Source organism: Dermacentor andersoni, chromosome 8 (genome assembly GCF_023375885.2).
Source record: "Dermacentor andersoni chromosome 8, qqDerAnde1_hic_scaffold, whole genome shotgun sequence".
Classification (NCBI taxonomy): domain Eukaryota; kingdom Metazoa; phylum Arthropoda; class Arachnida; order Ixodida; family Ixodidae; genus Dermacentor; species Dermacentor andersoni.
In genome coordinates this window covers 60,853,600-60,925,688 of record NC_092821.1, presented here as the reverse complement: position 1 = coordinate 60,925,688, position 72,089 = coordinate 60,853,600, and the positions used below count along the sequence as shown (strand labels likewise).

General features: G+C 45.2%; 1 long non-coding RNA gene across 1 annotated transcript; it reads right to left on the bottom strand.

The window, feature by feature from the left end:
• Positions 1 to 21,842: 21,842 nt before the first annotated feature.
• LOC140212874 (uncharacterized) lies at positions 21,843 to 68,737 on the bottom strand. Its single transcript, XR_011889848.1, has 2 exons — positions 68,509 to 68,737; positions 21,843 to 23,463 (listed from the first exon to the last, which is right to left on the bottom strand). It is a non-coding gene; the product is annotated as an uncharacterized lncRNA (long non-coding RNA).
• Positions 68,738 to 72,089: the final 3,352 nt, after the last annotated feature.

Below are 72,089 nucleotides of genomic sequence, written 5' to 3'. Positions count from 1 at the left end.
AGCGTATAGGGTGAGAGGTGTGCATGCGAGCGAAACCAGTACTTCTTGCTACGCAGACATCTAAAGCGACAGTCGCAAGGTAGATTCAACTGGTAATTTTTAACATTACTACGTTTCTTTCAACGCCGTCCATGCAAGTGGCTAAGCTTTTTGGAGAAAATAAGCAAACTAGAATATCGTTAAGAAAGCAATGATGGTCATGATGGAAAAACCATTGCAACATCGACATATGTTTAATTGTCATAAACCTTCTATACACTGCCTTATGGATTGTATTTTTCTCCCAATTATAGCATCTCAATTAAACATTCTTGACAGATATTGCTCTTCCATATGCCGATGGGCCGTGTGTTAATCTGGGTTAAACTTGCGTTTTGCCGAAGTTCACAAGAAATTGGTTCCGCCTAATGTAATTTTGTTTACATTGTGTCAATTCACGGCCAACCACCGGCGATGCCGTTCTTCTGTTTATCCGGCATTTGCCTTTAACTGAATTCCATTTATAAGGGGCGGAATATTATCACGGTTCGGAAAACAAACCGTCCACTTCTTCGCTTACGTCACTAAATTTGCCGCTCCCAAGATGGTGGCGGAAGAAGGGGAGGACGCGACCAATAGATGATGGCGTGCTACCTCTGAAGTGTACGTCATTATATGATGAGCTAATCGAGGAACTGCAGAATGTTCCTGCTTGCTAAATAAATGTAAAATATAAATTAAATATTGTACGGGAAGTTCTAAAGTAAAAAAGTCTAGTGCCGGGCGTTTCCGCAGTGCAGAATTAATTTATTACTGTTATTCTTTTTCATTTTCAGCCGACAGACGGTATCGCAAGCGTATATGAGTTGGCAGAGCGCAGTGCTATGTCGTCTACTACCAGGAGCTTGCACAATGCACACAATAGGAACGCACTGCCAACACTTGAATGAATGAATGAATGAATGAATGAATGAATGAATGAATGAATGAATGAATGGTGTTTTTTATTTCTTTTCACGTTGAAAAAGAGGAGAGAGGACTAAAAGCTGGAGTACAGCTTGACGAGGGTCCTGCTCCGTTATACGTTTGTCGGCAAAGCACTGCAGAAACATCACCAAAAATGCAACACTTGGAACAAAGTAATATTGGAAACAAATGCACTTTCAACAAAAGAAAAATCTAGCATAAAATTACACAACATACATACATACTTTATACACATAAAATATCGCATTTATGCATATATACACACATGCACATACATACTATATGCACAAGCAATGCACACAGATCTATATACACGTATGGGTAGGTGTGCAACATGCACTCATGACTGTAACATGTGAATAAATTATGACATTCTAGTCTATTTGACATAAATGACAAGATAGTCTTATTTCATTATTGGAGTTGCATAAAGGATCAAAGTCTTCCTGTGCGAGTTGATTAAGTAGAATGGGTACTGTAAGTGTTAATGATTGTTTATCGTAATTGGTCCGAGGTGTGCGTACGTGCCATTCCTCTTTATGCCTAGTATCACGGATGCTACGGTTAGCTTTCAAGTCAGCCGTGGTAAACACAATCGAGTTATTAGACTTCATGTATGACCTGTAGTTCAAAATTAAACGATAGTTCTATAAAGAGAATACAGGCAAGATTTCAAACATTGGAAACAGATTTGTCGTAGAAGATAAACGAGTACATTGGCAATGTATCGCACGGCTCTTTCCTGGAGCAAGTGCAATTTCGTAAGGTTTACCTTGCTAGTAGTGCCCCAAACGAAGTTACAATATTGCAGAACTGACAATGCTATAGTATTATAAAGCAAAATTTTAATTCTAAGAGGAAGAAATGATTTCAAGCGACTTATTACACCTACAACAGAAGATAGCTTTTTACTTACATTTTCCATGTTATCATTCCAACTTAAGTCGTTAGCGAATGTTACGCCTAAGACAGAGACCGTGTTAACAATTTATAATTGATCCGTATCTATTTCCATGTTTATTGTACTTCGTAAATTTTTGCCTCTTTGCATATAGACAACTTTGTCTTGCTGGCATTTATTCGCAAACAGTTTCCATCGGCCCAATATTTAAATTCTCTTAACGCTCTCTTCCCCTGAAGCTGTAGTTCAGTTTCTGACGTAGCAGTGATAAACATTGCTATATCATCAGCATAAGAAATAAATTTTGCCCGTTTTGAACTTTGTGGCATATCGTTTAGAAACATTATGAAAAGGAGTGGTCCGAGGATGCTTCCCTGAGACACTCTAACTGCTACAGCCTGAAGACTGGGCTTTTACTTTTCTAACTCTACATATTGTACACGATGCGATAAATAAGATTCAAAGAGCTCCTAGGCGATACCACGGACACCATAAGCTAGCAGCTAGGAAGTAAGATTTTATGATTTACAAGTTTGAATGCTTTGGAAAAATATCTATATAATCCCTTAAGTAATATTTTATTGTTTAACGCTTGTCGAATGGTTTCTTTATGAAATAAAAGAGCTGTTTCGGTGAAGCGATGCTTCCTAAAGCCATGTTGCAAATTGCATAACAAATTATTTTTGTCAAGATATGATGATATTTTAGCGTGAATTATTTTTTCAATGCCTTTCGAGAAAACTGGTAGGATCGAAATAGGACGATAATGGCCTAGCAAATTTTTGTCACCTTTTTAAACAGAGGTTGCACTCGAGCAATTTGCATGTCTTTCGGAAATTAGCCAGACGATAGAATCAAGTTGTAAATGTGAGTAAGAACAGGACAAATGATGTCAAGGACATGCTTCATAGGTCCGATTTGAATACCATCTGTGTCCTGCGATTTACTATTTTTAACAGAGCTTATAAAAGAAAAAACCTCAGCATAATTTTAATGGGCAGGGTATCATAAGGACTACTCTGTAAATCACTACAGGGGTTAACTTGTTGGATAAAGAAATCGTTAAAAGCATCTGCTAGTGCTGCGCCAGATAGCTGTTTGCCTTGATGTATAAGGTTATCGGCAATAATGTGAGGTTTACCAGGGCCTAGCAAGAAGATTAAATTTCTCCATGTCACATCGGATCGCGTAGGCGCCGGTTTTGAAAATAAGTTTTGTAGATATAAGATTTTAGCTGTTCTCAGTTTACTTGTAAGTTTATTTCGGTATGACCTATATTCTTCCAAACTAGCTGGATTTTTATGCTTAACAAAATGGGCGTACAGCGCATTCTTATGCTTAATCATGTTTAATAATTCATAGGTAACCCAAGGTTTACGAGCTTTCGAAGCTTTTTCTGACTTTTTTAGTCGAAAATGTTCATGATATATTTTTTTAAATGTAATATATGAAAGCGGAATATGCACTATCACTATTGTTGAATTTAAAACCTTGTCCCACTGCTGCGAATTGATGGAGTTGCGAAAATCTTCAAGAGAACGTACCGGTATTTCTTGAACATAGCGAATTGGTGCATGTGCTCTTTTTTACTCAACGGAAGCGAGCGCAACAAAATCGTGGACTGGTTCTTAGGGTCCCTTTTACTAGCCGACTACATCAATTTTCCTTCTTTTTTCGCCCTTCGTCATGGGCTCGGACATGACTGGCTCGCCGCCGCACTGCCGCTATTCCTGCGATCCGCCCCACGGAGCGTCGCGAGATAATAGCAATGAAACTTCAAATCGAACATTACGATATGCGGCCCCTGCATTGCCTACGCGAAGTAAAATCGAACGGCGCGGTGCTGATGGTGCGCGCTGTGCCGTGAAATTGAGGAACAAAGTGCGGCCCTTCCGAACTAGAGAAAAGAAGGCAGCTAAATAAGAGATCTCCACAATATCTTCCCGTCCTGACTGTATAGTTTTATCAGCCTAACGATGGAAGCGCCGGACCAGCCTAGGTTGAACTCTTCTAATTGCTGAACGGCGATCTGCAAGCTATTCATGCTGGCGATAGCACTGGGAAATCGATCTCACCATGCAAATATCTCCTTCGCATTGACTTTGAAGCGGAGGTCACGGGAGAGCTGACCCAGCCCTTCTACCGGGCAACAAAGTAATTGCGAGAGCAACTTCATGGATAGTGTTGGCAGCACATATCTAGGCCATTCCGATTAATGCTGCGCTGCCGACCAACCTCTGCAGGATCTGCACGCCGGTGGCGATGAACCGCAGCGCGCAATTCCGTCCTCTGTGACGAATGACCACAGGTACGTTTGTACCCGAGTCTCCTCCACACTCTTAGGCAAAGTTACACCCTTTGGGGTGTATCTCTGCCACACAACGATAATCGTCATCTGCCTTGCTTGCGTTTCCTTTCTTCAAAACGCCGCGCCCGCTACTTTCCTGTCGGGAATGCTGTGTCATGCTGATAACGCGCATGCCATTCGTTACTGGAAAGTACCGGGCTCGCCGTGCTAAAGAAGGGAAATGCGGTCTGGACAGATTACGATTATCGTTGTGTGGCAAAAGGGTATAATTTTGCTTAAGAGTGCAGTTGATACCGTAGCATGCCCAAGGTCTACTTGGAAAGCCGGCAAGGGCGGTGCAACTCATTATCCGTCATTACCCTTCAGCGGACAACCCCTTTGCCGGTTCCGCTCTTAGCCAAAGACGGCTTCGCTTTGGAAATGATCGACAGATGCGTGACGTGATCGTAATTTGCGGTGCCGCCCCGCTGTCTCCGACGTCCTCTGACGCAAGCAAAATTTTGAAGAATCAGATGAGGCCAAGTGAACAGATTCCATTCCGAACCGTTATAAAATTCGGCCGCAGAACTCCACTATGGATGCAGAAAGTAGGAATTCTTCTATGAAGAAAGCCCTGAATAAATTATTTTTCGCTATTGCCATTAAATCGTAGGTTTTAAAGAAACAAACGCAGAAGCGTAACGTTTATAAATTGCTAACGCTGGCCCAGAATAAGATATTGTCATTTTGTAATTTGCATCGATTATAGCGTCCAAAAGCGTACATATTTTATGTGTAATTTCCAGATCGGCTAAATTTGGTACAATGTTCTCAATGGTTTGGAAATGTCCCCGTCACAAATATCAGTATAATTCAGAAAGCCTTATCATACATAAGTTTTGCTCAATCTAGATGTTTTAATACGAGCCAGTAACATAATTTCGATGCGGAGTTAAGGATTGGTGACGTGATCATCTCAGAGTCTTGAAATCTTACCTTTGTTTTCTTTTATATGCGGCAAATTTCGTAAAAGTTAATGCAGTGGTTGACGACAAAACCGATTCCTCTCGGTCTATGAATGTAGATACGGGCCTCCGATCTAATTTCCCTCCAAACAGACGACTGTAACCAAGGTTTTCCGGACTCCCAAGTAGCACCTGGCATAGCACCTCTATTCTTCTCAGTCAAACAATAATTCAAGACATAAAACAAGTACGTATATATTGACCGTTCATCCGCTTCTCTTTTCTTTTCCCGCGGCTTGCTCACTATGTACACGAACTGATATATCGCAATGAATTCTGTGCATCGTGGCTTCGTTTACTGATTTTTTTTTTTACTTTGTTGAGTGTACTGTTTTGCAAGTAGTATTACTTCACTTGTTTCTTTGCTTGGATTTTCGTACGCGTATGTTTCACAGGTAATTACAAGTATCTTGTATATTTACATGTGTATTTTTCTTCTGTTAATTGGGTGCATATGTGCATGTATTTTCTTTCGCTGTTTCCTGACACTTCGCGTGGATAACCAGGGCCGGAATGCCGTCAAGCTGCTATTCTCACAGCTTGTACTTCTTGTGATTGTGTCAGTTTACGGTATTTTTCTCGTTTTGATTTTTCGTGAAGTGCACGTCATTGTAAATTCACGTTATAACATTGTATTTTACATTTACTTGAAAAAAAAGCTAAATAAGCTGAAACTGAAAAAATTAGAACACCGACCTAACAATGGAAAAGCCGATCATCATAAACGTCCTTATTAATATTGCTAAATTTCACATATTTGGGCACAATGGAAGCGTTTAGTGCCACACAACAAGCTACTTTAGCATTTTGCAGATGCAAACTATGCCGATGATCAGCGTCTCCACGTGTGTTAGGATCTGACATCTTCAAAGATGCAACAACATATCGTTCTTTGATCTACCCAGTTGAATTTCGGCGTCTTTACTTTGTCTTCTTTATTTGTTGTTTAATATTATTGCTGAGTTGGTAAGCAATATCGACCACCATAGAACGTTTATGAGGATGTGCGCAGGCCGAAATAATAATTACTATATATTTGTAAACGCTGGCAGGTTGACGCTCGTTGTGCATGTGTTTATTGTGTATTGCAGAACTTGCATGAAACGGGGCCCATTTTGCTAAGTTATACGATGCTGGGTTGCCGGAAACTAAACACGGGAATTATGTTCTAATGAACTGCAGCAGCAAGGGCTTGACCAATGATGTCCTGCTGGTCGTTGGGGTCAGGGCTGCGGAGCAAAGCCTCCCAGGATTCTATAGTGCGTGAGCTATCATTCTTAGATGGACATGTCCACACCATGTGAACCAGATTTGCTGCCTCATCACAGAATTTGCACCTTGACCAGAATACTTCCAACCGACCGCTAGGGGCGAAGGGGGAGAAGCATTTCTCTCCTGACGTTCATTGACTGGTGTTTTTAATAAAGTTGTTCCTCCTCCTCCTCTAATGAACTGCAATATACTAGAACAAAAGAACCAAGAACGCATATGCAATGGTAATCAAAAACGTGTACGTATACTTAGTTTCAGCGATTTCGATTTTTCACGCTATCTGCGCTTTCGTATGCTACGCTTGGTTTACTGTCGAAGTCGCTATAACATTGCTGGAGACAAAAAACGGAGAACTGATACTTCGTGTAAAAAAATGTCGGACGACCCTATGGCCCTACAAAGCTGCGGAAATGCCTAGAAAGCGGTTATGTGGTGGTCGGCGACACAGGCTTGTTTTCTCCTCATCGCAGGGTCGTCTCCTAACGCCCTTCCCAAGGATAACATGAAATCATACTAGTATATTCACGCATCCGTGGTCATTGTTGTGCAATGAATGCACCTCACATCTACATATAAACTTTTTTTTTTTGTTTCTTTGCCATATGGAAACGAGAAATGGAAAAATTTCATTACGATGCTGACTAGCTCTGCAAAGAACGCATTTCCGAGAGAAACTCACAGAGTTGTCACGGTGAACAACAAGCATAGTCGTAGGGCAGGGCAAACGGCCAGCTTTCCTTGGTGCGTACTGGTTATGGCTTTCTGTTCCTTGACGATTCGCAAACACGCTTTTCTCCAAACTGTCGACCTCATAGAGGAACTTGCACAGACGTTCTTGTTTCGTGACAAATGCTGCGATACTGCCGTCATCGCTATTCTACCACGTTGATGCACTGCAGGAGAATATCCTCTCCTGCAAGCTAATGCTTCGCAAGCGTGGCCAACGTACCTTGAGTACGTAACGTAATGTAATGAGCTGTGGGAAGTTACTGCGCCTTATATGGCCAATGAGAGCTGCGATGAGGGTTTGTTGGTTCTTCATCTTGAAACAAGGGAGCTAGTTGTAGCGCGGACAGGGAACAAAGACACGACAAGGCACAAACAAACAAGCAAAAAAATACTCACACATAGCGCTACTAGCAACAACCTTTTATGGCCAGCAATGGCAGCAACTACACGCTGGAAATTAAGGGTTGTCCGCATTAGTTCACTGCCACTATGACCATCGTCCTTTGGTAGCTTGGAAAAACAGCTTGCAATCGAAAGCATTTCTTGTAGATACCAGGCATTAATTTACATTGTTGCTCGTGTACTGCATTGATGTGTCGCCTGCCCTTTTTCTCGCATGTAACTGTTGTGCATAGCACGCGCCAACGCGTTATTTTTATTAAAATATTAATGGTTCTTCAATTATTCATGTTTCAAAGAAAATTTACGCTTCCTATCTGAACAAAATGCCCGAACGATACTCCTTAAGATCTTACCAGTTTGATTACATTTAACTCTGTTTACCAATCTGCTTCTTCTCATAATGCGTTGATCCCCGAAACGCTTCCTCGGTATGTCAATAGTGTCTGCAATATGACGTGCTTCTGTGGTTGGCAGGTTTGCTATAGAGGACGCCGCGTTGCCTCTCTGGTAGAACTTCAAATCGTTTAACTTTTCCATCGCAACGAGACTCTCGTTGAGGTGAATCACTTGATTGAATTGCCTGCAGCAGTTGTTCCACTTACCAAACTGAAAAAGAAATTCGGCAGTGATGAGCTTCTGTAGCTGTGCTAGAAATGTTTGTATGCAATGAGGGACGTACAAAGTCCGAACTCCTCGCGATGAAACATGACTCGGTCAATACGATTTGTTAATTTCAAGAAGTGTGCGTGTCAAGTAGAAAAGGCACAATAGGAGTGGGTTGAAAACTTGCGTTATTCGAATAGGAAAATGCAGCCATAGACGCAAATAGAGTCACACAGAAGCTTATCAGATGAAAATTACGGCAAAACCTGTCTCACAATGACTAGACCGTAATGCGATGAGCCTTCTAGCAACGTAACCAGACACTCTATTATCGACGACATAACAGCGGTGTGACAATGACGGCATAATCATGATCCAGTGACCACAACATGATTACGCTGGAAGGAATGATGGCCATGGAACGACGAACTCAGTATAATAACGCCGGCGCGCAAACAGTGCGTTTATGTTTCTGAAGCGATGACAATGGTAAAATGACAGCATGAAGATGACGCCTTGAACACAATAGTAGGACGACGACTGCGTGACGAAGACAGCACGAAGACCGCGGGATGACCGAGTCAAAATAAGGACGATGAGACGACCCAGATGGCTTCACAACGACGGTATGACAACGAACGCATGCCAAAGAAGGTACGACGACTGCGCATTGACGACCGTGGCATGGCAACGCTATGAATACAATGGGATGAGACCGAGTGTATGACGACAATATCGCTAAGACGATGGTGTGGCGACGTCCTCATGACGAGACTCGGATGACGAAGCTGAAGTGACGGCGACAGAATGACCAAGACGGCATGATGCCGGCGGTATGATAACGAATCCATGACACGTTCTGATGATGACGCAATGATGACGATGGCTTGACAACGACGGAATAATCGCATTTAAATTATATATTGTAATAATACTATCCTTTATTTCACTCATGAATTGAGGGAGTGCGGGAAAAAAGCTCACAACTCCGCTTGACTTGATTATAAAGCGAAGCAGGAAGGAAAAACGGCTGGGACACAATGGGATAACGTATGTGAAGACGCGACGATGTTAAAACGAAGCATAACAAGAATGGGATGACGACAAAGATTTGATAACGACTATGTGATGACGATAGCGTGCACACGACGGCATGACTGCTGTGGAATGACAGAGTTAGAATGACGACGGTGGAACGACCACGAAGGCAATACGAGGACTGTCTGATAACGAATGCATGACTAAGATGGCATGACAAGGGTGTGAGAACAATGGGATGACAACGAGTGCAGGTTCACCATGGCGTTACGACAACGGCATATAAAAGCCAGATGACGAAGCTGGACCGACGAAAATACAACGATCACAGCGGCATCACGACGACTATGTGACAACGAATGCCTGACGACCGCATGACGACAATGGCGTGAGATTGGCGGCATGATGAAAGTCGGATAAAAGAGCCGGAATGGCGACAATGAAACGACCACGACGGTACGACGATCTCTAACGCATACCTAGTAGCCTATGCATACCTAGTAGACACTTGGCCCACTAGGTCGGTGTAGGAGGGGCGACGACCACGGCGTGACGCAACTTGAATGACGGTGATTGAATGAACGCAACGGAATCACGATCACGAATTACTACCTATGGGCGTCTTGCGCTGGAGTTTGATGTATAGTAGCGGCGCCTGGTGGCGGTGCGCGAAACCTTATCTGGGTAGTACCGGCTTGGGTAGTATTGAGCCCTGGCTGTGGCGAAGCACGTTTCTAGCACGAGTTTTGCGTCGATTCGCACTTTTTTCTGCCCTGTTGCGAGCGCGAAAAGGCTCGTCACTTCTCACAGACCACGCTCACCATGCTGCGAGCTAGCCGCAGCCTATAGTTTAACGAAAACGGACTCTCCGTGAGACGTAATGCTGGGAGCAGAAGGAATCGGCGACGCCGATCTGGAGAGACCTAGCTCAGCCTCGAAAAAGCGTCACCGTCGTTGCTTGTGCGTCGTCGGCTGCCATGAACAAGAAGGCCTCAATCCCAACATCAGATTCTACCGTTTTCCTTCAAGGCCTCATGAAGCGGAGCGTCGGGCGCGCTGGATAGCTGCAGTTCATCGCGCTGGGTTAGCGAAACTTAGCGCCATGCTGACTGCTTCGCCTGACTTGAACCTTGATTGATTACCTGCGTTCTAAAATTCGGTCTTTTGCACCTACAGTCCCGACGGCAGACCGACATAGCAGCAGGCGTGGCTGGTGATTCACAATTCGAGTCACGGACACAGGGACAATTAACAATTCAACTGGTGCGAAGTGGTGAAGTGACCAGGCGTGTGGGAATGACAGTGCACAAATGGTCGGGCTGATTCGGTAAGAATTCACTACCCCACTACGAGCAGCACCGGTTAGAGAGTTAAATGTGCTCGTCCTTGACCTCAAGCCAGCACGTTGAGGCAGCGCAGCAAGGTAGTATTGATTGCAGAAGATCGATGTTCGAGCGCTGTCATTAAAAGCTACATCAAGCGAGCAGTGCACGAGCTCGCGCTGCAACGCGATTCGCACGTACGTCACTGCGAGCTCATATGCATTGCATCAGTTATTTATCAGTTGCTAAAGGGACAGATGGCCGCTACTACAGTGCAGGCATAACTACTTGTTTAGCGGCATGCAGTCAATAAAGATTGCAGGAGGCCCGCGTTTCGCGGCATGTCGAATGACCGCTGCCGTAGCAGCGAGTACGATCATGCGCTAGGGCAGTTCCGTACACATGATGTCTGCTTATCGCTGCTGTGAATTCATTTATAGCAAGCATTTCCTCGCGTTTGTGCGCCTGAATCTAGCAGCGTGCAAACCTTACCTGAAGTTCCACTTCGTACGCGACTCGCTTCACTTGCGATTGACACCACGCTAAAGCTCCGCCGCTGATTTCTTGAACGGCGAACACGTATTCGGCATTGCATTATTTATTGCCGTTACGCGGCGTGCCAGCCCTGAAAAAAATCTTCGGCGCCCGATAATCGCTCCAACCCGTGGTACAACAAAACCGAAAGTGGCGGGCCCATATTGTAAACGTGCTTTCCGAAGCACACGACCAAGCTTGGTACTACCCAGTTCAGGACAGAGGGTGCTTTTTAGCACCATTTTCGCAGCGCCCCCTGGGCAATGCAAGAGCCCCATTGGCCGAAGCTGCCAGACAACTTGGGCCACGAGTTCGGCGGTGAGAGAGAACAGGCAGACGGACAGATGGACGGACGGACGGACGGACGGACAGGCAGACAGACAGACAGACAGACAGACAGACAGACAGACAGACAGACAGACAGACAGACGGACGGACGGACGGACGGACGGACGGACGGACGGACGGACGGACGGACGAACGAACGAACGAACGAACGAACGAACGAACGGACGGACGGACGGACGGACGGACAGACGGACAGATAGATAGATAGATAGATAGATAGATAGATAGATAGATAGATAGATAGATAGATAGATAGATAGATAGATAGATAGAGTTTCAACGCCTCACCTAAAGAAAGAATGCTAGTTGCTTGAATAATAGAGGAAGTCAATTTTGCACACGTCGCAGAGGATCGCGTGAAATACTTTGACAGCGTTCTCAAAGAAATTGTCAAAATTTCCTGAAAACTGAAGTGTGGTATCCAGGCCCTCGGTTGCTTTACAGAGTACTCTTTGGAGGTGAAGAAAACAAAACCTTATGAAGTGCAAAAACCTCGTAAAAAATGTCGCGGAAAATGAAACTATAAAGAGTTCAACATAAAGTGCTCAAGCGGTTGCTGGTGCATGAAACTTTTCAGAAGGGCAATAACAAGTGTGGCCGCTGGCGTTTCGCATGAAGTTATTCCGTCACAACCTGGAGCACATTTGTTTGCGGAGTAATCTTGGCGAGTGAGCTTCAGAGTTATTCTTTATTCCTAAAGAAAGCCGATAAAAACATTTTCACACAGAAACGACGTCGATGTCTGGTCGCTGTTTTATGGTTTATGGTCAATTTTATGAGAGATCTTTTTTGTTCATTTACATTTGCGAAGTGTGTTTTTATTTTTCAGGGCTATTTGCAAAATGTCATTAGTAAACAGAATACGCAAACGTACATCACACTATTTTTCTTTCCATGTCGCCTCCGTTAATGCCTTTTCTTTTTCATATCGTACTTGTTCAGACGGGGCACATAACATACGAATGCACAGTCGAGATCTCTTTGTGCGTGATGATTTGCGAACGCTAGTTCTATTCGCTATGTCGTCTCCCAAATCACTATGACGGCCGAGAATGATTTCATATATATGAGCAGCACTGCGCGAAAAGGAACACAGCTCGCATTGCTTCTCTTATCAGACCATTCATACAATAGGCACCGCTATACAATGTCGCCTGTGCCGTCATAATACTTCGATCGGTAACCAGTCTCGTCGAAATGGCAGTGTTGTGTCGGTCTCGCGCTATACGCCATTGCTGTAATGAAACATTCCTGAACGTCGTCGCTATTTCGGTAGTCGGATGAGCCTATCCTAGAGTCCCTTTGAGCACATGCCGCGCGATCTGCAGTGGAGTCTCGGACCGAGGCGTGCAACCTCCACTGCTGTGGAATGTGCGATTGCAGATACGATGAGTTTCGCTTTTTTTTTCGTGAACGAAAGTTGACACAACCAACAGTTCTGATCTCCTGATCTGAGCTTTTTTTTTATTTTATTTGTGTGTTTACACATTTTTTGTCTCTAAGAACTGTAACACCGCCTTAGACACAGCGCTTGTGTCTCGTCCTTGTTCCTTTGTGGATGCCTGTGTTAGTGCTGTTATAATTTTCAAATCACGCCTTAGGTGCCCTGAGCAACGATGACTTATGAGATATGCACTCCAGGTTTGTTCATTCCCACAACAGTCCAATCGTATATCTTGAGTGTAGTGAGGGTTTAGTTAGAACAGTCCCGCCTAATGCGTTCAATGGTCTCAGCGCAATCGTCTTCACACATGGCGTTGTCAGCCACTACTACTCCAAGAAGCGTCACGTTGCAGTGAAGCCAACAAAACAACAAACAAAGAATTATATTGGAGGCGCGCGGAAACGTAGCTGCCGTGCTATGGTTTACTTTCGCGAGACAGCGATGCTGCCACGGGTTCTCGGGAGCGGCAGATACTGCGGACGTTCAGGTCGAGCGAGCCAGCGTGTTCTATTCTCGCGCTACCTGCACGTGAACCCATCTTCTTCGTCGCCTGCTTTGGAGGCGACAGTCGCGCCGCTGCAATTAATAAACTATACCTACATACCCAGGCTGCACTTTACTACATCAATCAGTATCGCGATATGTGCTGTACAGATTCATTTTCCGTCAACAACATAAACGGCTGCCTGACGCAAGCGTTCGAAGATACCCACGTTTTAGCAAGAGATAAGCACCACATTACCAGAAGAATCATAGAGGCACTCGACATATTAAGATAAAGGATGCTCCTCTGCTGCTCATTCATTCTCCTCTTGAGCATGTGTTTCCTGCGATATCGAGCATAGTATTACAGATACCACGTCACGCGGCTCTCAGCTCTTCTCTTCCACTTCTATTCATAGGCGACCAAGCAAGGTTGCTTCTACTAATAACAGATGGGATAGGGAGACCGAGATCACTTTGGCCCCAATATGTTCTCGTTGTGCTGCATGTTATCCTGTTCTGATGTGGTGTGCGTTCATCCTGAACGACTGTGATCGCGTGAAAATGCTCCGTCTCTGTCGCTATTTATTCCTTAGCTTTCTAATGCCGCTTCACTCATTGTAGGATAGCAAACTGAACTTTCAGTTTTTGTTAACTTCCCTGCTTATTTTTTTCCTTCACTCACTCTCTATTTCGCATTTGACTTTTCAAGTACTGCTTTGCATTGTGCTTTGCAACTATCTAGTGGTGTTTTAAGCAGCTCTTCTTTTTTAAGGAAAGCCCCGCAAAGCTCTAACACAAGTAAATGTAATGCCTGCCGCAAAAGTAGCGATAGAAGTTCATTGTTAACGTGCGTCTTTACGCCTCACTTCGGCAGTTACCACAGTTCTAGGTTTTATCTTGAATATCTTAAGCATTGCCGTTGTATTAAACGTAATATAAAGCTCGCAACCGCGTTAGGCGCCAAGGTACCGGATCCGAAAGCAACTTTGCCAACATTTGGTGAGCGCTTGGCAATTGTATGCAATGTGACGGTAATTCAGTTACCAAAACGGACACAATAAGTGCTTCTCTTATAAGGCACTGTTTCGGAAAGCACTGCGGATGGGTTACGGAAAACGAGGCCGGTTCAATATTTTAGCACCGGAAATTGTTCATACTATTTTTTTCAAACTATGCGTCGTATTAGCGACGACATGGTCGAAATGAGCGAGCATAGCAAATGTCATTGTGATAAACGCAACTATTAAACACTTAAAAACATATCGCTTTTCTGTTCTTTAAAAGCCACACTAGGTTTGTAGTGTTAGGATCGGCCTGCAGGGGCACTGCTCTGCAATGCTATTTCAGCCCGCAGCAGGTGCGTCGATCGATCCGCGGTGCTGGCGCCCTTCAGGCAACCAGCGAGAACCACAGCGCTAACCAACCGTGAACTTCGTTTGGAGAACTTGACTATGGCGGCGTTAATCCACCATGCGCCTCGTTCGGGGAATCGGAGACTACAGGAGAAAGGCAGCTCTGGAATTTAGAGGCGCCGGACAAGCGGCAACCGGCGGCCACGCTGCGGGGGTCAGCTTGGGGAACCAACGCGCCTTTCAAGGCTCAAGATAATGGGCAAGCGGCGGGTCGACTGCGTTGACGTTTGACGCTGTGAACCGGCAGTGAAAGCTGTGCGTACGTGTGTGTGTAAACCTCCTCCCCCTTCGCTCAAAAGGGGGCCGGCTAGGATGACGTCGAATGTTTTTGCCTCACTCAGGGATCTACACTGTAAACGGAAATGAGCCGAAAAGGGCATTTTGAGGGATGTGACCTCTCTTGAGACTACGTGCCTGAAAACCGTGCTCCCTTACAGTGGTATAGAAATGTTCAGCGTCCTCCATTTCGTTCCCTCGCAAACTGGGGATGAAAGAAGGAGAAATAACCTCAATTCTACATCCTTTTTAAGAGTGAGTTTAGAAGATAGAGGCCTCCCTTTAACGTAAACGGAGTTTTGTTTCTCATCTTAGGCGTTATTTTCTTTTCTTTGACACATCTGTGAGAAGGAAACGAGAAAGGATAGATATATTGTCCAAGTGGTTCTTTTTCTCTTTTTTTTCTTTCTACAAATTTATACATTTCCGGAGTGCAAGCCAACTTATTTAGGCCGATATAATAGACGATTTGTTCGTCTCGTCGACCACAATGTCCTGTCGCGCTGCCAGGACCCCCGGTCGGCATCTGACGAGCTGTCTTCGGAAGCGAGACCATGCAAAACTTCGACGGTTTCGGCCATAGAATGTCCTCGGTTCTGTTCGTTTTCCCATCAACTAAAAGTGCAACTGAAGGCTAAGCCCGCAAAGCGCCCCTGTCGTCGGCGCCGGTGACGGCACCTGTTTTGCTCATCGTAGTTCTGCGTGTGTGTCTATATGCGTGCTTACGAGGCAATTTCGGAGGCCGTCGGAGAGTGTTTCGTGTAGTGTGGTACCTCACAAGAAAGCTACCTGCCCCACTGCGCAGCACGGTGGTGATCGGCCACCGCGTAGCCATCGGTTTGACGTGATCTGTGTACTACAATACACTTTTGTGGTTCGCGCGGCCGTGCTCGGGCATTCCCTACTGCGCCACAATATGATAGCGGCTAGTAAAACCTCACCCACAGTCCTCAAAAAACCGGACCGCGTACGGTGTCAACTGCTTTGGAAACGACGCATTTCGGATTACCGCTTGCCCAGTTGCCTCTTGTCTCACGCGGCCTTTTCAAGCTGCGGTGGTGAGTACGGCGCGGACTCATTGCGCTATGCGCATAATGCTCACACCTTTTATGTCGCAGTGTTGCGACCCCATCGGTCCTCTCAAGAAAACTCAAGGAGCCAGTGCCACACAAAAAACAGGCATTTAAATTTTATTTTGAATTTGTCGTGTTTTACGTGTCAGAACCATTATCTGATTATGAGACTCGCCGCAGTTGGGGACTTCGGATTAGTATAGACCTCCTGGGGTTCTTTACCGTGCACAGTTCTTTAATGCACGGCACGCGGGCGTTCTTGCACGCCCCAGTATCGCAGTGCTGCCGCCGTGGTCAGGATTTCATCCTGCGACCTCGTGCTTAATACTAAGCACAACGCCAAATACACTTATAGCAACCACGGCGGATCAAAGGGTGTTGGAGTTTGTCATCAGCTGTGTTTGATAACCATTTCGCCCTAAGTGTCGATATAAGTTGTGACAGCCCACTTGCAAAACACAACACGAAATTTTAGTCTGTCGTATTTTGGGACTTTGTTTCTGTTGTCTGTAGTGTGACATCCTGTAGTTCTTGATCAATATTTAATAAAAAAATGACAGAGACCTCTTTAAGGATATGCTAATTTGTTAGTAGAAAAAAGAAATAAAAGGGGAAAAAATAACTTCCCCGCAGGGATTTCGAACTTCGCACCTGAGGATCCCGAGCCCAGCATCTTACCACTGCACCACGCCAAACATGTCTTCTGCTGTATATTTTACTTATATCATTTTTTTTCTTTATTACATGGAAAAAAAACTGAAGGTGTATTACAAAGTTGACACATCTACACACTTAAAACTCAGGCATACACACACATGCATCCATTATGTGCATCCAGTCTGGTGGAGGTTCCTGCGCAGCTTACACACTTCTTACATCTACACTCTCTGTTTATGTGCGCATTGGCATTTTAAGAGCCATGATGCACTTTCACTCCACCGCGTCAACTGCCGCATCTCTAGAAAAGTAAAAGTTTTCTTACCATCGACAGGTACATTGTGTAGTGCTAGAACATCGCTTTTGCTGTAGGGTATCCATATTAAATAAGAAATACCGAAATAGACAACGGTGACCGGGGACCCTGTTAGGTTGCTACTGCTAATTTCGACAGTTGTCTCTCGCTCTTCACACTTTTGAGCGTGCATATTATTCTGTGTTCAATGCAAAATAGCTACATAAACATTCGTGGATGATTGTTCATTCTGACAGCATACTGGCTACTCTCGGCAGCGCTGTAGCAGAATAATGAGACCCGAGCGAGACAGCTTTTCACGCAACTTTGTGGAACAACCCAAAACTTCTTTTTCGCTTCGTAAAAGCTTATGCAATATTTCTGGGAAATTACCTGTGTCAGTGTAACGGCACATGTAAGTCCACAGGCCTGTGTGAAACATCTTACCAAATAACACAAAACGAATACGCAGCCATTCCCGCAGGTGGTATGATTTTCATCAGCGGCCGATTTTGAGGAGGCCGGTAGGGCGTTTATGTTGCTTCTTCATCACGGCAAAATTATAACAATTGGCCACGTCGACTTTAATACCGGTGTCGGTGCTATCAGCATTGCCGGCTTCAGAGAAGCATGATTGAATACCGCGCAAGAGAAAAGTACAGGGTACACCATCGATGCGAAACTGACATACATTTTTAAAGCGTCGCGACTGAAAGCGCTTCTGTCGCGGCGCCAGAATTTGTGTCGCTGCGACAGAAAGTGGCACATTTCTAGCGCCACGACCGAAAATGTGTAGTCCCGACAGAGAGTTCCTGTTGCGACGTCAGAATCGCTGTTGTGATAGAAAGTTGTTGCTGCGACTTCATAAACTCTTGTTGTCGCGACAGAACGTTTCTGTTGCGACTTCAGAACTCTTGGCCATGCGACCAAATGATTCTGTTGGGCCATCAGAATTTCTGTCGTAATGTCAGAAATGTCTGTCGCAACTTCAGAAACATCAGGAACTTCTGTCGTACAACAGAAATTTATGTAGTTGCGACAGGAATTCCTGTTGTCTTTTTCAACTGGGAGCAATTTGTGTCACAGCAACATTATTTTTAAGGCGGCAAATTACTGTCATGCAGCATGAACAATGCGAACAGCCAGCCTGTTTCTGTGGTAAATGGAGGCACGCAGTGTGTGCACACAATTATGTTCATTTTATTAGTTTTGTGAAATAAGCTTCAAACTGCATGCATTTTCAGTGGGAAATCTGTACCAGCACTTCCTTGTACCAAATTTTCTATGCACAAATGTTTGTGCATAAGAAATCTAAGTTTCAGGCAGTTACAGCCTACAATCCTTTCTTCTGTATGCAGACACTAACTGCGTTTTCATAGTCATGTATTGCACGTTTGACCAGTGCTGAAAAGGATAGATGGAATAAATTCAAAGAGGCCTGCGAATTTGTGTGCTTGGTCAGGCTTTGACTTACTTTAGTAACGTGTTCATGTGCAGATGTCGTGTGAATCCATACTTGGACTTTAGTTACGTTTCACTGCATCAAAAGAAGCCAATCTCAATTTTTTTCTTGTCTCTTGCCCATGGTGTCCACATACCTGAATGTATTCTGAGTTTTTATACCAAGACAGCAGCAGGGCATCAAACATGCTAGAAACATTAAAACAAAGAACAAGGAATGTGCACAAATGATCCACGGAGTCACAAAACAACAAAGAGGCTTCAAAGAAGCGGAGGCAGTCAGACTTGTGCAAGCATTCATTATTAGCAGGGTGACCTATAGCCTCCCCTTTCAAAAGCAAAATAAGGCTGAAATGTCTAAAGTGAGCTCCATCATCAGGGAAGCTAGGGTTCCCAAAAGCACAAGCGCCAAAAAGTTGGAGGCTCTTAGGTATTCAAAACACATATGAAGACAATGACAAGGCATGTGATCACCCCTGAGAGAGAACATCTGAATTCTACAAAACAAGGAAAAGCTATGTTACAAAAGGTGGGATATCCCCTGATAGCGCAGTATGGCTGAGAAAAAACAGTTTTGCTACCCGGACAAACAAGAGAGAAAATTCTAGTTTCACCAATCGCAAAGAATATGAGCCCGGAACACCACCAAAGCAGAAGAAAAGCGCAATCAAAGGCTTTACAAAAGAAATGTGAAAGAAATCCAGACATATGCTACACAGATGCGTCTAGAGTGGCAACAGGCAAATTCACAATAGTGGCCTTCAGCTGGTCCACAGGGATAACAACCTCCATTCGGAACCCTTTAGCCTGCACCGTGGAGGCAGCAGCCATAGCACTGGCCTTTCGAGATGCAGAAGCAAAAGAAACAATCTGCATTGGCCATGATGGATTCTAAGGCAGCATGCTGTTTGTGCATGACGGGTACCGTCCCCCACAAAATTCACAGAATTGCACCAGGTGGTAATTTCGTGCCCGGTGCACTCTGGACTCGAGGGAAATGAGAGGGCGGTCCGAACTGCTCGAGCAATAAGCATCCGAGCACTAGTCAGTCCTTTCAAGGAACCCCTATTGACCCACACGACACCTTCCAAAACCAGGAAAAAGAGACAAAAATACAGACGCCCGCACTCCAACCTTATGCAAGAACAGGCCAGGGATTGGTGCTGTGTACAGACTAACACATATCTACACCTACAAATACTCAATACGATACACCCTGCATTCTATGAAAGTACGTGTTGGTGCGGGGAGCTGCCAACTCTTGCCCACGTAACATGAACGTATAAACTACAGCCTCCAAATTTCAATTCGCCCCTTACGCCGCAAGTGCCAAGTAACAGGCACTGGGATGTTTGGCTTGCTAGTGAAGATGTAGAGAGCCACAGAGCTCTTCTCGATCAAGCCCAGCAAACCACAGAGACCAGTGGAGCCTTGCACTGAGGGACGCATCGACCGCCCAAACTACTAAGAGAAATAAAGTTTATACTACTATTACTTGCCCTTAGTGCTATTAGCCATCAAGTTTATCTGCAACTACAAATGAGCCACTTGTCACTTGATTGACTCAGTTTCCATCCAGAAAATGCACTCTTTGTAGGAGGGCATGCATGATTGATTGCGTATGTGCAGCATTTTGTTGCCACAGAGGGGCATGTAATATGGCAACCGACATAAACATTAATACACTCTGGAGTAACTTGTTCTGAATTTAACTTTTAAAAAATAAAGAGCAATTTCCATAAATGACAACATGTGCTTTTTTTTTTTAACTCGGTGAGTAGTGTGCTACCGTCTGGGATTTCTTTTTATTCCACGTGGTAGAGGTGTGCGGCTGTCATTGTATTGCTTTCAAGCGTCTGCATTAAGTGTGCTTGTGGCACCTGGGGCTAATTCTCAAAGCGAATATGTTTCAGGTAATTGTGAATTCTCGTGAAACATAACACGCATACTGCTGTATTTGTCTTGAAAGATTTATTCAGAAGAACAGCTTTTATAGCTTCAGTAAATTATTCGTTGTGGCCAATTCAGCTGACCCTTTCCGCGACTGACCATTAATTTTACAGGAGTGGCTTTCTATATTTCTAGTATTCATTGAGTATACTGCTTCTTTTCAGATATGTTGAGATCATACAAGTCTGCATTCCTACGAACATAAACAGCCAGAGGCAACATTGCAACGACGGGGATCTGAATATCAAAAACAAAATATCAATAATAGCAAGAAGTACTCACAAGCAAATGTTTGTTCTCAGAGGGATGCAAGAATAATACAGCCCATCCAGGGGTGCACGAAGGCCAGATAATGGCCACAAAAAACAAAGCTTACTCATATGTCACAGCCATTTTAGTCAAAAATGACATTTAACTTCAGTGTACGCATAATGAAGCCTTGCCAATTATGTCAATTTACTAGCACTACCGTACAGTACTGCTAGGCCCCTAAACGGTGGCTCACATTTGCAGGCAGCAGTAGGTGCAGCGACATCCATCATTCGTGCATCACTGATTTTGGACAATACACACCTTGCTGCAAGGACAAGGAGCCACAATATCGCTTTCTAACAATTATTCGCAATTAGTTTGAGAAAGGCGTTTCCAACCACACCAGACTACACCGGCATTGCCTTGCAGCATGCTCTACACCGGGAACGTAACTCTTTGCCCCCGAACCCAAGATTTCTGTTTACCTGGCATAAGACGATGTGCAGACAATGCTCACCTGCCCCCTGCCCTCCTCGACCCGCCCCCCCCCCCCCCCCCAACACATGCACCAAAACACTGCTGGCTACGGCACTGATCCTTGTTACAAGAAATAGAAGTACGGATCCTTGGTCTTGATGTTCGCCCATCCGGCACAAGATCAAATTGGCTAGGCAAAATAAAGAAGACACCAATGTCCACCTTCCACCTGATATGAAAGATTGCGTCTAAATGTGGAGGAGATTGTACCTAAATAGCCAGTAATGTTGTTTGGTCTGTACTCCAGCCACATATTATTTATTAGGCTCAGTTTTACTGGCTCCCACCGAAGCAGAGGGGTCAGATTGAGATCATTATTCAGAACGTGATGAGGGCAATAGCTGCTCTCCCTCTGTTCGCTCAAGAACACGCCCAGGTGAACACCATGGCAGCATTGCTAATTCAAAGTGAATGAGCATGTGAGTTAAGGATGTTGCATGTTGCAGTCATTTCTGGTTGCTTCGATGCAACAACAGACTTAACGCCATGGCACGGCTGTACACTGAAGTTTTTTTGGACCAATGTATTTTGTACAGACGCTGGTAATACAGGAGATGCAAACATAGTATGAGTCAGCCTTAAGTACTTCCCTCTTTATAAAAATAAGGAATATACAAAGGATGTCTGCAGCTCTACTTGAGCTTCATACAATACATGACAATAGTCTGCAGAACAGGGCTGGTACACGGTAAAGTCACACATGACACCAATGAGGCAGACTCATTTTTATCAAACATCGCCCAAATACAGACACACCAATTCCTTGAGTGTCATTTAACAGCTGAAACAAGACAGTAAAGCCACATAGCTTTGTCAGAAGATACACAAGCTTCGCAACTACTCATTTTAAATGCTTGCTTACACTAGGTACAGGGATACATCTCTGGCCTTTTCAGCGCCATGGCAGATAAAGAACACAACAACAAGAACATGTATCTACCCGCACCTCTTGTGCCAGGCTCACTTACCGTCTTTCTACCCCGAAAAGTTTGCTCTGATGCAACACATGCTATTACGCTCAAATTTGACAGCCATCGCTGCATCAATTTTGCCAGCACTGTCAAGGACGCAGTATTCTTCACTGCAATTTATCATCAGGAAATATGTAATTTTAATAATGTGAGCACAGGCATTTTGACTCACTTATTATGAATGGAAAGAAATGTCACTGCTGCCTGAATGAAAAGAGTAATCTTCCGCAGTTGTAGAGAGTCAGTGTAGCTTCGTGCAATACTGTTTCACAGCAAGTTTGTAGAAAGTATCATTACAGGCAGGGAATTATAGGCCTAATTGTGCTTTTCACTTGCTGTGAATGTGACCTTAAACAAACCATTGTGTGTAAAAAGGGCAAATGTATCAGCGAGTAGCATTTGTGTGTAAAAAGGGCAAATCTATCAGCACGTAGCTTTTTGCCTTTTGAGAATTTTTAGCATCCATGGTGGAGAGATTAAATTGCCATTGTATCTCTATAAGTCATGCCTCTAAAGATGCACATGGTGTTTAGGAAGGTAAATTTTTTTTTTTAAATAGGGAGGGACGTACAGAAAATCTTTACTGAGAAAAGGATCTGCAAGGTTTCCAGCCTGGGCTCAGGCCACCCGGGCATTATGTACGGTGAGGCATAGCCTTTCCACCGCTGCTTGGGCCCGCTGGATAGCCCATAGTTGGTCGTGTAGTTCCGAGCTAGTCAGAGCCCTTAGCCATCGCTCCTCGAGAAGGTCCGGTTCTATCTTGTCCTCTACGTATATTGATCTGATCTGTGTGCACTTCCATAAGATGTGTGCCATGTCTGCGTATTCGTGCTTGCAGAGCTGGCAGCTCGCGTCTGGGTGTTGTGTTGCATTTACTCTGTTTAAGTGTACTGGGTTTCGGAACGTTTCCAATCTGTTTCTTGAAACCTGTCGAGTTGTTTTACGGGGTTGTGGGTATGTTTTTCTTTGTTTTGTATAGTGTATCAGTATGTCGTGGTACGTGACCAGTCTGTCCCCGCTGTCTCGTATCGCTACTTCGTTGTCGTCGCCTCCCCGCAGTCCTTCCCTTTTCCCCGGGGGTTGCAGGGTGTTGGGCCGTCACTGTCCGAGCCGTGGTGGGTTAGTTCTCGCGCGGCTCGGTCGGCCTTCTCGTTGAGGTTGGGAGGGCCATTCATGGTTACTTCTCCCATATGTGCCGGGATCCATTTGAGGTATTTGGGTCCTGTCAGAGAAACACAAAGGTATTGTTCCAAAATGGTACAGAAAGGTGATTCAGAAGAGCTCTCTAACTCCATTGACTAAATTTTCAGAGGTGATTGCAATGGGTGATTCCCCTGTTACTCTGGTATTGCTAGTCTGGCACTTACTGTCAGTGATATGCACAGCATACCAATCTTGGAGCTGAACTTTCAAGAGCCAATTAAGAGGCATGTCATAGGTGATTTAATCATGGATTTTTTCAGACAGATGGAATTGTCGCATTAAAACTGTGTACGAGCATTTAATCATCATACAGCTGTGAGAAGGTGGTAGTTTTGTGTGGTAAAGCCTCCAAAATGCCTGACCAGTGGCATTCTCTGTTGAGCTGACCATTCAGGCCTCCCCACTAGCTAAATTGTGGACACCACAGGTAGTATCTCCTCCATGCTGGGTTACGAGTTTTATAGGCTTTCTTTAAACAAACAATTAATTTATTCTTTATTTTTGCTGCCATTTTCATGGCCAGTCTATGCTTTTTGTATCAAAGGCAATATTATTTTCATTATTATGGCCTTCAATGTTTAATTGTAATATCCCATATAATCCACCGCGATTACTCGTAAAAGAGAAATCAATATAGAACAAACAGTAGATGTGGGCAAAAGTATGGGCATTGACTTGAACAGTCACCTGCGAAGGTTTAAAATCAGGTTGCTCAATGGATTGAATAATCCCAGTTGGAAAGCAGCACTAAATGTGTTCATATGCCCCTCACTCATCTAGTATACGTAAATGTAACCGAATGTAGTATATGTAACCAACACACTCTCAGACTTTAGCGCAATAAGTTAATATGTTGTGTTATGCTGTTGAGTTAAGACTGTGAATGGAACCATTATTAAAATGAGCAAGCTAGAGACAACTATTGCAGTGTTTAGAATTTGTGGTAAGTGCAGCATGATGTTGCAAAAGAACATAAATAATGCTCGTCTCTATATTTCTATCTATGCCTTTTGTTCATCTCTTAGTCTCTATGAAATTAAGCAGCAGGGCATGACACAAGCACTGCTGCTTACGTTTATAATGGAGTCATCAGTGGGTTTCAGACAGAGTGAACTCCTGTCCCTTACGCACATATGTTTTGGTATTTTCAAGACTGTTCCTGTCATACCAAAGCCAAGGCACACTGGCCCCTCATGGTATTGAAGCTTGCTCACCAATTACTTAGAGTGGATGATACATTTTCCGGATTTTGTGAGGTGCCATCTGCGTTGCCCTAATGATGGTATGAAAGGTAGGTCCTGCTGATCCAATGCAGCTATCTTAAAAAAATATATTATAATTTGCATGCTTCTTCTCTTGGCCACCAAAGTGCATCATCCAAACAGAATACAAACACTTTTCTTCTTAGGTGTACTCTTGAAAACAAAGGCTTGCAGCCACATGCATACAGAAAGTACAAAACAGATTATGCAAATGCTCTGCAGTGTGCAGATTGTGCAATGTGTACAGTAACTAAAACGACTGCACCTCCAATGCATTGTGACTGTATTCAAGATTATGCAAGCTTTTTGCTAATCATGCCATGTTCTAAAATTGGATTGCATACCCTAACTGTATGTGACTAAAAATGTGGTAGCTCAGTTGAAAAAGCTACAAGTGGCATTCCTGTGGGGTATGTTTGTTCATTTGAAAAGCAGATTTTACTCAGTTGGTCTTATGACAAGAAATTTTCTTGTTGTGTTCTTAATACTTCATTCCTACATTGCATATTACACTACGCCCTAAAGGTCCATAAAGCCCACATATATCATCATTAAATTAATAAAATGTGAATACCATGTGCACATTTGTAATGTTCCTCTTCAGGCGAATATGTACGGTACTGTACCTATATGCCGCGCTCATCATTCGTCTACACGCTAATAGGAGGTTCGTTTATATAGTTGTGTGCGAGAAAAATACTAAAGAGCATTTCATCGGTATGTCGTCGGCGAGCATACCTCATGAGAGCCTCTCAACTGTGTACGTGCCAGTTCGACCGAGTCATATATCCATACGGTGCGATTCGGCAAACATGAACCTATCTTCAGGGCCAGTATGTCACATGGATTCCTTTCTCAGGGTTACCGTTATTAGTACTACCTACCGTCCATATTTTTATTTTTTTTTTTATTGTACGTGCAGCACGGCAAGGAAAGGCCCTAGCCAGTACGGTTCCGCGATCCGGCCTGCCTGCTCTATCGCCGAAGACGTCGCAGGAAAAATATATATATATTGGCTTTAAGCTTAACCGTCGGAATAAAGTGATCGCAATCGCACCTACTGTGTAACACAATAAGAAAAAAAAGCGAATGCCAACAGAGCTGCGATACGGAAGCGACCAACGTTTCACGTACCGTCAACACGCTAACTCAGTTGTTGACAAAACATGATATTACTACTAACGCTGGCCAGACAGAAAGCGTTGTCGGCCGCATATGCCAAACTCGGTCCAAGGACGCTCGGGGCGGGCAAGTAATTGCTGACGTGATCGGGCCCGGGCCGGGTTTGAGGAGCGTCTGGCCGGGGAACATTCATTGGCGATAGACGGGAAGTCAGTGAGTCGTGGAAAGTTCTTGCGCGAGCGAAACGCAAGCGAAATTAAAATATGTTACAATATCCACCATCTACAATCGGGCAGTGCGAAGCATTGGGCCACGCAACTGCTACGCAGTTAATCTAACCACCCTCGGGCTAATCACAGGTCATATATCGAACCCCGCGTCGTAAGAATGGGCTATTTTCCTATGCCCTTCACCTGCGGGGTTCCCTCACGCAGCGAGCGTACCATCCAAAAGTCAATCTATTATTGCCCGGCCGGCATCGAGTACGGCGGATGTGAGGCGGCACATACAATGACGGGAGCTTTGCCCAAGCCGGATTAGCAAACGGCAAGGGACTGCCGTATTGTAATAAGTCGTGGTTATCAGCGCGTGAAATGACAAGGAAGAGCTCGATCGCAAACTACGCTTATCCATGCCGGCCTGGTCGCTGTGGTCGCGGATATAACACATAGCGTTACAGAAAAGTGTTCACAAAAAATTAACAGTCATGCTCGTGTATTTAATAACGTTTCCTACTCATCCTATCTTTGCGCTAGCTGTTACCAAAGCTTAGATAAATCCTAAACAATTCGCCCACCTTGCTGTCTTGCTAACATATAATATGACTGGTGAAAGTTATTCTAATGCATGCATATATCGTATTCACATGTGCATATATATTGATTGTTTACTTCAGCATGAAAAAAAAAGATGCTCCATTTGTATAATTTTACATATTTACATTTTCTTTCTTTCCTTTTCTTTAGTGCTGCAGTGGGTTGAGTAAAATATGTACAAATAAAATATATATGTCACTTTGACACTACTCCATCACTTAGGAACAGCAAATCAGCAATCTGGATGACAGGTACATTTATTTTCTTATTAATTTTTTAAAGTTTGTATTCAGTATGAGACAGCTCACACTTTGCTTGCTTGGTTTTTAACAAGCTCTTGGTCAACAACGAGACACATATGTTTTGGACTCGGAAGTAAACTGTGCAGTGCGTCTGTCTCAGCATGCTTTGCAATGACAAGCCATACTTTCGTCTTCTGCAAGTGTGGAAACTGACAGCTTATGCAACCACACACCCATAACACTTTTACAAACCTGTCACTCTTATACACAAGCGGTTGAAGTGTGATGTCAAAATATACGTCACTTTCATCCCTCATTGATTCATGCGCGACATCTCTTCTTGTACTAATCAAGACGTGGCTAAACGATACCATCTCCAATACAGTTTTTCTTTCCACATTTGCATACAAAATTTTTTGTTGTGCATGATGCAACTGCATAGAAGGTGGCATGCTCATAGCTTTAAAAAAATTATTTCTTGCAGTTCCAACTGGCATTCGTTCATTCCTAGAGCACATTTTCATTTCACTTCAATGCTCAAGCAGAATGTTATCATAAGTGCATACTATTGCCCTCCGGATGTAAATTATGCATTTCCAAGCGAGTTTCAAAACATTCTAAATGAAGTGCATATGCTATTTTGGCATTCTACTCTGATCATTTATGGCAATTTTAATATCTTCGTTATTACCTGGATAACAGAATCTGTCACACCTGCTCACGCTCAATGGCATATTTTCCTTCATTCCTGTCTACACTTCATGTTACCTCAACTGATTACTCTCCCAACCTATTCATCATGTACATTGGCCAATATTCTAGATCTCATCAGAGGTCGCAAAAAATTAACATTCAAGTATGCAAAGCCATCAAAACAGCCCTGGGCCTACTATCTACGGCTTTGACTACGAGACTTCTCAAAATGGGCATACACAACACCTGGCAAGAATTAGCTGAAGCTCATAAAGCCAGTCAGTTAGAATGACTTAAGCTCACGCCATCCGGGAGATTGCTGCAACAGCTGAGCTACAGTGAACCCTTTATAGGCCCCCACGGACCGAAAAGAAAGAATTCCTCCAAACATCCGCAAATCGCTGTGCATAGCAACAATTACACGCAACATGCGCCTCACGTACCACAAGAAAAGAAGACAAGCCCGAGTTGATGCCCTGCGGCGAAGACACAGGCAAGATCCGGATGCCAGATAAACCGACGCAGGCAAATAGTCGCAAAGAAATGCTTACGCCCTGAACATCATAGATTATCAGGGCAGAGAGCTAGCGTCTGCCACAGTCCGTGCACAAAGCCCTGAGACTGCAGAGGAGACGGCGATCGCCCTAGCAACTACCACGTGCATGGACGCTGCTGTAGTTTTTTACGATTCTGAAGCAGCTGTCAGGAACTACACTAAGGGTCTAGTGTCGACAGAAGCACTAAAGATATTGAAGCATGACAGCACTCCGATCCCCTACACCTGCGTGACCTGGGTTCCTGGGCATGATGGCTTGGAGGGGAACGAAGCAGCACACGCCGCGGCCCGAGGCGACACCTGCCGGGCGAACCCTTCCTACTCTCAAGATGCCGGTCTGCGTCAGCAGGGGCAGAGACCGTACCCATCACCTACTCAGCGATCCTTCGATATCACAGGCTGGAATGCAGGGTGTACCCACCCCCTCACCCAAAGCTCACCGAAGAAGGAAGTACCACACTCAGAAGACTACAGAGTAAGACTTACACCCACCGAATACTCACGCACAGACTATGCTCAATGCTACGAGGATACCACTGCCCAATGTGCGGCTTACCGGACACCTTGGTGCACCGGATCCTCGAGTGTCCATGGCATCTATATACAGACGCATCGCCTTCACTGAAAGAATATATTGCCAGACAAGAAAGCGAAGACCTCATTGAAACGTGGGAGGCCAGGCTCCAAGGGCCTGGAACAACAACGACACCTCGTCGCCAGGGCCAAGGAGGCAGCAAAGGCCAGAGGGTTCCTGGAATGTGGAGACCTCCCACCTAGTGTAGAACTGGGGCTTAACACGGGATACAGTTTCAAAAATAAATGTTTATTCCTCCTACTCCTCATCTCGACGAGCGATCATCTAATCTGTTCCGGCATTACTCACCTGGACGGACTGTCTGGTCATGGAGTTATAGTAGGTCTGCTTAACTTCTCTTTAACAAAAGAGAAAACACTACTAAACACATTAGGTGCTACAGTAGGGCCAACCTTACTCGGCATAATCTTGAATTAATCACCTTTGCGGACACACTCGAGCTATTGAAGAGAACTAGGTTATGTTTAGAGCAACGTTTGCAAATCTTATCAAAATGTTCGTCCTTTTTCTGAGCATTAGATGCAATAAAACATTCAATATACGCCTGTAGCACCTCATAAATAAAATGAAGTGCTCTATAGAATGGCAAATAAAAGAAAGAAAAATTTCAAGATATGGCAAGAATACATATTATGCGACAAAGAATGCCAGATGCTACTAAAATGCACACGTCAGCAGGTTTATAGCTATGATTTATCATGAATAACAGTGATTATAGCACGTAATAAACACTTATTCCCAGCCTGCCAGAATTCTAATTCTGGCGGTGACGTAGTTCCCGAGTTATAGTGCCTGCAGTTACTAAATGACGTGTTTTGTTGTGTGTCCACCTGCGAAGACATCACTGCGTCCCCTGACTTCCCCATGCAATCTGACATGTCAGAAATTGTTCTTAATGGGTCGGGCATTTTTATCTTACTAAACAGATTAAAAACTTCATCTACAACAGGTCACAGCGAATTTAATAACAAGCTACTCAAGAATGTGTCACAGTGTCTCGACATACCCCCTGGGTCCATTCTCAAGAGTTGTGAGTGGCTAAAGTCATCGCATTCTACAAATCCGGCGAGTGTTTCTCAACCCTTAACTACCAATGAAGATCATTAACCAGTACAATTTGCAAAATTATAGAACACATTATTAATTCACATGTCATCGACTATTTCGAAGATCCCAGCTTAACATTCTACTACAAGCATAGATTTTCATTTACATTATGACTTAATATGAGACGACCACATTTACTCCATCTTTGCAGCAGCTCATCACTCTCTTGGCATCATCAAATGAAACCTAAAGCATGCTGTTGTCAACATACATAAACTTGCTTACACTACACTAATCCACACAAAGCTCGAATATGCATCGCTAATATAGCACTTTAGCAGGTATACATTGTTGACGAGATTGCATTTGTTCAAAACTGGGCTGCTCGCCTTTATATTTTCCGACTATTCATCTTACACTTGCGTGTCATCATTAAAAGCACGTACTGATTTACAAGCACTATCCCTTCGCCCCGAATCAGTGCGTCTTTGCCTGCTTGACAAGCTATATAATCACACTTCTCTTCACAATGATTTCTTTCAGTCACCACCTGTCGTCTTTTCATGCCGGGATCACCACTTCAAATTCAAGCGCATACCATGTCACATGTTAAAATGTGCATGCTCTTTTGTTACCTGCACCATCACTGAATGGAACGGCTTTCCCTCTGATATTGCCACAGAATCTGACACTAAAATTTTACAACGTGCTACGCACTATTTTTAGTTGCCTTTTTTTATTACATTCTTGCTTAGTTGTTTTTGTGAGTTGCTAATAAATAGCTGTATTAATACCGTAGTTTATGTCGGCCTGCATATTTTCAACATTTGATTGTGATGTGTGCAGAACTTTCTTTTTGCAATTTTTAAGATTTTTGAAAATCTGTTTCTTAATAGCTAAACAATGTTAGCATACTTTCGTTCTGTACTTCGTCCTATGACTTATTGCAACTATTACTTTGTAATCTCATTTATGTTTGTACTCCCCCCTCCCCTGTTATGTGATGCGCTCAACTGAATGCCTTTAAGGGCACCGTTGAGCGCTGCAACTTTGCTACTTTGATGTAGCAGTGTTGTGAGGCATTTTGCCACCCCAGGTGAAGTCGGACTACTGCACTCCTCTCCACACTAGCGCCAAATTTAGGTGCATCATATGAAGAATTTTAAGACACATTGTAAGGTATTTGTAACTAATATGGGAAGAAAGTTGGTGCACAGGTTTCCAGGCATCACTTCATTGTTCTTTCAAAAGTCAGTCATCCATAGTGCTTTTGAAATTGGATATTTTACGGAATCCAACATTGTAATTTGTTCATCGGTGAAATGTAAATGTTAAAGTGGGGTCAGGAACGACTAGGTGCGATGTGCCCATCTAGAGCTGCCAAATCTAAGTGGCCACTTGTTTCGCCTACAGCACAATATAGCTCTGCTTGGTTGTGTTGCTGGTCAGAAATATAGATACAAAATACCAGAAGGTGCTGCTGTGCCAATATATTCACAAAAGTCTTACATGATTACCAGGTGCAATCTATTAGCATCAAAACATGGCCTGCACAACAAGCACAGTATTTTCAGCGGAAATTGTAGTGTTCTATCTTGCATACAGAAATGTAGAAAAGTGTAAACAAGGCGTACTGTGATAAATTTGTCGTGTGAATTCCTACTGTGCCAACTGTGCACATTGTTCACATATAATTCGATGTGGGAGCTAGCCCAATACACATATACACAAAGGAAAATGATTCACCTCTTAAATATGTGAAATGACGCCCAGGTAGGCACAATAAATTTTCAGCTCTGTATGCTTCTGTGTTATGCTAGAAGAAAACATTTTTTAGTGTGTTGCTGATTCACAATTATATACCAACTATGCATATAGAAGAAGAATCTGCAATCTTTTAGGCTGCGTGTTAAAATACCATGTATACAAACCCAGAGAAAACATGGGGAAGGCGGGAGATAGAAATTCAAGACGATGAGCAAAACGAGAACAAGGTGAAAGCAGGAGCCAACGTTTCAACAAGTGGACTTTTATTCTTCAAGGCGACATATGCTTTCCTCGCCACAGTTACAGATATTAAGAATCAGTTTGGTTGATGCCCAGTATGATACTGCGTGATTATACTGACACATATGCATACAATTGTTTGTTGTTTTTCTGTGGATTGCATTTCACCTACTAACAACTGAAAGATATCAGTCAACGCGAGGTGCAAATAGTGTTGTATTTTGCAGAAGGTATATATATATATATATATATATATATATATATATATATATATATATATATATATATATATATATATATATATATATATATATATATATATATACCAGCATAAAAGCAGTTCTGGGTCCGGGTAATTATTCACAGTGAAGCAGAAGCGCGTATGAAGCGGTTTATTGACGTTTCGGCCGGGGTCCGGCCTTCATCAGAATACATTTCATGGTGTCAGTACAGTTAATATACATGTGCCTATCAACCAAATGAAGATACGCTTACATGAACAACGAATAAAACGGGCAAACAAAATGCATCCGAATCGTTCAAAGGATAGCTGACACGTGTATAGACCGATGGCGATTGCAAACATATCATCTGAAATACAAAGCATAAAAACGCACTGAAATGAATTGTAAAAAACCAATCGCCACGTGACAACAAAACGTCAATATGTGCTCAATATGTGCTATGTTATCAAGCAAACACAGACACAGAAAAAGGGGAATAGCGACGTACTAGTAGAAGAAGGGACAAGTGACGGGCTACAAAGACAGGCAACTCAATTTTCCTACACATTCATTCATACCACACGCGACGGTATCAAACTTATAAATAAGGAAGGATTCGCGGGCTTCTCTATCATAATTTGAACGAAATCCAGATTCAAGCAACGTGACTCTCAGTTTATCAAATGAGTGGTCAGGAAGATGCACGTGTCTTGAGATGGGCACGTTGGGTAGCATGTTAGCGTGGGATTTATGATTGTTAAAGCGGAATCTGAAAGGCCCTTCTGTTTGTCTGATGTACCGTTTTTTGCCGAGTGTACATTTGAGCATGTATATTACGTTTTTTGTATCGCAGTCGAAATCGCCTTTCATTTTTAAACAAAAGTTTGAAGACGTACTAGTAACCTGTTGCGATGTGATCATGTAGGGGCATACTTTACATCGCGGTTTTCGACAAGGATGGCATCTGATGGCATCAGGGCAGTCAGTCTTGGATGATGATGCTAGTATATCTCGAATATTTCTAGCTTTACGGTATACTGCCTCAGGCGGATCAGAGAATATGTTTTTGAGGCGTTCACTTTGCATTAGAATATTGTGGTGTTTCTTTAATACATGCGAAACACTTGAGACTGACGCAGTGTGGGTTAGGACAAGATTTGTCTGGGGTGAAGGAGTCGGTTTGTTCTTAATGCAAAGAAGCGTCCTTCGGTCATGCACGTATGCGCGTTTTATTGCATCGTCAGTTAATTGTGGTGGGTAATTTTGTTTGGCTAAAGCGTTTTTTAGGGTACCGCAATTCTTTTGAAACTCTGATTGCTCAGAACAAATTCTTTTAAAACGTAAGGCTTGGCTATAAGAAATGCTAGTCTTGCAATGTTTAACGTGACTGCTATCGAAGTGCAAATATTGACATCTATCTGTCGGCTTTTTGTATAGGGCAGTAGATGGTTTAACATTTAGCACTGAAACGCTGACGTCAAGGAAGTTAATAGTAGATGCAGAATACGTGTGGGAAAATGATATGGATGGATGGGCATTGGTAAAGTCAGATATGAAAGAAAGCAGTTCCTGTTCCCCATGAGGCCAAATCAGAAAAACATCGTCAATGTAACGTTTGTAATAAAAAGTTTTTAACGTCCTGGTTAGCAAAAATTTATCTTCTAGCTGACCCATAAATATATTGGCGTAGTTCGGGCCAATTCGCGTACCCATAGACGTCCCAATAACTTGCACATAGTGCTGTCCTTGAAATTCGAAGTTATTTAGTTCTAAAATAAGGGCTAGCAAAGTTGCCAATGTGTCGCTATCGATGAGTTTCTCGGGTGATACACATTCATAGCAATTGACCACTGCCAGGATGCCATCAGAATGTGGAATGTTAGTATACAAAGATGCTACATCAAGTGTGACCAAAAGAGAACCTTGAGGAATAATGAGATCGATTATATCCGATAGGAAGTGGGTAGTGTCTCTTACGTAAGAGGCAAACGTAGCTGGGATATTACTAATCAGGGAATCTACGTAGCTGGACAAATTTTCTGTGACTGTACCTATACCAGAAATGATGGGACGACCTGGGTTGTTTATCTTATGTATTTTAGGTAAAAGGTAAAAACGACCAGCAACAGGACTTAGTGGAATTAGAGAACGAGCCGCATTGTCAGGCACCTTTGTCTTCCTGACGAGATCTAGCACTGTGCTTTTGATCAGAGATTTATATTGCTCAGTGGGGTCATGATCAAGGCGTTTATAAAACGTCGCGTCTGCTAGCTGTCTGTGGGCCTCTGCGGCGTAATCGGACTTGTTCATTATGACAACGGCACCACCTGTGTCAGCAGGCTTAATGACGATGTCTTTGCGAGAGGACACGGTATCTAGTGCTTTCATTTCGCTGGCGGACAAATAACGGCGGAAGGGTGCTTGTTTTTGATACAATTACAGAACGTCTCGTTGCACTGTTTTGATATACATGTCCAAAAATCTATCGCGCTGTGTAGGAGGGACCCAGCACTTGCCAGAGGGTAACGCGTGTTTCGAATCGCTTGAATTGGAGCGGTCATGGATGTATTCGCGCAAGCGTAAGTTACGGGCGAAATTATCCAAATCTTTCAGTAGTTGAAATTCATCATGTCCACCTGTTGCTGGACAAAAATTAAGACCATGACGTAGAACACTGCACTCTTCAGCTGTTAGCTGAATGTCCGAAATATTAACAATGTTATTCTGCTCCTGATGGGCAAACCTACTAACAGAGGATGACGAAGAAGTGCCAGAGTGTACTTCTAGAGGTTTGGTTTGAAAAGGGGCAGAGTTGAACACCTTGTCCTGGCTTCCAGAAGGGCACAAAACACCGTCACGGGACAGTTTCTTTGCTTTCAATGCGTAGATTTCATTCTGTTTTTTGGTTGCGAATGCCTCTAAAGCGGCGGATTGGCTAGAGGACAAGTCAAAGCTCGCACCAATTTGACTTTCTTGGTTCATGAATTTCTTACTGGAAGAACGATAGTGATCTAACACGACACGGGTGAGTTGTAGTGAAGCATTTGTTAGTGTGTTATCCCATCTAGCTATATTGCGCTCAGACATGTCCGACAGAGCTGGTTTTACAACAATACGGAGACCCTTTGGTGCAACAGCTGCAGCTAGGTGGGTATTTAGCGTATCTACATGTAGAGCATTGCGAATTCTTTTTTCTGTAACCTTCCTTAGCCTTAGAAATTCATTTGAACAGGAGTAAGAAATATTGTTACCCGGAGACACAGCCTTTAGTCAGTTTGCCGGTGCATCATCCAGGGTTTTCGTGTGGGCTCTGCGAAACTCGTAGCGGGGACCTTTCGGGGAGGAACCTGTAGCGTCCTGTGCTGAAGGCGACTGTTCAGCTGACGGAGCTATCGCTGCGGCGTTCTTAGGGCGATTCTTTGAAGCAGCCTTCTTGCGGTTCTTTGAAGCAGCCTTCTTGCGATGGACTTGTGTCTTTCGATTGTGGGGTGATGACTCCTTTTGAGAGGGACTACCATTCGTTGTCTGTCCTATCAATAGCGCCGGGTCAGAAGATGGGCCTTCAACGCTCGGTTCCTTAGTGCAGTGCTGGGGCGGATTGCTGGGAGCACTGTCTATCAAGGAATGGTACATAGCACTGGACGGCTTGTAACAGAGGTGCGGAATATGACAGGCCGTGAGTGAGACGCCTTCGAAGTTCGGGTGTAAACCATCAGCTGCGAGCACGCGGTGCGGGGGCAGCCATTCGAACCCATGGTCCAGGAAAAATACTAGTCGAGAGCGACTACAGAATTCTTTCAACAGGGTGTTGAAATAACACGCTTCTTGGTTAAAGCAGCAAACAAATGTGGCGCCGGGATACCCTCGTCGGCGGTTCCTGGTGCTTGGTAGCATGAGAGTGGCATAAATTCTGGTGACTTCAGGACGTTCCTTGGCGATGTGATTGATGACTTCACAGTAACTTTGGAAAGCTTTTCGGGCTGATACTCGAGCTAGGTCAATGGTGCCTACATGAAGAACGATTGTTGTGGTGTTCTGGGGGACGAAATCCAATAGTGCTGGTAGGTCACTGATTGATGCACCGCAATGACACACAAACGCTGGCGTTTCGTTCACCGCAGCATCGAAGTACTGGTAAATATGCTTCGTCTGGGAGTCACCTACAACGGTCACTGTCGGAGCACTCTTTGGGTACTTCCAGTAGACGTGATTCAACGCGGTCTTCACCGGAACCATTGTTCCAATATACCAGAATAAAAGCAGTTCTGGGTCCGGGTAATTATTTAATATTTACAGTGAAGCAGACGCGCGTATGAAGCGGTTTATTATATATATATATATATATATATATATATATATATATATATATATATATATATATATATATATATATGTATATTACGCACACAAACGGCGTTACTTTGAAGCCGGGTAGAGTTAGAAGCAATGGCCTTGGTCAACTGAGCGCCTGTCGAGCTTCAGCCAGCCAGCCACACGTCGTCGTCCTCGTTCACTACCCTTCGGTGCACCCCGCATACTGTTTGTTGAGGCGTGAACCCACTATGCACCTAAGCGCGTCACATTCGTGAACCCACTATGCACCTAAGAGCGTCACATTTCCCTCCGCGCAGACGAAGCCCGCCGGGCAAGTCAAACATGCTGTCGAGAAATAAAGGGCTTTAAACGGGCGACATGCGAAAGTTCAGTCTTTGCTGACCGTCGGCCATTTGATGTGAGACGTGCTATGCGGTAGGTTAATTCGCTGATGCGCTCCGTAATAACATAGGGTCCAACATAGTGGGCCAGCAGTTTTTCACATAGTCCACGTTTCCTGGTTGGTTTCCAGAGCAACACTAAATCACCAGGGTCATATATCACGTGTCGCCGTCGGCGGTCGCAGCGTGCCTTCGAGCGGTCTTGTGAAACAAGAGTGCGTAACGAAGCAAGTCGTCGGGCTTCTTCAGCAAGACAGACTGTCTCTGATATACAAAGATTATCGTGGCTGGAAAACGGGAAGATAGTGTCTAGTGTATAACGAGGCGGACGAGCGTAAAGAAGAAAGAAGGGACTGTAGCCCGTAACTTCATGCTTTGAGGTGTTAAATGCGTACGTAATGAAAGGTAGCACGCTGTCCCAGTTCTTATGATCTGACTCGACATACATGGACAGCATGTAAGTAAGAGTTCTGTTCGTGCGTTCCGTAAGGCCATTTGTTTGGGGATGATACGGGGTGGAATGTCGAAACCTTGAAGCACATAGACGAAGCATCTCTTCGGCCACGTCTGCAGTGAACTGCCGCCCACGATCGCTGATGATGACTCTGGGAGGTCCATGTCGGAGAATGACAAAACGCAGCAGAAAAAGACACACTTCGGTTGCAGTAGCCGATGGTATTGCAGCTGTCTCACAGTAGCGTGTCAAGTGATCGGCACACACGATTATCCAGCGATTCCCATCGGATGAACGCGGGAAAGGACCGAGGAGGTCGATGCCAACTTGCTCAAAGGGAGTGCTGGGGGGTGGCACTGGATGGAGTTGACCAGGAGGAGCACTCGTCGGACGCTTATGACGTTGACACTCGCTGCAGCTGGACACATACTGGGCGGTCGTCTGGCGCATTTTAGGCCAGTAGAACCTTTCTTGAAGGCGGTAGAGAGTTCGCGCAGAACCCAAATGTCCAGATGTTGGATCGTCATGCATAGCGCGCAAGACGGAGACACGGAGACTCTCCGGGACCACCAGAAGATATCGTGGGCCTGTAGTAGAATAGTTCTTTTTGTAAAGAACCCCATCACGAACACAGAAACGAGTGGATGGTGCTGATTGCCTTGCAGTAATGAGCAGTGGTTCTAAAGTTCTGTCTTTTTGTTGCTCGACCTTGAAGGTATTTATATCAGGAAATCCCGGCTCCAGTGATGCGATATAGCAGTCGAAGTTGTCCGCGTCGCAGTCCGTCGTTGGAAGCGGCATGCGCGAGAGGCAGTCAGCGTCGGCGTGTCGGCGGCCGCTTTTATAAGAAACGGTAAAGTTATATTCCTGTAAACGGAGTGTCCAACGCGCAAGCCGGCCCGACGGATCACGGAGATTAACCAGCCAGCAGAGAGAATGATGGTCTGTCACCACAGTGAAGGGGCGCCCGTACAGGTACGACCGGAAGCGCTGTACTGCGAAAATAACTGCAAGACATTCTTGCTCTGTAACGGTGTAGTTACGCTCGGACTTACTTAAAGAACGACTCGCATAGGCGACGACGTGTTCTTTGGTGTCGACGCGTTGAATAAGGACGGCGCCGATGCCAATACCGCTAGCGTCCGTATGAACTTCTGTGGGAGCCGCATGGTCGAAGTGTCGGAGAATGGGATGAGACGTCAGACGAGACTTCAGCTCACGAAAACTAGCTTCACATTCAGGAGTCCATTCAAAGAGAACGCCCTTCTGGAGGAGGCATGTCAGCGGATACGCGATGTTGGCAAATCCACGAATAAACCGGCGGAAGTACGAGCAAAGCCTTAGGAAACTGCGTAGCTCTTTTACATGGCGAGGTTGCTTGAAGGCTTCCACCGTAGCAGTCTTCGCTGGATCAGGCCGTATACCGTCCTTATCCACTAGGTGTCCCAGAACGAGTGTTTGGCGCTCTCCAAAATGACACTTCTTCGAGTTGAGCACCAAACCCGCTTTGTCCAAGCAGTCTAGCACAAGATCGAGACGTGCGTTGTGCTCACTGAACGTGCGCCCGAAAATCACTACATCATCTAGATAGCACATGCATACTTCCCACTTCAAACCACGCAGGATGTTGTCCATGAAGCGCTCGAAAGTTGCAGGCGCATTACAGAGCCCGAACGGCATCACATTAAATTCAAAAAGTCTATCTGGTGTTACAAATGCCGTTTTCTCCTTGTCTGCCTCGTGCATAGGAATCTGCCAGTACCCCGACCTCAAGTCAACAGACGAAAAGTAAGACGCTGATGAGAGGCAGTCGATAGCATCATCAATACGCGGAAGAGGATATACGTCCTTTTTAGTGATGGTGTTGAGGCGGCGGTAGTCAACACAAAATCGCCATGTACCATCTTTCTTTCTAACCAGGATCACTGGCGCTGCCCACGGACTACAGGATTCTTGGATTACATTCTTATTTAGCATTTCGTGGACTTGGTCATTGATCACCTTGCGTTCCGACGGTGAGACTCTGTATGGTTTCTGTCGCAGCGGTTGGGCAGATCCCGTATCGATGCGATGGTGTATACGAGAAGGAGGAAACAATGGTGGTCCCTCTTGCTGGAAGAAGTCAAACAGTCGGGCATGTTTTAGCAGAATATTCGCCACTTCGTGACGCTGCTTAGTGCTGAGCGACTTGTTTACCATAGTCAGAAATGAGGAGTGCGCCGCAGGGCAGACATTAGCGAAATGGCGCTCATCCGCAGAATCAAGGGCCTCTGTAAGAATGGCGAGCGATAGCACGTGATCTTCATGGTAGGCGGCAAGTTTCAGACCCTGTGGTAGTATTGCAGGTTCACTCGAACAGTTTACGGCCCATAAGTTGGTGCGTCCCTGAACAACTGACAGCGTGCAATACGGTATCAGTACATTCCTCTTGATGCAACTGAGGTGAACGGGCTCCACGGTAGCGTCAAACGTTCCGTCGGTGGTGAGGAAACAGGCGACTGAAACACACGTTGCGGATAACGGAGGCACAACTGTATCCCGGGATACACAAAGCACACTTTCACGATACGGTGGGGCTTGCATAAACGCCGCAGCAAAGCTCGTACCTACACTGATTTCACCCGTTTTGCAGTCGACGGTGGCACCACACAGTTTCAAAAAATCAAGACCCAGGATTACGTCATGCGTAGAATGAGGTAGAACAGCGAACTCCGCGTTAAATATTTGACCACCCAAGGTAACGTCTACATTACACACGCCCACAGGATACAACAACTCCCCACTCACTCCGCGAAACGTATCGGCACGGTCCCAGCGAAACATCACCTTTCGTCCTAGGAGGCTTTTAAACGCAAGACTCATCACTGAAACGGTTGCTCCCGTGTCCACTAAGGCCATGGATGAAACCCCGTCAATTAATACAAACACCTTATTCTTAAACATGCAAATGGTTGGAGGTATCTGTGTCGATATCGAAGATTGTCCAGCGACCTCACCTCCAACGGCAGCGCTGGCTAGTTTTCCGGAGGTGGCGACGGGTATCGACGCCGCGGAGAGGGCGACCGGCTTACACGAGGAGCGGGTGGTGGTGTCAAGCTGCGATCGGATGCTGGAGAACGGTTCCGTAGCGGCTCCGGGTGCTGGTGAGGCAAACTTCCTAAATATGTGTGCGAGGGCGAATATGCTTCGCCCCGAGGAGCGCGGTACCGCCTAGACATCGTCGATCGGTCGAACCTCGGTGGTTGGCGGCGATTGCAGTACCTGGCAATGTGACCCAAGTCGCCACAGCTATAGCACACAGGTAAACGACGATCGATGAACTGCACTTCGAAGCGCTCAGCCGGGGGGGTCGTGTAGCAGAGTGGAGCGGCTGAGCCTGCTGCACAGGAGGAACGGTCGGTGTGCGTGCAAACCTGCTGGGGCGAGGGTGTTCTGCTGGTCGGTGTTCGGGCGTAAATGTGTCCTCACGTGGCCATGGAGCACCTCTGTGGTTGACGTCTGTGACACATACCGCCGGTTGCCAGGAAGCGCAGGGTGCGGCAGGCGCCATGTGTTGCGGGTAATAAGCGTCAGGTTGTCGTATGACGTCGCGCGCAAGTTCCTGGTGCCGCAGCAGTTCTTCACGCACGATCTGCCGTATAGTAGACGAAAGATCGGCAGACGGGCTCTCATCGACGCTGGCAATGGTTGTCACATTCGCCAGGCGTCCAAACTTTGGCACAATGCGACGTGTTTTCAACGTCTCAAACGTACGGCAATGACGCACGACATCTGAGACGGAATCAACGTGTTCCCGACTTATGAGGAAATTGTATACATCTTCTGCAATTCCTTTGAGCAGATGTCCGACTCGGTCTTCCTCGGACATCTGCGGATTTACGATTTTGCACAGCTTGAGGATTTCCTCTATGTATAGAGTGCATGTTTCTCCAGGAGCTTGAGCTCTTTGAGCAAGTGTTCTCTCGGCGCGTTTCTGTTTGGCGTGGGTGTCGCCAAAACACTTCTTAATTTCGTCGACAAAGTGCTCCAACGTTGTTAGGGAGTCTTCGTGGTTTTCATACCACATCAGCGCTGTCTCACTCAGAAAGAGTGCAACATATTCAAGCTGAGTGACAGAATCCCAACGGTTGTAGCGGCTCACCCTTGCGTAGTGCATCAGCCACTCGTCGACGTCTTCGCCCACTTTTCCCGCGAACGAGCGTGGTTCCATGTAGTGCCGCAAAGGTCCAACTGGCGCTGACCTTTGAGAAGGTGAAACTATAGCTGGCATTTGTCCACCTCCGTCCTGAGCCATAGGGAAGGTCGTTGGCAAGAGACCGGCAAGACGACGGCTCCGGCGAAGTTCTAGATGTTGCGACTCCGTGGTACGTTCTGTCGTACCCCGCACCTCCACCACTCTGTTACGCCCACAAAAGGCGTTACTTTGAAGCCGGGTAGAGTTAGAAGCGATGGCCTTGGTCAACTGAGCGCCTGTAGAGCTTCAGTCAGCCAGCCACACGTCGTCGTCCTCGTTCACTACCCTTCGGTGCCCCCCGCATACTGTTTGTTGAGGCGTGAACCCACTATGCACCTAAGCGCGTCACATTCGTGATCCCACTATGCACCTAAGAGCGTCACAATACATATATATATATATATATATATAGCACCAGCGATTACGTTACGACCTTTCACGAGTCATGTGACGCGCTTGACACGCCATGCTCGCCGCTAGGTTGTTATGCTTTGAGTGCCACATGTTTTTCTGGGCACAGGTTTGACCAATAAAGAGTTAATGCTTTGAAGTATATTTATTGATTTGACAGCAAGAATTCCATAGATATTTCCTGTGGCATGAAGGAACGAGATGCAGATGTTGTAGCAGACCTGAATCATTATTATTATTATTATTTTATATACATATTATTGCTGTAATAATCATTAATGTATATCGTTGTACTGTGTGGTAGTACAATATATAGTATACCAATCAACACAGTCAGTGCTCAAAGTTAGCTGGGGCTCGAGAGAGTCTGGCCTCTCTTCCATTTTCTAAGCAGTGGTTCGGCCCCGTCTTTGCAGGTCAAGTGTAGCACTGCGCCACCCATTTGACAAGCACTGTAGGTGATTTTATGGCCAATAGTGCCTTGTGAGGGGAAATTCCAACTCTCCATTTTTGGAATAATGACTTAAATAAATAACAACTTGGTTTACAACCTCTGTCCGAGCGGCGTGACCATGAATGCCTTAAATTGTTGCATAATCTAATTAACACCCCACACTACTCATTAAAGAACAACTATCTGTCTTCTGATAAATTGAAATTTACTAGGAATAACCACAAACTTAACTTTGCACCATTTCAACCGCATACGGACCTGTTTAGGTATAGCTTTCCTCATACAATTGAAGAATGGAACTTACTCCCAGGTGAAACTAGGTCATTGCCTTTAGAGGAATTTTTGTATAAGTTAACTTGATTCATGCTGTGTTTATTATACTGATTGTATCTTTTATTTTGAAGTTATCATGTTTCTTAAGGCGTTGAAGTAGATTTTTGCAGAAGAATATTTTGTTATATGCAATGTACAAACCATCTCCTGTGATAGCCCGATTGGGCTGCTGTATGTGAAATTAAAAATAAATAAATAAATAAATAAGTGATTAATCAGTTGATAGGGCATGAGCAAAGACAGGGCAACAGCTATTGCGCTACTTCTGCATGCATTTCCCCAAGGCATTGCACATCACAGTCACCACCCTTAATTTCTCGACTAATTAGGATTCTCGGCACAGCTAGCATACTGTTGCATGAGTCAGTTGAGTGTGAACCTACCTGTTCGTGAATTATTGAAGGTTCACCTTGCTTTCTTAGTTTACCAATTAATTTTAATTCGTTTATTTTTGCATTGTGAGTACAGACTTGTGCTATACCAAAGATGCATGTGCTTTGTACACTTATGCAGTAAGCAGGTGTGAAACCATGAAATATATTTTTTTAGTGCTCCGAGGTTCTAAGTCTATTCGGCTCCCCTTACCACCGGTACCACTAGCCGTTATCACCAGTGGTGCGACCGGTATGTCGATACCACCGGAGTGCTTTATTGACACGCGCGGCTTGCCCGTGAATCCGTCTCGCTTGCGCGTGCCGCGTCAACAGAAACACGCCGCTTTTCTTTCTTTCTTTTTCTGGTGAAAATGGAGCACAACATCGATTAAACGAAGCTTTGCACAACACGTTTACAAACGGACAAACACGAAAGAATAACGAGTCTGACTCATCGTTGACATGTCTAATTACCCACGATTTTGCAGCTGTCCATTGTATTTGTTAGGTTGTTAATTATGCTGTTTCTCACTGGTGAACCAAGCGACACTGTACTAGTAATCATGCAAGACGTTTGTTTTCTTGCATTTCGTGACTTGCTCGTTCGGCTCCTTTTGCCGACGAGAAGCAGCGTAATTCTTGCTCTATCCCAAGCAGCAATACTCTGCAAGACGAAGACCCGCCGTGGTTTCTCAGTGGCTATGGTGTTGGGCTGCTGAGCACGAGGTCGCGGGATCGAATCACGGCCACGGCGGCCGCATTTCGATGGGGGCGAAATGCGAAAACACCCGTGTACTTTGATTTCGGTGCACGTTAAAGAACCCCAGGTGGTGTAAAACTCCATGATTTATTTTTTTACATCTGCACTATGTGTCTTGAAATGTTCTCCCTTCTTTAAGCGTGTTGGTACAATCCTTTACCGTAGTTTTACCTTTAAGATTTGACCATATTCTCTCGGTGCGTAATGAATTTATATACAACAACCGCAGATAGAAGCTGCGATTGTTTGAGATCGTAGCGCCTTTCCTCTAAGTTGTAGTGATTACATGTCATTGGAAATGTGTAAGGTTGGAAATGCTTGTTTTCATCCTTCACATTGTAGAATACAAATTTATACTACGGTAATTAAAACTTGCAAAATGCAGTGGGAACAAAATCCTAAACTTTATTTATTCAAAGAAAATAAACAATATTTTCAATGTCCCTTTACAACAGCATCATTGTGCACTGTAGACACTGAACTGGTTCGAAGGCACAAACTGACTTAATGGATTCTTGTCTTGCTTTAGCATAACTCAGTTTGAGTATGAAAGAGAAAGTACAGGTGACAGGATGAGCGCTAACTTCCAAGTGGTTTTATTCCATGACCCTACTGCACATTATATGCGCCACTCATAGCACACATGAGAAAAACGATTGAAACAACAACCTTACAGAAAGCACACGGCTGCAGTTCACTGAAAACGTACCGACCAACTTAGAAAGTAATGTTCCTTGCCTGATAAAGATAAGGAGGGTGTACTCATGCACACCCTAACATATCTGGCAATGGCATTAGCCTCAATAATCTCGCGCATGAGTTGAGTGTGACTGCAACCTATGATGATACATTCTTTAAAGAAACTAGTTTGCATTCACAAGTCTTGCAATGCATGGCAAGGGACCTACTTCGTTAACTTTTATGAAGGTTGTAACTATGCTCGCCCAAGCAATCATATGCTGCACCAGAACGGCAAGTTGGGCCAGTTGGCTGGGATTCATACTAAGGTTTGTTACAGCGCAACCTAAGACAAGGACAACAGAAGGTACAAAACAGTGCCGTGTCGTCATTTTGTACCTTCTGTTGTCCTTGTCTTAGGTTGCACTATAACAAACCTTAGTATGAATCATTGATACCCCTTCCCGTCTGTCTAATGTAGCCGCCCTTGCACGACAAGGGAAACTTGTATACCACAGCTCAAGTGCAATCAACATGCCCGTTCATGTCTTTTTTCTAACCAGTGTGTCAAAACAGATGTAAAATACTGGCCAACATGCAGTGACGAGTAGGTCGCTTCACATTTATTCTGCGATATTCTGCTATCTCAACTGCAGGTTGCCAAGAATTAAATATTACCAGAGGGTACTACTCGAATGGTGTTCACTGTATCTTGATGATTGTTGTTCATGGCAGTCACTGCAAATAATTCTCATTCATTGTGCACGAATATGGTACATTAGCTAAATTTTTAAATTTACATAATTGATGCGATGTCAATGAAAACGTTTTGTATGATGGTTACAAACGGCCGGTAACAGCATTTAAAACAGCCTAGGATTTGTGAAGACACGAGAAAGAAAGCCCGTGAAAAAAATAAAAGCTGAAGATAAACTGCCCTGACCATGACAATGCTTCTGTGCACCAAATATTGCATCAATCTTTAAAAAATACTTTGTCAAATAGGGCATTGGGAAAGAGCAGCTGCAGTTTTTTCTCGACATGTCAGCAGTTTTTGGCGTGCAAGTGCAGTCCCTACCAAACGCAAAGTAGCGCGATCTTGGTAACAGTTCGCTTTGCGAACCTTTATAAGACTGTGCCCCAGGTTTGCACATTCGTAATATATGCAGTGCACTGATGACAATGTTTCCGTCTGAGACCACTTATATTACTGATGCGGAGTGCAGTGTCACGTGAATTTCTAAAGAAAAATTTGCATGTTTGGTATTCTTTTTTTTTGTCGGATAAAAAAGACCACACTTGAACTGTGTCGTTGTAACGCCGTTATCGGTAATTTCTCGCCGTATTCCACAACGTTTGCATTGGCACCATATTGGATAAGTAAGGAAATAAACATTCATTACATTTACATATTAATTGCTTGTTCACAATGAAAAAAAAACATGAGTAGCACTAACATAAACCTATCAACATAGAGTGGGCGATGTTCACGGAAAGCGCTCTTTTATTTTTTTCTTGGCCACAGTTAGTTGTCACATCCAGTGTGTAATTTAATGGTGGTTTCCAAGAAACCTGTACAGGTCGTCTTCATAGCTTCATGCTAAAGTAGGGTGGGTGAAAACTTTTCCTGTCATGAATTTTACTTGCCTTGCAGGATTCCGCAGAACTGATCTGCCCTAATCAAATAGTGCTCTGTAAAGTAAAATAAGCAACAACTTTTCTTCATATGCCTGTATTTCACTCATTGACATTTACCAAGCTGCTCATGTAAACACGTGTTTACTGCTCCAAAACAGGCAGTTCATGCTCCAGTGTGTCAAATTTGCTGCTCCCACAGCTGTTCCAAAACTTCTTTGACTGTTTTCATCCCTGTATGAGTGGCCCACATAATGTTTAAAGAAATTATCACTGGCATCCCAGAAACTTCAACATGTTAACATCCGTCTGCCAAAGTGCCTACATCTCAACATTTTGGTTAGAACTGATCACTTTAAAAATTATAATTCAGAAGACTGCCGGAATTTCAACAAATGAGCAGTTAGCAAGAATGAGAGTGCACGTCCTTCGAATATTCTGCGTATTTATGGCACTTATTCATAACTTTTCCGCTGTGTTATATCAGTGTTTTAATTCGGACCAAAACCGTGCTATAATGTAGCAATGAGGTTACGGTCTAGTGGCGTAAATGTGCATGTTAATAACAGGGCGAATCGTCTTGACGTTAACTGAGAGTTTTTTAAACTTGGGCAGCCTTCCGAAGTACACTTTTTTTGAAGTTGCAGCCCATTGAGTTACACTGGTGCATTGTGTCATGTGAGCTACCGTAACGAGATGACGCTATGTACACGGTCATGTAAGATGCGGAACAACGCCTCTGGGATAGCGGACCAGACCGTGTAAGCCGAGCCGGCATGTAGCCGGGCGCGTTTTGCATAGACAACCTAGTAAACAGTTCCAAGTTAACACTTACGTTTTGTCAATCACGTATGCTCGTCACCCAACCATGACATGGAGGCAGCGGTGGGATACGCGACAGCGCCGTGAGAAATGCACCATGCAAGTAGAAGTCCACACCTGCAGTGCAGTGCGGCGAATACGAAACTTTGCTACCGATGGCTTCACCTACAGTGTCCGCAGCCCAGCACGCAGCTCCACTAAACTCGTTCGTCGTCGAACTGCCGGAAAAAACTTGATTTTCGGCGACCCGAGTAGTAGAAACGGTGGTTCACGAGAAGGGAGTGCTATAGAGCCATCTCCAAACTAAAGAAGCAAGACGACGAGACGCAGGTGAACACACTCATTTATGCCATGGGTCGTGAAGCCGAAGACGTCCTAGCCTTGCTCAGGCTCTGTGATGCTGAGAAATTCGACTACAACACAGTTATGCAAGTGTTCATGGAAAATTTCCTGCCACGGATGAACGTGATATACGAGTGTGTAAAGTTCAACAGACGGAAGCAAGACGCGCACGAGACAGCCTCTATGTTCACTGAACTCTTCAGACCAGCTGAATTCCTCTGAGTACAGCGCCCTGAAAGAGGAACTGATCTGTGATAGACTCGTGGTCGGTCCCACAGACACGCAGGTAAGTAGAAGCTGCAACTTAACGCTGAGCTTACTCTGGAAGCGGCTGTCAGCGCTGCTCGCAACATGGGAACAATCAAACAGCAGCAAAAGGACCTACGGCCACAGCTACAGTCACTTGAAGCCGTAGACACAATGCACAGCTTCTCGAAGAGCATTGCAAAGTAAAATGGTTCTCGAAAAAACCAGCGTGATCAAACTGCGCTGACATGCAAGTGGTATGGTTCAACAAAACACCTATAGCTCACCATCACACACTATGTGCACAGCAAATGGCAAAGCATGCAGTGCCTTCAGTAAAAAGGAACACTGCTGCCGTATGCTTTTCCGCTTCAAAAAGCAGAACAAAAAGCACATACCAAGCTGTTTTGGAAGAGGTGTACTTGGACAATTAACTGACCAACAGGATCCTGGGCCATGAAAAATCAATGTGATGGTCAATGGCTTCAAGGTAGACACTGGCGCAGATGTAACTGCCATGCCAACAAGCCTCCACGACGAACAAGCCATGGGAAACCTGAAGCAAGCAAAAGAACAACTGCCCAGACCCGGCAGGACCAAAAAAACAACGGTTAGACTATTCACTGCTACCCTGTGCTGAAATGACTGGTCGTGTCAAGAACAAATTTATGTAATAGACAAGCTGCATGACGCACTTTGTGACATCCCACAATCAAATCTTTCAATGTCCTACTAAGTCTCCTAGAAGTAGCAGAGTCAGCAGGCAAGGTCAGCGACCCAGCGAACATCTTATGCCACTACCTCCACCTGGCTACAGACCTGGGCCTACTCAAGACCGATTACAAGATATCGCTACTCCCTGATGCCAAGCGGTGTGCTATTATGTACTCGAGGCGAGTACCTCTGCCCATGTTGCAGAGTGTCCAATGTGAGTTGGAGATAACGGAGAGCCTGGGTGTCATCATAAAGGTCCAAGAGATCACAGAGTGGCGGGTGCCTATGGTAGTTGCTAAAATTAAGGAGGCGAGCTTCAAACCTGCAGTGACTTTGGAGGGTTGAAATAGAACATTCTGTAAGAATGAGTCTTAGAGCCCACCGTCGATGATTGCCTGGCCAAACTCACCGGAGCTGCCTGGTTTACGAAACATGATGCAAGAGCCGGATATTGGTTACTGGTTCCCCGAGTCCCAGAGGTACAACACTTTCCTGACGCCAATTGGCCATTTTAGGTTCCTCCAATCGCCCTTCGGAATTTCTGCAGCAACTGAATTTTTCCACAGGGAAATGCTAAGACTGCTAGAAGGCCTGGACGGCCAATCATGTCTGCAAGACGACATATTAGTGTTTGGCCGCACGAAAGCAGAACATGATGCACGACTGCACAAAGTACTTCAGCACCTACAAGAAGCTGGCATCACCCTAAACGCAGGAAAGTTTGTACTACGCCAGCAGTTAAAAATCGGGCCCCTTGGTTAACCCTCTTCTCGTTCATTACATAACGAGGGTCTCGAATCTGGCAACATTGATGCCTTCAGGTACTACGTGTGGATTTATTGACCAGTTGCCTTCACCCAAAAAGATCACATACTCGTGATGCCTGCGACAGAAAGGATGCTCTACAGCCATCGCCAAGGTTTGTGAGTGGTGGCACTGCTTGGCTAACAATCCCAGGGTTAGTTCTAGTAGTAGCATAGATACCCCAGAAAAGATATGGGAAGATGGTGTTGTGGTAGCTCGATCGGTAGAGCATCACACGTGTAATGCAAAGATGTGGAATCGTTCCCCACCTGCGGGAAGTTGTTTCTTCATCCACTTTCAGTTCCATTAATTCCTAATTTCTTTATTTCAATTAGTAAGTACAAGTAATTTTCTCTGTGTTGTCCTTGGTGTGTTTGTTTGTTGGCGTCTTATGATATAATTAATAAAAATCGGGCCCCTCGGTTAACCTGCTTTCTTCTTGTTCATTACATAACAAGGGTCTCAATTCCGGCAACATTGACGCCTTCAGTTAGCATGTGGGGCATTATTGACCAGTTGCCTTCACCCAAAAAGATCACGTACTTGTGACGCCTGCAGCAGAAAGGACAGTTCCACATCTATCGCGTGTGTGCCATGTTTTCTAAGAAAGCAGGAACTATTCATATAATCTCTGGAAGTTCATAAAAGAGGGGGAGGGAGGAAAGATTGCAAAAAAGGGAACAGGGTCAAAGTAAACCGAAAGCAAAAAACATTCATACACATACTTGTGAGAAATAGAAAAAAATAAGAAATGAATAATTACACAGTCACTCCCACTCTGATATTAAAAGAGCTGATATCAGTTGTGAATTCGTGTTTCTACTTCTGCCAAGAATATAATTCAAGTTGGGGGTGAGAAGTGCATGTGTTACATTGCTCACCTACATTGGTCTTACTTTGTTTTTATATTGTGGAAATGTTCTCTTGCCCTTTCATCAGTGCAGCGTCCAATTTGGCTTGTGTAGAGCTTACCAGAAGTAAGAGGTTATTTGGTAAACCATTCCAATGGCACAATTCATGAACGGTGTTGCATGCCTTGTGTTAAAAGCAGCTGTATTTTTACACTCAACCTTGGGAAGAAAACTGAGATGGCTTCTTCGGAACCAGCAGCACGAAAGGGGCCCGATATTTGTCATTAACCTTCTTCAGTGAGTGCAACTGCTGTGCTCATGAGGCAGTACCTCTGGCTGCTTCAAACTGCACACTGTTGCCTTTGCTCCTTTCAACTCCTGAAGTTTTCGCTGTAGGGATTCTGAGATTCCGATGATGAGAGTGAGGGAGGCCAGCTGTTATGACCCTGCCAACATGAGCACAAAATCTATTGCGCATTGTGTTAATACACATTTTTAGAGCCTATTCAAGGCACATTGAGGCAATAGTGGGCCTAACATAGATGTAGGCTGGTTCATACAGTAGCTAACCTTTCTTTGCTCTTAGTTGGTAACTTCGGGAAACATGCTTTAGGGTGAACATCAAATGTTTACCTAAGATATGCAGCATATTATCAATGGGTTAATGAAGTTGAGTCTGATGAAGTCTTGTCCGGTTAGGAAGAGTCAAGGGAAAAAACAGAACTGACACCGACCAAGGTGAAAAATTATTTTAAAACACGTCTCAGCCTTGCTTACAATGCTTTCGCCATGCGTGTCTCATGTGTAAAGGTTAGTCCTTTTCCGTGCCCATTAAAAACATTTCAAATGTTATCTACTGTATTCTCATGCGTCATATTAGAGTTAGGTTGTAAAAGAATTAAGTTATCGATGTATCTAAAACACTTAGAACCACGACGTTGTCAAGTATCTAGTGATGTAATGTCACAATGCACAGGAGCATTGTGATTATCACATCTCAAAACCCCTACTGCAAAAGCTTAAATTCCAAATGCAATGAAATTTCACTTTGGCTATATTGGTAATAAATGAGTAGTAAATACTACTGTAGTGATCTTGGCAAAGCTGCGGGGCCGGTAACTAATTTTCTTTTTGATATTCTTTTAATACTGTATTAGCAGACGACGCATGAACCTGGTGGTTAGTGGCTATGACGAGAGTCCACATCGCCTCCAGGTTTTTATCACACTGCACGCAGCTGCAAGTAGTCCCTTAATTCGTAGGCCACACTAAGGAGCCCTGCAATCTGAGTCATGCCTCACTGCCAGTTACTGGTAATTGTGGCATTCATTTCCGTATCGGCATCAAGAATGCTAGAATGCGGTGTTGTATTTACACTGTTTGAATCATTTTTTATGCAGCCCTAACTTTTGTTGTAGTTGGGCTTTAAGGGCTGTAGAACAGCAAAAGCCAGCAGTGCACACACTTTAAAGCAGCTGAAGCAGCTGGAAGTACTGCCTCATGAGCACCAAGTGACGCAATAACTATAGAAGGTTGCTGACAAGCATGGGCTCTGTGTTGGGCTGTTGATGTTGCCCTGCCAAGCCTGAGGGTGGATGATCAAATTGTAAGTATGGCAGCTGCGTTTTCATAGGTGTGAAATACAAAAACCTATGTGTGCTGTGCATTGTATGCACAGTAGAGTAACCAAGGGGGTCAAAATTAATCTATATTCCCTCGTACTTCATGTCTCATAATCATGTTGTGGTTTTGGCCCATGAAACTACAGAATTTGGTTCAATCTATTAGTTGGTGCCCTTTGATTTTCCTGTTCTCTAATTTTCTTGCTTAGAAAAGCTCTGTTCTTGCTATATATGATGAATTTGTTATTAAAAAAGGCTAACGTTCAATCTAACTTAACTCATTAATTTCCTTTAGTGTCCCTTTTCTGTGCATTAAAAGCATGGAACACTAATACCTTTGCGTTAATTTTTATTTGACTCGTGCTCAATAGCTAGATGCCATAGACGCTGAACTACTACTGTGGGCTTCAAGTTGATAGGTTGCCGTATAAAAGCATGTCCTTTCTTTTAGATAAAAACACCTGAGCCTAGTTTTCTGTCTTTAGATAGACTACTGAGATAGGCAAACATCACTTGCATGATAGATCAGTGATTAGTTAATTATGTGTTCAATTTCTGCCCCCGCCCCAAAAAAAGAAAGTGAACTTGTGGGATCGTTCCCCACCTGTGGCAAGTTGTCTTTTCATCCAATTTTATTTCGATTAATTTATCGTTTCGTTATTTTATTTATTAAGCTCAAGTAATTTCCCCTATGTTGTCCTTGGTGTCAGTGTTTGTTGGATTCTTATGATATGACTAATAAAAATTGGGCCCCTCGGTTAACCCCCTTTCTTCTCATTTATTACATAACGAGGGTCTCGAATCAGGCAACATTGATGCCGTCAGGTAGCATAAGTGGGTTTATTGACCGGTTGCCTTCACCCAAGAAAGATCACGTTCTCGTGACGCCTGCGGCAGAAAGGATGTTCCACGTCCACCGCCAAGGTGTGTGAGTGGTAACACTGGCTAACACTCCCAGGGTTCTACAAGGAAGCATAAATACCCAAGAAAGTGAGTGGTTAAACGGCGCCGCGGTAGCTCAATTGGTAGAGCATCGCACGCGAAAAGCGAAGGTTGTGGGATCGTTCCCCACCTGTGGCAAGTTGTTGTTTCATCCACTTCCGTTAATTTATTGTTTGGTTATTTCATTTATTAAGCAAATTGCCCTAAATTCCCCTATGTTGTCCTTGGTGTCAGTGTTTGTTGGCTTCTGATGATATGACTAATAAATATTGGGCCCCTCGGTTAACCACGTTTCTTCCTGTATTAACATGTTTCATGGAGGATAAGAAAAGTACGCTGGACTTTCTTCCAAAATATATGCTTCATGTAGACTGTTTCCGTGTCCTTGTCTGTTTGCAACCTCAAAACATGAAAAACAGCTAGTAAAAGGCAGCAGACTATTGTAAACGAACTGCTGATATTGCAGTAATGAAAACTCTTCACAAAAAATAGCTAATACAAATATTTTGCAAATTTCAGTGGTTTTCTGAAAATAAAATTGGCATGGAAAATGTTAATCTTGTATGGGGCACTAGGAACAGTAGCGAAACAAACTAGTCACCTAACGCAATGTGTGTAATGAATCGAGGATAAGTGCTCTATAAAAAATTACATGTTTTTGACGAGAGGTGGTGATTATTTTCCGACACATGTCCATCTTTGTTTGCTAATGTGGAAAACCACAATCGCTTCCCTCTCAGCTCTGTCAGGGCTCTTTGCAACTAACCTCATGTGCTGAAAGATAGGGAAACACCCACGGCTCATATGTTCAGCCATGTGGCTACTGTAGTATTCTTCGTGCAAGTTCTGGGTTTGCCCACTTCCTCATTGAAACATTGATAATGATTACGGTTACTAATACTCGTTTCCATCCAGGAGCAAAATCAGCTTGTAGTTGATGGTAGTCCTGTTGATAGGACGTTATCCTTGTTTTTTCATGCTATCATAGTTCTAAGAATAAATAATCTTGCATGCTATTGCTGAAAGCTGGGAGAGTTGGTTACTGGCATTAGGAAACATAGTTACTACACTATAAGATGAAACACATGAAATGCACAGGATGAGCACTGCATATGAACTTGTTTTAGTACATGAGTGCGATTATATGCATGCATGAAAGGCTCATATTTGCAGCAAAATTTGACTATACGTGACATATAAGATACATCCCTCATTCTATTTTGAGTGTACCGTACATCTTTTTCAAGTAATCAATTTTTCTATTCGAGATTTCAATAGAAGATGGCTATTGCATTTATTGGTTTGTCTGGGAAGGCCCTTATATATCAGTGTGCACTTCCATCTTTAATGCGCTGTTTTAGTTTAATGCGCTGTGGGATTTTGCCGTGTATTGACATCTTTTACAATGTCCTGCAAGTTTTTCGTGCCTTGCTAAGACGCTAACCTGCACTGGGCTGAGACATGCGCCTCGGAACCGGGTCGCGTTTTTACAATTGCTAGTAGCTACAGCGGGGCCTGGTGTTTCTCACGGCGCTCGACGTTTCTGCGGAGGCGCGAGTAAGAGTGGGTGCAAGAGAGAAAATCTGGAGGCCTTTGCTCCTTGAATATGTGAGTCTGCCTAGGCCCAACGAAGGAGGTTTCTTAACGCGTGTTGTCATGGCCTAAAGGCTGTCAGTGGGCGATCAATTCGAGTGCGCAATAAGAGTAATTGTAATTTGAGCGCTTGTATAAGTTTTTTGTTATTGTTGCTTCTCTTTGTAGTTAGTACGTGATGCATTTCTTAGTTTTAGCAGGTTTTAGTTTTTATTTTATTAGTTAGCGTTAGGAAAAAAAATTGTCAAAGGTTTTCGTGCGAAGATACAGTGTAGCTTTTGTTTTGTTTTTAGGTTTTACATGCGACTCTACGCGGCACTGATACCTTTGGCCATTTCAATCGCTGTAACGAATCCCGTGGTTGTAAGGATCGCCCTTTTCTTTAGTTTTGGCGACTTGTGAATCACGAGCTACGTGGAAATTTTAGTCCGGAGGGGCGGAGTTGGGGACACGGGACACGTTGCCGGCGGAGGATCCCAGTTCTTCAAATTTCAGCCTCGCCGTACCCTGACCAAACTAACAGCGGTCTTGGGGGCGTTTCAATGGGGAGGGACAAAGGTGGCTGAAAGTGGCCGACTCACGAGCTATGTCATTTGTTAGGTGTTTATGCCTCGAGGATGTGGGGATGCGCGACTCTCACGCGTCCCCTAATATGTTGTTTTTCCCGCACGGCTCGCGTGGCCTGGCGCCCGCGGCGGTCGGAGTGGTTGAGGTGCAGTACGAGAGATGGCACGAGTGTTGCGCTGCTAACGCCGCCGGCAGGCGGGGTTACTGGGGCGCCGACAGACAAGGCGCTTGCTCTTGGGGTTTGAGATCGACGAGCGGCGCGGACGTCCCGCGCGGGCGCCGATCCATGCTTCTGCGAGACCGCCTCGCGTGACCTGCCTTCGAGCACGCCACCGTTCGTGTGACCGTACGCGCGAACGACCAGGCTTTGGGATCCAGCATGGGGCGAACATATTCGATCGCTATCCGGTCGCGGTGAGTCGGACTTCCTGGATTTGTCGCGCACCCATCGGCATGTTTTTTGGATAGCAACTCGGCTAGCAGGCATTGATCTATGAAAGGTGCAATAAATGCCCTTGTGATTGTTTGCACTATTGTGTTGTCGTTCCTTTGTCACAAGAGCACAGGAGACCTCCACAACATAGAACATAGATTTTTTTTGCCTGTTCCGTTCTAAACGATCTCCAACTGTGTATCGTTTGCCTCAGAGCTGCGTGAGTTGCGCCTTCTTTGAGACACAACAAAAACGATATTGACCAAAATATTAGGCACACTACCATTTAAACTTTGTTTAGGGCCTGAAATTTAGTTTACTAATAACTTTATTTGGGTTCATTTGAGCAGTGCTCCTCTATGGCTGCGTTTCTGGCGCTCGCTGGTTCTCACCTCAGGAATAATTAAGGGAGAGGGAGCATCACCTGGCATATCTCGGAGGGGGTATGGGCGCTTGCCTTGTCGTTACTCGGGCGCTGTGCGCACTTGGTCAATAAAATGCCAGTTCCGAGCCTACGACCCGCAGCCAACCGTCCCTCCAAGATGGCCATTGGACGTGATCCTCCCGGTGAGCCCGGGACTTCGAACCGGAGCTGAGCCTGCTGAGTGGTCCAGGATTCTTCAAGGGGCACTTATGAGCAGCGCCCTTGCGAGCCCTCTTCCTGGTGGTGGACGGTCTTTTGTGATCGGCCGTTAGATTGCCCGGCGAGCCTGGGACTTCGAGCCGGAGCTGTGCCTGCTGAGCGGCCAAGGCATCTTCAAGGCGCACTGATGAGCTGCCCCCTTTCTAGCCGTCTTCCTGGTGGTGGACGCGCTGTTGTGATCGGCCGTTCGATCCTCCCGGCGATCCTGGGACTTCGAGCCGGAGCTGCGCCTGCTGAGCGGCCAAGGCCTCTTCAAGGGGCACCGATGAGCTGCCCCCTTTCGAGCCGTCTTTCTGGTGGTGGACGGGCTGTTGTGATTGGCCGTTCGATCCTCCCGGTGATCCTGGGACTTCGAGCCGGAGCTGCGCCTGCTGAGCAGCCAAGACCTCTTCAAGGGGCACCGATGAGCTGCCTCCTATCGAGCAGTCTTCCTGGTGGTGCACGGGCTGTTGTGATCGGCCGTTCACCCCTCGACACCTCTCTGTCCCGGCTCACACGATTATGGGGAACGGGCTGACGGCCTCGTCAAGATGGTTCTCGACACGGATGAATTATGACCAGCGCGGGAATAACTCGTTCGGGAAAGGTTTGAACAATTAGCAATGATACGACTGTCACCTGTCAGCAGCACAAACTGCCGTGTCGAAGCCGGAGACACGGCGAACGCGATGATCCGGCCGTCCCCTGAGTGCAATCGGAGTCAGCGAACAGGGCAACCTACCTCCGGATGGTTGGGACCTCATGTTATCGGCCTCCTGGCACCGTATTGGGGGAAATGACTAGACAATGTTCACGCAAAGCATAAAATGAGCTACGGACGGCGGGAGGGTCGGCGACTGACTACGACTTCATCATCAACTTTTCTGTATTTCTATGCATTTTCTTGTACATATGTATATATATACGTGTTTGTCAGACGTCCTGACTATTGGACCCAGCCTCACGTTCACTCACTCCTGCACGAGCAAAGAGTATCCCACATCTTCGAGCCCCGAGTCGCAACACCTCCGAACCGGTTTATATTGTGAAAGGTAGGCAATCGCTATGAGCAAACTATGTGAACTATTTTGTGTTAGTGGGCTGTCTGTGTGACGATTTGGAGCATCACAGAACAAATCCTCAATGCAGAGATGGCATGGATTCGTGCGATCGGATTCGACACCTGCGGCGACTTTTGATATGCCGTCGGCACGATTCATTTTTTTTTACAGCGAAGCTGTTATACGGTAGGTTCTGGCAGTTTGTGCTCGTAGGCAAACAAGATGGCCGCCACCCCAGAGCTAAAAGAGCTTAAGAATAAAGCAAAAGCGTATTGCCGGGTATGCCCCAGCTTCTTTTAATCGCGGGAAGTGTCAAAACCTATTGTGGTAAAAAAATATCCTAATAAAAAGTAAAACTGCAACAGACACTCTTTAGAATGGACTGTGGTTTGGTGACACGGATTCTATAGGCAAATCATGAAACCTTACCTCAGTTCCCTTCCGCCCGTAATATGGTTAGGCCGCGTATGGAAGAACAGCGCGCATACGAACAACACCGCCGCGAATAGAAGCGAGAATGTGCGCGGCGACGGCGGGCGGCACTTAATATCGATGAAGATCGTGCCCCAAACGTCGAGCTTATGCACCTTTGGCTCGATCACCCCTACTGACTCCACTCCCATTGTAATTGTGGGTGATTTCAACATAGACGTGTCTCGGCCAGATGGAAAGTCGTTCGTGGCATTTCTCTTGATAAGGTTCGCCATTTAACTTTACACAAACACCAGTGTGCCCACGAGGCGTCATTTGTTGTGTATAGACCTCACATTGGCCAAGGACCTTTCCAGGGTGGCCACAGAGCCACTGGCCGTATATATATATGATCACTACGGCCGCATATGGCCGTAGCAATCATAAAGCGGCAGTCACCTTGGTGACCAAATAATAAAGAAACACAAGGTTAAAAATCACAAAAGCATTGAGTATGAAATTCACTTAAACAACAAAAAAGTAAAAAGAAACGACATTTATTGTCGTATGTCTTTTATTTTCAATCATCATAGTCAATATCAACATGTTTATAACCTAATAAACAGCTCCGCTGATCAACCACAATCAGAGTGGAATGGCTCTGAATTTTTCTAAGGCGAAAGCCTTAAATCTCTGCCTTTCAAAGTTTAGTTGTGAGGTAGAGAAAATAGCACGTGGCCCAAGGAAGGCTAGGAGCGAAGCAAATCATGTCCAGCCGTGTATAAGAGATGAATAATGGTTAGCAAAGTTAATTCATGATTGATCAGTGACTGAATCAAGGTCGATTGGGGTGGTATAACGTCGAATAAGGAGGATCAAAAATGATAAAGGTGTATTAGGAGGATTAAGGTTCATCAGGGCGGATGAAGGTTGTCACGAATTTCACTCTCCAGAAATGGACAGAGACGCAATTCAAATAGGTTAAAGAATATTTATCTCGAAGAAAGAAAATAAGGAAAGAAAAAGAAACAGCAAACTACCCTGACACACTAGAAACACTACACACACACGAGACACTCCAAAAACTAGCTATACACATAAAAAACAAACAAGCCCTCAACTACATATAATTCCTCCGCTCGACTAACCAACGCCACGTCATGAGCAAACAAGCGTTCTGACCGTCGTCAGCCTTGTTCGACTCCGGCCCAGCGTGGCAAAGGCCGTTGGCAAGCGTGGTTCCCACGCAGCGTGGGCGTGGACCTCCGACGAGAGCGATGAGGTTGTAGTCTTCCGCGGAGACCCGCGTGGCACCGGACGCGGTCTGGGCCCGTCAGCCGTTGTGCCGTTGGTCCGTGGTCCTCAAAGCTGCTGCCTCCCATCTGCACAGCACAGCTGGAGGTGCCATTGTCTTGCTTCTCGACCACGTCAGCAATACCAGCTCATCTCCGCCCTGCGTCTCCTTTTCTTCAATTTCTTTTTTTTTTCGCACTTCACGCGCTTCACGTGCTTCTCGCCTGCGGGTCCCTTCTCCGTTTCTTCGACCGGCGTCTTTGTCTTTTTCACGTTGTCATACAGGTCTTGCCAGTGACTCATGACAAAGGTGGATTAAGTTGCGTTACGGTGGATCAAGGTGGATGAAGGAGGATTATGGTGCTTTAGGGTGGATTAAGGTGGTTTACAGTAGGTTTTACAAGGCTTTCACCTTCACCTCTCTTATACCCATGTTACACGGGCGACCATATCCGCGGTTAACCTAACCACGGCTATCGCTAAACGCGGTTAGCATGATTACACAGCAGGCGAAACTGCGGTTAGGCCGCTAACCGGAGTTGACCACCAACCGAGCTTCGCAACGTCGGTTTAGTGTAACCGACGTTTCGGAAACGGGCAACATTGCGGATGGTACTTCTGCCCAGTGCAGCGCTGGCACTTCCCAGATATCTTCCAAAAAGCGTATCATTTGCCCTCACGCGACAACTGAGGCACTGATACCCATTTGGGAAGATAATCTGGCCGCTCTGCGCTCAAGTAGTCGAAACGCGCGCCTCTAGGCAGAGATGACGGCTCCGCACAAATTTGAAAATGTAAGAACTGGGCAATCAAATTGGACAAGTGAGGAGGGAGGAGGGACACACACAAACGTTGTGTGTTTGTGTGCGTCTAACATTCCTGTCCAATTTGATGGCGCTGCTTTTAAACTTATAACTTGAGTATTTTTAACATGTTATTTTCTGTGATAATTTGTGCAATGGGAAATCGCAGTGTACCAACATTAACACAACTGAAAGCATTTCCATTTCTTCCATTTTATTCTTTTTTTGTAAATGCAAGAGTATAGTTCCAAAGTGCATTCGCATGAAGTTGTACTCCCTTTAATTAGGTAACCAATGTGGAAAATGGAATGTTGAAAAGTCATTCCTTCATTAAGAATTTTTTTAAATCTTTTCGTTGAGTGCACCTAATTTTGTTTCATATTTACGCATTTGTGACCCTTAAATCTGAGTTCGTTGCCCACCAGTATGTTCACAACTGAGAGCAGGAGTATTGAAACTAAATAACCTACACGTGCCAAACGCCGTCTTAGACGTATCGAAGAATCAAAGGCAGAAGAATGTAGCTTCCAAGGTTTCAGTGATTCCGTATGTGCACGGCCTTTCACAAAGACTTAGAAAGGTGGCTGGTAGTTAAGCAGTAAAAGTGGTATTTTCGGCAAAAGACAAACTAGGTAGTGTGTGTTCTAAGGTTAAAAATAAGTTCGAAAGTAAGGTTTATGTAAAGAAAGAATGTAGTGTTAAACATCCGCGCAAGGACCAATTTGTTGATTGCGCGAAGAACGTTGTTTACCAGATTCCTGTGACGTGTGGTCAGTGTACGTAGGGCAGACTGCGATATGCATTAACACGAGGTTAAAACAACGCTTGTCCAGTCTGAATGGTCGCCCTAGTACGCATTTGGCAATGCATTGCCAAGAACATAATAGCTCACCTTGTCTTAATAGCGCCGACATTTTCTTTAGGCATAGGAGTCAAACCGCGAGGGAAATTGTGGAAGCACACTGGATTGAAAAACAAAAAGAAAAATGCATCAGCCATCCTTCTGTTCCATTTTTGGATAAAGAAAACTCGCTTCTATCATCATCATCATCATCATCATCATCATCATCATCATCATCATCAGCCTGGTTACGCCCACTGCAGGGCAAAGGCCTCTCCCATACTTCTCCAACAACCCCGGTCATGTGCGAATTGTGGCCATGCCGTACCTGCAAACTTCTTAATCTCATCCGCCCACCTAATTTTCTGCCGCCCCCTATTACGCTTCCCTTCCCTTGGGATCCAGTACGTAACCCTTAATGACCATCAGTTATCTTTCCTACTCATTACATGTCCTGCCCATGCCCATTTCTTTACTTGATTTCAACTAAGCTGTCATTAACTGGCGTTTGTTCCCTCACCCAATCTGCTCTTTTCTTATCCCTTAACGTTACACCCATCATTCTTCTTTCCATAGCTCGTTGCGTCGTCCTCAATTTAAGTAGAACCCTTTTCGTAAGCCTCCACGTTTCTGCTCCGTAGGTGAGTGCGGGTAAGACACAGCTATTATACACTTTTCTCTTGAGGGATAATACAAACCTGCTGTTCATGATCTCAGAATGCCTCCCAAACGCACCCTAGCCCATTCTTATTCTTCTGATTATTTCCGTCTCATGATGTAAGATTTACCAGGCTTCAAATTCTCTGTGTTTGTGGATTTGATTCGCTGGGGATCTTTTACTTGTATTTTGATTTGCGTGGGTATCGCAGCAAGTATTGTGTGACAGTAGAGCCAAGGCTTAAAGTAGCGACCATGGTCCTATCGTGTTTGACGAGAGTTGACCTGTTGTGGTTGTGTGAAGAGGTCGAGGTAGACGTAGAGCAGGACTTGACGGAAGCAGAAATGCATAAGACCATTATGCAAAGTGGCAATGATTTGAAACTCATCCAACAACTAGGTAAACGAATTTTAGGCAAAAAACGGGAACAGGAAGCAATCATGCAAGAACAGGAAGAATTTAGGCAAAAACAGGAAGAAGCTAGGCAGAAACTGAAAAGCATTTCGCAGGGAAAAGGCCTAACAGAAGTAACGAGGCAGTACGCTGCTACATTGAACAAATTGATTCAAGGTTTGGAGCAGGAAATCGAACGAAGTCAACAGCGGCTTGAGAAATCTGTAGGCTGGACGCAGCGAAAGTGGGAGGAAGTAGATAGCATATTTTTGTCGAAAGCCAACAGAAGTAGTAGCACCTGCTACTACTTCTGTAGTAGCAGGTGTTCATAGGTGAACTCGAAGTGCTAGCTAATGATGCCTTAGTGGCAGCAGAGGCTGTTAAAGGCCGTAGTGAGAGCGACGAGGTGCTGTGCCAACAGAACACTGTAGAGACAGCTAGGCCAGCTGTGGATGAATTGGCACAGACACCGCGTGTGTGCGTCGCTCGTAATATTAACAAGGCTGTTAACGAAGTACAGAGTACTGCGGACCCGACAGATGCGAGCACCCATGTCGATTCAAATCTGCGTGCCGAAGTGTAGTGCCAGCTGGACGATGCAGTAGAGGGCAGTTCGCAGGATTGCGAGGTCCGTACCTGAAGCGAAGACAACTGCATTGTTCAGGGATCGGTGAAGCTATCCGCCAGTCTAGGTGGCCAAGAAAGGGATAATTTAGTTAAGAATGATTCAGACTGTGCTGGTGAGACAGCGATCGGGACCGACGAGCTGTGTGCCGATGCACAGCGTGAGCTGGGCAATGCAGTAGAGGGCAGTTCGCAGGAGTGCGAGTTGCATAGCTCGAGTAAAGCCTGCTGCATTGTTCCAGAGTCGGTTGAGCTGTCCGCCAGTCGAGGCAGAGAGAGAGTAGGTTTAAATAAAAATCACTTAGACTGTGCGGGTAGGAGAGCGATCCGGGCAGACGAGATGTGTACCGGCCGGCACGACGCACGAGAAGGCGGCATGCAAGAGTTTTCGAGGAAAAAGCGCCGTAGAAAGAAGCGCCGTAAAGATCGGAATGCTGTGGCTAATGTAGCGCAGTCAAAGACGGCGACAGACGCAAACAGGAAGGGCGCGAAGAAAAGAAAGGTGCGGTCGTCGTTGACGACGCGTGCGCATCAACCACGGTCGAGCCACCGGTCAAAAAGAGACCGAGAAGCATGTTCTGCACGGACGCGGACAAAGGGCATGGGGCAGTTACGTTCTTCGTCGTCCCGTTGTTCTTTTCGGAGTGCAGTATGCAGTGCGAAAGAGCGCAAGGCGGCAAGACGAGACGAGGTGGTAGGGAGTCGCAACGCGGTCAGTCGATTTCGTGATGACAGCGTGGCGCCAGGACGCAAATTGTCAGGAGACTGTAACGTCTTGAAGGAGCTGATAGTGTGTCAGTCCTTTTGTTGTTTCTGGATAGCCAGAGCAGCTTTCGAACCGCGACCACCTCGAGTACGGCTCAAAAATATGAGTAAGACGTAAATGTTTGGAACGGGAGGCCGACAGAGCTTCCGTAGAAGGGAGACTTGTTTTGTTTTATTTTTTTGAACACTTGAAAATTTTCGCGATTTGAGACTAAAATTTCTCTAACTAGGTAAGGTATGAGCTTTCTTTATGTTTTCGTTTGAGAAGCTGCGATGTTTGAAAGAGGTGTTTTATGTAAACATTTTGTCTCGCGAGGTGTTAATTAATGAGTAGATAGGCTTTCTTTTTTGTGAGTAACCTGAAGTGTCAAGGTTAACGGTGAGAGGCCTATGGTAACGTGCATGTGTATTAGTTAACCTTCTTCTTTTTATACGTGCTTTTGAATTTTCTAAGGTTAAGCGCGATGACTTTCAGTTAGTGCATCCTTTGCACCGAGAATAGCTCTAAGTTCCATTAGCGTGTGTCCTGTCCGGACGGAAGGAAGCAGAATGCTTATCACTGGGTTGCTCGTGTGTGTTTAGGGTGGCCGTGTTCTGACTTCTCTAGTGAGCGTGAGTGGAACTAGTTGTTAGAAGACGCATTTTTTTAAGGATTCTGCGGAGTGCGTAAGTTACGCAGGTTTAGTAGTTCGCTTAAGGTACGTGTCTGTATGGACTAGAGAAATAAACGAGAGTAAGCGTGATGAAACGTTTGAGTACGACGCATTTACGTGTTCTGAATAGGGACCACAAAGCTAGCGCGATTTTGATTACGTACCTGTGGGATTGACCAGACTGTTCAGTGGCACCAGTGCGTGCGATAAGTACGCTGTTCGCGAAATTAGGCTGCTTAAGTTATGTTCGGGTATTGGTGGTTGAGAGCCTTCGGTTTAGTTCTGCCACGGTTCTGCGAAAACCTTTGTTCTTGTGCAGCACGGCAGTCAGATCTAGGTAAACTCAAGGGGAACGTGAACGCTCGCTTTGGTGGCACAAAATTTTGGTGTCAATATTTGGGGTTCTTAGTTCAGAGGCTTACATTGAAATTTTGATAGGAAGCCTGGTGGGTTAGCAGTTGATTCTGGGCGTTTGCACGCTGAGTGGTATTGTGGTGCCGGGATGGACTGTTCTGTGCCGGATTTTGTGAGATGGTTTAAGGCATTCCAAGTGCGCAGGGATTGCAGAGAGCAAAGCCATCGCCTTGCTCGCCAGCCATTCTCTTCCTGCCGAGCGGTTATGAGCACTGGCCAGTCGAGATTTTCCGGGTCATGGAGGAGCTGTTAATAACGGCCTGCAGAGGTGCCGACATGCAAAGTTTTCTCACCCCGCTGCAGCTGCGAGCGCGGCGAGCTTCCCCGAAGAGACCATGCAAGCCTTCAACACCCGCTGCGGTGACTTTTCGTCGGGACCATGAGGTGCCGCGTCAACACCTCTTCGTCGCCGGAATGCCGAGACGAGGTCGATGAACCAGGCTTTGCTAGTGAAATCGCCGCCACCTACCTGGTCTTTCGGGAGCGGGGGAGTTCCTGAGCGAATGGATTTGGCGGCACCGTCCCACGCGCCTTTCAAGGCGCAAGACAATGGAGAACCACGGCGGCCACGCTGCGGTGGTCAGCTTGGGGAAGAAGCGGCGCCTACTTTAGGCAAGACACCATTCTGCGAAGACCGTCTCACCTCGGTGGGGGCAGTGAAACCAGTGAGTACGTGTGCGTGTGAGCACCCCTCCTCCAAAAAGCTGGTCAACTTCGATGCCGTTGGGCGCTACAAATTGGCGGTGAACTGCCGCTTTCCCTCACCTAGGGATCTAGGGTGGACGGAGTGTTTTTAAGCAGCTGTTGTGCGGCTGCTTGGTGTGCTCGTGAGCTGTGTGCTCGTGCTCGAGAAGCAGTGCATTAGGAGCTTCGTACTCGTATGCTGTATGCTTCATCTTGCGTGCCCCATTTGGGAGTCACGCTAGACTGTCCAATGTATCTTTTGTTCTAATGTAAAAATATGTAAATAAATCCTGTACGCCTAGTTCATCCCAAGTTCCTCACTACGACCTCCAGCTCCTACAGGGCAAAGATCTGGGCCGATTTCGGAGAAGGTGCAGCACCAGGTGGGCCCACGGTGGAGGTGAGAAAGACTTGAAGCACTTGGCCCCTACTAATACTACTACTATCATAACAAGCCAACTAACACTGACACCAAGGACAACATCAGAGAAAGTACTTGTGCTTAATAAATGAAATAAAGAAACGATAAATTAATGGAAGTGAAATACGATTAAAAAACAACTTGCCGCAGGTGGGGAACGATCCCACAACCTTCGGATTACGTGTGCGAGGCTCTACCAATTAATCTACCGCGGCGCCGTTTCCCCATCCACTTTCTTGGGTATTTATGTTTCCTAGTAGAACACTGGGAGCGTTAGCCAGCGCCACACACCGCAGACCTTGGCGGCGCATGTGGAACATTCTTTCTGCCGCAGGCGTCACGAGAACGTGATCTTTTTGGGTGAAGGCGACCGATCAATAAACCCACAAATACTACGTGAAGGCAGCAATGTTGCCGCATTCTAGAACCTCGTTATGTAATAAACGACAAGAAAGGGGTGATTTCGGCAACATTGATGCCTTCAGGTAGCATGTGTGGGTGTATTGACCGGTTGCCTTCACCCAAAAAGATCACGTTCTCATGACGCCTGCGGCAGAAAGGATGTTCCACATCCGCCGTCAAGGTCTGTGAGTGGTCGCGCTGGCTAACATTCCCAGGGTTCTCCTAGGAGACATAAATACCCAAGAAAGTGGATGGGGGACTATGTGTGCGTGTGCGCGTATCAGGGCCCTTCGCTCTGCGGCGCCGGTGGAAGTGACAAAAGACGTTTACTTGACTGCAATATTGCGGGCGAGCTCTTAACTGGAAAAGCTGGAGCTTCCGTCGGCGTGAAGTGGTATGCGGCATCACGTGAACGTCGCAGCTGCTCCGGCAGCTTCAGAAGCGCCGAAGCAAGCCAAAAACGAGAGCTTAAAGTTCCACCTCCGCTGCGGTTCTAATTAGGTGTGGAGGTTTTCCCGCTTCTAGCGTGTGCTTAAGAACACTTCAAGGCGCTATAATAGGTAGTGGCTGCCTTTGAAGGTGTCTGACACAGTAGGCTATTGCTCAATGCCGCAGTCCCGCATGTACGCAACGGAGCCCGATGTCAACCTGCATACGTAGACACAGGTGCATGAAGCGTGGATCGCGAAACATAGAACCGACAAGCAGCCATCATTTGCAATTCGGGTGTTCAGCAAGCACTTTCGCGAGGAGGATTTTCGCTACGCCGTCGGGGCTGGCATGTTCAGTGAATAGCAGAAAGCACGCGCTGAGACGCTCGCCTATGCGAGCTGCCCGGATAATGTTGAAGCTCTGGTCTACGAACTTGTTGATGCTTGATACTGACAAGTTCACTGGAATGGAAAGGGAATGGTAAGAAGCACATTACGAAAGACATGGCATATGCTCATCTTTTTGTTAGTACTAAAGAATGAATGTACTTGATTAAGAAAAAGAAAGAGCCGGAAATGGCTCGTTGAGAAGACCGATAAACATACAATCCGATGAAACTTCACAAATAATGTTATTGAAACGTCAGAAAATTTAGGAAAAAAGAACAAAAATCCCACCTAGTTACACGGGCAGCTTAACCGCGGTTAAACGTAACTGTGGGGTAGTCGCTCAACCGTGGTTAACGCGAACCGTAGTCTGCCAGAGTTACACGGGCTATCCCGATCACGGCTAATGGCGATGACGCGTCACGTCATTTCTTGCGTACAGGCTTTCATCTTGAATAATTTTTCTTCGGCATTTGATTAAAGTGGTATAACTGTGAGTCGGCCTAGTTGGAACAGATTCATCTTAAAACTTTTGTGCGCTAACAAACAGAGACGAAGAATAGGAGCAACACAAAGACGAGCGCTTTCTAACAACTGGTTTTCTTTTTGAAGAACCACCTGCTTGAATACCGACAGATCCACGCGATCTAGTCAACAGAGCACGCCTATAGCACATATAATCCCCACAGATCTGCGCGATCAAGTCGAGAGAGCACGTCTATAGTAGATATAACACTTGTGATAAAAAGACGTGGACCAAAGCCACCCGGTCAACATAAAAACAGCAAGGTGCATGAAACAACCACTTACAATAAAATGCGTTGAAGATGTGATGATAGAAGCGGAGGTGCAGCGGTGGCGTAGAGGTAGAACACCCGCCTCGCGTGCAAGAAGTCCGTGGTTCGAATCCCGGTGCCGGCAATTTTCCACCGGATTAAAAAAAAATCCGCGTGTTGATAAAATTGCACAAACAGGCCTGGAGTATGGCCTGATCCCGGTGACCAGAACCGGCAACGCACTCCCTCACCAGAGCAGGATTGGCCACCCAGGTGCAGTACTTGGCCACAACCTCCTATATGAACACAACAATCAAACCCCGGCCCTCAGTCCCCAGCAGCTGCGAAGCAACTGACCACGGCGGCCGTCAGACCTGCGACGCAGCAGAGGGTGCTAAGAATCACTGGCTCCGGACAGGCCGCCATTGGAATATGAACCTGGCAACGTTTAACGCTAGAATGTTATCTCGTGAGGCGAGTCTAGCAGTGCTATTGGAGGAATTAGAGGGCAGTACATGGGATGTAATAGGGCAGGCAGGATTCCGTAAAGGCTACTCAACAATAGATCATATTCACACTATCAATCAGGTGATAGAGAAATGTGCGGAATATAACCAACCCTTATATATAGCTTTCATTGATTACGAGAAAGCGTTTGATTCTGTGGAAACCTCAGCAGTCATGGAGGCATTACGGAATCAGAGTGTAGACGAGCCATATGTAAAAATACTGAGAGATATCTATAGCGGCTCCACAGCCACCGTAGTCCTCCATAAACAAAGCAACAAAATCCCAATAAAGAAAGGCGTCAGGCAGGGAGATACAATCTCTCCAATGCTATTCACAGCGTGTTTACGGGAGGTATTCAGAGACCTGGATTGGGAAGAATTGGGGATAAAAGTTAATGGAGAATACTTCAGTAACTTGCGATTTGCTGATGATTTTGCCTTGCTTAGTAACTCAGGGGACCAATTTCAATGCATGCTCACTGACCTGGAGAGGCAAAGCAGAAGAGTGGGTTTAAAAATTAATCTGCAGAAAACTGCAAGAAAAACATTCATGTTCTGCAGGTAGCACAAGCTCAAAAACTCAGAGTTTCCCTTGGTTTGCCCAGATGCACGCCAACAGAGGCAATTATTGCGATTACTCGGGACCATCCAATGCAAACTCACGTAACGGTGGAAGCCCTGAGAACGCATATTAGATATTTTGCACGTGCCCCGTAACACCACCTTGCAACACTATCTTCAGACAGGCACCAAGCAACATTCTCTAAAACTATCGCCAAGGAAAACGACAAATTTCCCTCGGGCTTCACCGCTACATCTGAACCATCGATACGTCCTTGCTGTCTTATCAGCCCCGCAGTACATCTCAGTGTACCAGGAATCAGGAAAAAGTCTGAGCTGTCGTCGCCTGTGCTGAAACAACTATCTCTGCTTCTTTTGCACGAGAGGTATGCGGACAGTGTACATATTTATACTGATGGTTCCACAAACATGCAGTGTTCATCGGGTGCGGTGGTTGTCCCAGCAAGAGCTATGATAATCAGGTTTAGGACTGACCACGAAACGACATCGACATCTGCGAAATTAGCTGCTCTTCGCGCTGCACTTTGTTTCGTCAATCGGGAACCACCTCGACAATGATCAATCTTCAGTGACTCAAAGGCAGCCCTACAATCTGTGCTATCAGCTCTGCGTCGCGGGCCATAAGAACAGCTCGTATTCGATATTAGTTGCTTACTCCATACATCACATGAGAAAGGACACCGCGTGGCGTTTCAGTGGCTGCCAAGTTACTGCGGCGTCATAGGAAACGAAGACGCTGATAATGCCACACGGGCAGCTCTTGAATACACACAGGAAGAGGCCATACCACTTTCACGGTCCGACGCAGCCAGCGAACTTCGAGTGCTTCCACAGGAGATCACGCTCTTTCTATGGCGCACACAAAGCAGCCAGACCAACCGGAACAATCGTCAATACCACCTGCCCCGTTTGAAGCATCTCTGCATTCCAACAGGACTCCGTCGAAGAGAGCCACTCTGCTTTATGGCTTATGGCTAGTGGCATTCACGAAATCGTACTCTCTTCGCATTGAAATGGCCGACGACGCTCTCTGCAATGCCTGTCTCCGCGAGGAGACGCTAGAACACATTCTGTGCGACTGTTCCGAATATAATGTTCAGAGACAGTCCCTGGCGTCCGTCCTAGCAAACCTTGACAATAGACCATTGTTATTTGAAATGATTTTCACATGTCGCCGGCAAAAGACATCGCAGCTGAAGGCGACGAAGGGCCTGCTTCGGTTTTTGAAAGAGACAGGCTTGGACAAACCGCTGTGACAGTGTTGTCATGTACCACGCAAAAGTGACGCGACTGTAGCCGAGGATGTGGTGCTGTGCTATATGCTCTCTCCCTCTCTCCTCCCCATCTTCCATCCCCTCCCCATCCCGCTCCCATGTGTAGGGTAGAAAACCGGTTGCGCTAGGCTGGTTAACCTCCCTTCCTTTCCTTCTCTACTTTATTCCTTCCTTCCCTCCATGAAGCATTACGCGTCGCTCAGCGGAGTTGTTTATTCACCACCCGGAGACACGAGTAGCGCAATTTGATGCATGCAACGTCCTGTCCTTTTTGAAGCATCTAACGTTCAGTTACTCTAACATAATTTCGTGTTTGTAAGGCTTGCGTTCAAAAAAGAAAAAAGAACACTGAATTCATAACAGTGTTTTTAGCCAAACGTTCTGTGGGAAAATAAGGCAATGATTATGTCACTACTTTATTTAAATTATACTTCTTTTAGCACTTCATCAGTGGTCCGAGAGGCGCCAGCTCTTGTCTTTTTTTTGTCACTCTTCCTAAGTTGGATGATATTGAAGAATGCAGCGACATACATACGGCCTACTTCCTCTTTAGCAGCAGTGAAGATGCACACTTATATAACGTCGTGACTTTTATGGAGGCATTTATTTTTATCGACGCCATCTGCACGTTAAACACTCAACTCCAGCTGCGGTGCAAAGCAGCCAAGTTACAGTAGCAAGAATGGATTCAGTAGAAGAGCCGCAGAATGCCAGAATGCCGCGTGATAAGCAAAAAAAAAAAAACAAGAAAGAAAAGCAAGTTATTATGTGCGAGTCGAAATAGTTGCACAAGGGTCACGTTCCTAATCGCATTCTCGGGCTGCCCATACCGGGTAAGGCAATCCCTCGGCGAGGTCGGTGGTTCCCATGGTAACAGCGAAGTCTCAGATCGCACATAGCGTCCGCGCCAATACATTTGGGGCTGAAACTGGAAGGGCGTGGGGTGCGAGTGCATGACATGATTGATAAAAAATCTGTACGAGGACGAAAACAGGCACGACAGCCCAATCTGGAGAAACCAAATCCGGCAGTAAAGAAGTATTGCAAGCGATGGGTAATCCAGGATAAGTGAAAAAGTTGACTTCACTCTAAAGATGCGCAAACATACTCAAGTAAAGTGTACGTGGCACGCATTACAAGACTACTAGTATGACAGTGTGTACTCAAGAAGAAGTACGATGATCTTGCTGCATTTATTATACAACCGACAGCATTTCAAGAAAAGCGATAGTGGTCATTGTTATTTTTTGTTCAGGGCACCGGGAAGGGGATGTACATTTTATTGCAGCTAATTGGAATAACATTATGAGTAGAGCAGTGTTACAAGAGGCAATGAGCTGATCGCTTTACTATAGAGTATAACCAAATACTTCATGACTTCATGCTTCCACCTGAGACGCGTTTTCCAGAAAGAGTATGTCATAGTAATCAATTTTTCACAGGCACAACAAGGCTTCTGTAGCAATAATCCCTGTGATACTCAGCTGCTAATTTTCATTAATGATTTGCATCACGTTCTACATTAGGGAATTATGACAGACAAAGTTTTCTGAGATTATTGAAATGCGTTCAATAAAATTAGTCATGCATTGCTACTTTTTAAACTTAATCACTTTAATCTCAAATCTAACGTCTTCAACTAGATTAATGCGTCTCTTGCCTACCGTACCTAATTCTTTTCTGCAAACGACTTCCACTCATATACTGAACTTCTTCCTCGCAATTATTATCCCTGATCTGCATTCATGAGTTGACAACTAATATATACACAAAAGTGTACTTATTTCTGACGATTGCGGGACATATCGGAACGTAATTAACGATAATTTGGCTGCTGTTAAGCGCGACTTGAATAACGTTTTGTTGTCATTCTCGGAAGATGAAATTAAACGTTACTAAATATAAATCTATGCGCACTTCATGCCTTTCCTTAACTATTCCAGGCTACTTCCTGAACGACACACCAATAGAATCTGTGTCGTCTTACTGGTACCTCGGAGTTCGCATTTCTAATAACCTTTCTCGGTAGGTGAGAAATTTAGCTTGAAAGCCGTCTGCGCTGCACTTCAAGCAAATTGGTTTGTATGGCACGGCTGTGAACGTTCTGACGCAGTTAGTGAAAAACAGCTCGGTTGTTGTGGCAGTTAGTTTGGCATGTGCTGAATCTTTCTGGGACATGTTTGTGGCGCTTTCTCTGACAGCCCAGATTAGTGCTACCAATTTTATTAATTTTGGGCTACTTTTGAAGCACAGTGGCCGCACCCGGCGTTGTGACGGAGCAAGCAAAAAGCACCTCGGCCGCGGTGTAGTGACGCAGCTAGTTTCGCGTGTACTGAATCTTACTGGGACAACCTTATGGCGATATTTAGCCTCCCCCATCAACATATACATAAAACACGAGAGCATGTTGCTTGCGTTGGCAGAAGACGCTAAAGATAAGGTCGAGGAGTTAAAAAACCGGTAACTTGTAACCCTAAAATTCCGTCTTCTGAACGTCTGAAAACAGGCTTGTCACCCATGCAATGGTCATGCGTGCCAGTAGAAGGCATTCCATGAGCGTCTGACTGGGGGGCTTTGCTGGGGCCACCTCTGTATACGTGACATACCATCACGGTTTAGGTACGGGCTAGTTGGTATTCCATGGTATCAATCGTCACTTACAGCGCATACATAGACGAGGGACAACAAGGACGACGAAGACAAGCGCTGACTTCCAACTGATTTTTATATTGAGAAACAAACGTATATATACTGAGACACCAAGGGAAAAGCGCCACCTACAAAGCGTCAACCCGACAAGAGTATGCATTCAAAATTCATGACCTAAGATGAACGAGAGCGCATGTGCGACCTCAGAAAGACCAGTTCTTTGTCAAAAACTTCCAGTTTGTTTCTCAAAATAAAGATCAGTTGGAAGTCAGCGCTTGTCTTCGTCGTCCTTTTTGTTCCTCGTCTATGTATGCGCTGTAACTGACGATTGAGAACATACCATCACGTCGGTTGAGGCGAAATTCTGTGGAAAACGGGCAGTCGTCTACGTATTTGTACCTTTAAAGAGCGGACATGAGGCCTGTAATAGAGGAATGCTTGGGAA